Below are 72089 nucleotides of genomic sequence, written 5' to 3' on the forward strand. Positions count from 1 at the left end.
CGGACAACAGGCCATCTTCACCCTAGACCACAATATGTCACCTTTGTTTTTTTAATCTTGAATGAAATTAGAATTTATTGGCTAACCTTGACATAAATAATTCGTTTTTATCTTTAACTCTACTCTGTAAGTATAGCAAAAACCTTGAGCAACATTTTTTTGCAGCAGTTTGCTTCTCACTCGTTTTTCGATAATGTCCGGCCCTTCTGGCTGGTCCATTTAGAAAGGTTGTGTCTACGTGGAGTAAAACTACGACTGGAAGTGAATTTTCGTAGCAGGTTATGAGAGGATTTTAGCTAACTCTAACCAATGACCCTGTATCATGGGTAGGACAATTACTTTATACTGTTCTAAATAAGTTGGTAACCAGTTTATAATAGCAATAAGGCACTTCGGGGGTTTGTGGTATATGGCCAATATACCACTGCTAAGGGCTGTGTCTTAAGAACAGCCCTAGTCGTGGTATTATTTGCCATAAACCACACATCTTGCATTTTTGCTTAATCATAGTAGTCAAATCAAGTTAAATCGACATGCATTGATGGAAAATGATCTGGCGAGTTTAGTAAAAGGAAATTATATTTTATATTTTCTTGCGATATATTCTGAAACTCTGAATAATCATTATTTTGATGGAAAACTGAATTTTGCATCTTAGTCCACGTAGTTACAAATTACATCGATATTCCTTCTTTATTCGTTCCATAATGTTATTGAAAAAGGAGTTCATTGGATAAATTTGGCAACACCTCTTGCTGCGCCCCAAGAAATGTGTCAGCTTTTGAAGCATCATTGTCTAGAAATATTAGCTAGACCTGGCAACCCTGGTCAAGGTAAACAAACTAATGCCCGAGCTGTCAAAAAAAAAGACAAGACGTTGCCTGCCTCTTGCAAGTGAAACAGTTGCCATGACCGCTTGTATAATTTTACTTGTCGTACTTTCAGAAACATACAGCTAGCTACATTGACTAAGGTAAATTGAGCTAGGGTAATTTAGCCTAAAGTATTGGAATGCTTGGCTAGCAGCTATTAACGTTAGTTACTGTAGAAAGCTAACGAAAGGAAAGGCAACCCGACATCCCATCATACCAATGTAATAGAACATATGATCAGTTCATTGTAAAGTCAATGTGTCATTACAAAATCGTTAGATGAAGCTAGATGAAACATTTTCACTTTTACGTAGTATAACGTTAACTAGCTAGCTAGGTCCTCTCCACTGCTGCTAGCCTGAGCTACTCAGCTAACTTAGCACCGGTAGCTAGCTAGCCAGGCAATAATACAAATTCTTCCTGCAGGTTGCAGGGAAGAAATTCGTTTATCACAGAGAATAAATTAACTAGCTGTCTATTCACATATGTGCTGCTAGCTAAATCATGTGAAATAAATGTAACGTTACTTATAAAAAAAATGTTTGACACTGAATATAAAAGCCATATGAAGAGCCATGTCTCACACTCAGTCGGAGACTGTTGGCCACGCCGGAGCCAACTGGGCTTTGGAGCTCTTCTGACATGGCTGATTCTCTTCCATTGACTGTTAAATGTATGGCTGCTGTGTGTCTTCACGAGCCTCCTGAGGGGCTGGCTGGGATCTCAGGCTGTCCTGGACCCCAACAGCGCTGTTCACCAGGAGAGGTTCATCACATTGGAAAGGATCCGTCCTTCACCTGAGAGTGAGCGGCAGCTAGACCACTATATACAGACCACCGTGCACAAGATCATCCAATACTTCCTCCTGGTACTGCATAGTGTCCTCAGAGTGGGACTTTCAGGTTGAGGTGCAAAGTGCCATGTACTCCATGGCAATGGCTCTGAAGTGTCGGTCAAGAAGAGTGGACCGTAAGGTCCTGACTCAGGGGGTTTTGGACCTGTGTGGCGGCCACCTTCAGAGCTACCTGAGAGCCAAATATGTCATGGCCTAGCTGAAGAGGCAACCGGATGGAGAGAACAGCCTCTGGAAAGCATACTCCCGGGTCTGCACACCTCACCCTGCTGTGAAGAGCTCGGCCATGGAGGTGAACTACACCAGGGCTGTTGTTGACCGGCTGCTGCATGTCCTTGTCCCTCTGCCTCACCTGGAAACCCGAACGGGAAGGTTTGTGGTCGGAGAGCTCATCACGTGCAATGTCCTTCTCCCCTTCTTTACGAAACTATCGGATCCTGACTGGCTGAACCTGTTAATCTTTGCAAGCCCCCTCTGCAGACCTCCTCCCCCATGGTGACCCTGCCGCGAAAGCCCGATCATCATCCAGAACCTCCGCATCCCCGGGACCATCATGGTCAAGGAGCACCGTCGCACCGGCTCGCTTCCGTACACTCTCTACACGGTCACGGTGAGTTATTATTGCAAAGTGACTCTGTTTGTTGTTTGATGTATGGAGAACATTACATGTTTTTGGTTTGAAAAGGCTAGGTTACATATGTATCTTCATATAAGCTACTGAAACACAACTTGTTCTGATCATTGATGATATGTGTTGGTCTTAAGGCCAGAACACTGAGTAGAGGAAAGAAAAAGTGAAATTGAACTTTAGAGATTATTTTAGTCTATATTAATCTACTTTAGTTTGTGTTAATACATACGTCTTTCAGGATGAAACAGCAATGGACTCTGATAACCCAGGGTCTATCCAGCCAGTTGCCTATCACACGGTCAACCGGCGATATAGTGAGTTTCTCAACCTACAGACCCGCTTGGAGGAGAAATCAGACTTGCGAAAATTCCTCAAAGTAAGTATTGTTATCTGAACAATGACAGGCGTTTTAGTTCCATGTGTCATGTGGAACTAGACTGGGTGTCTTTTGTACAGCTTCTAACTGATCTTATTAACATGGTTTAGATGTGAAAGCACCAAAGAAAATATTTCCAGACTTGTCGTTTGGAAACATGGATGGTGACAAAGTTGATAATCACAGTGGTTGTAGAGGGTGCAACAGGCCAGTACCTCAGGAGTAAATGTCATTTGGCTTTTCATAGCCGAGCATTCAGAGGTTGAGACACCAGATGCGTGAGAGAGAGTGAGTCAAAAACAGCAGGTCTGGGACAAGGTAGCACGTCCGGTGAAACCGGTCAGGGTTCCATATCTGCAGGCAGAACAGTTGAAACTGGTGCAGCAGCACGACCAGGTGGAACAGGGGTATCCAGGAGTCATCAGGCCAGGTAGTCCTGAGTAATAATCCTTGGGCTCAGGTCCTCCGGGAGAGGAGAGAGAAAATTAGAGGGAGCATACTTATAATTCACACAGGACACCGGATAAGACAGGAGAATTACACCAGATATAACAGACTGACCCTAGCCAACCGGCACATAGACTATTGCAGCATAGATACTGGAGGCTGAGACGGGTGGGTCGGGGGACACTGTGGCCCTGTCCGACGATACCCACGGACAGGGCCAACCAGGCAGATATAACCCCACCCACTTTGCCAAAGCACAGACCCCACACCACTAGAGGGATATCAACAGACCACAAAGTTACTACCCAGAAACACAGCTGAGTATAACCCACGAAGATCTCTTCCAACGCACAGGAAGATCACGTCTGTGACTCAACCCACTCAAGTGACACACCTCTCCTAGGGACGACATGGAAGTGCACTAGTAAACCAGTGACTCAGTCCCCGTAATAGGGTCAGAGGCAGAGAATCGCAGTAGAGAAAGGGGAGCCGGCCAGGCAGAGACAACATACCAGACTGTTATATGAAGGGAGGGCCAGACATTCAAATGACCATTTCCTATTTTACTGGCCACATTCTGTTTGGTGGCTGGGTGTAATAATAATATAATTTCGAAATCAAAGAATGAGCGCTGGAAAAGCGATTTCTGGAACTTGACAGTAAAGCTGTCATTTTAGTGATGCCATTTCATCAAGAATATGCATTATGAAGTTGAGACAGCACTTGCTCAAGGATTCAGGAGTTGAGTTGGCAGACTAAAGGCGTCCGAATACATAAGTTCAGTTTGCTCTGTAGTTAATTTGGATGTTTTTGGAGTGGAGGTCTTAGTCGTGCTATTTGACATCTAACTAAGATGTTTGAATGCAGTATTTCTCAAGTGAAAAGATGTGCATGAAAAGTAGTCGTCTGTCGTTGAATGACAACACTTCATTGAAGAATCCCTACTGTTGACCAATCACCAACAAAGGGGCGTAGACTTCGGCTCCCGAACTTCGACAAGCTTCAAGGAAACATTTTGTGTGCTCAAACAGTGAAAAAAAACTCCTGCCGAACACCAAACGAACCAAAACATCGCAAAATGTTGTCATAATATATGCACAAACTGTTTTGACTGGGAAGCATGCATTAAAGCTTTAGAGATGGAATTGATGATTTGCAACATAAACTGACGAAGCAGATGCTGGTTTACCAAGGCGTTAATCCAAAAGTAATCAGATTAGATTACTAATTTTGACAATTATTTTACTAATTACTTTAATTGTGATGTAATCTGTAATTACATGTTTCAAGTAATTTGTCCAAACCTGAATATATATAGACCTGTGTTTCCATGACATCGACTGACCAGGTGAAAGCTATGATCTTTTATTAATGTCACCCATTAAATCCACTTCAATCAGTGTAGATGAAGGGGAGGAGATGGGTTTAAGAAGGATTTGTAAGCCTTGAGACAACTGAGACATGGATTGTGTATGCGATCCATCCAGAGGGTAAAGGGCCTTTTAAATGATGTATGGTAGTAAGTGCCAGGGTGCACCGGTTTGAGTGTGTCAAGAACTGCAACGCTGCTGGGTTTTGTGGGAATCATTGGAGTCAACATGGGCCAGCATCCCTGTGGAGCAATTTCCACACCTTGTAGAGTCCATGCACCGATGATATGAGGCTGTTCTGAGGGCAAAATGGAAGGTGTTCCTTGTGTTTTGTACACTCAGAATATGTATAACTGAGCAACAGGACAAGTACATTAGATTAGAGTGTCTAGTTTGAGAAACACAAGTCCTCAACTGGCAGCTTCATTAAATAGTACCCGCAACGTCAACAGTGAAGAGGCGACTTCGGGATGCTGGCCTTCTAGGCAGAGTAACTCTGTCCAGTGTCTGTGTTCTTTTGCCCATCTTAATCTTTTATTGGCCACTCTGAGATATGGCTTTTGCTCTCTCAACTCTGCCTAGAAGGCCAGTATCCCGGAGTCGCCTATTCACTGTTTCTTTCAAAAACAAGGACATTTCTAAGTGACCCCAAACTTTTGAGCAGAAGTGTGTGTATATATATACAGTTGAAGTCAGAAGTTTACATACACCTTAGCCAAATACATTTAAACTAAGTTTTTCACAATTCCTGACATTTAATCCTAGTAAAACGTCCCTGTCTTAGGTTAGTGAGGATCACCACTTTATTTTAAGAATGTGAAATGTCAGAATAATAGTAGAGAGAATGATTTATTTCAGCTTTTATTGCTTTCATCACATTCCCAGTGGGTCAGAAGTTTACATACACTCATTTAGTATTTTAGTAGCATTGCCTTTAAGTTGTTTAACTTGGGTCAAATGTTTCGGGTAGCTTTCCTCAAGCTTCCCACAATAAGTTGGGTGAATTTTGTCCCATTCCTCCTGACAGAGCTGGTGTAACTGAGTCAGGTTTATAGGCCTCCTTGCTCACACGTGCTTTTTTCAGTTCTGCCCACAAATTTTCCATAGGATTGAGGTCAGGGTTTTGTGAGAGCCACTCCAATACCTTGACTTTGTTGTCCTTAAGCCATTTTGCCACAACTTTAGAAGTATGCTTGGGGTCAATGTCCATTTGGAAGACCAATTTGCGACCAAGCTTTACCTTCCTGACTGATGTCTTGAGATGTTGCTTCAAAATAGCCACATCATTTTCTATCCTCATGATGCCATCTATTTTGTGAAGTGCACCAGTTCCTCCTGCAGCAAAGCACCCCCACAACATGATGCTGCCACCCCTGTGCTTCAAGGTTGGGTCATTATGGCCAAACAGTTATATTATTGTTGCATCAGACCAGAGGACATTTCTACAAAAAGTACATTCTTTGTCCCCATGTGCAGTTGCAAACCGTAGTCTGGCTTTTTATTGGCGGTTTTGGAACAGTGGCTTCTTCCTTGCTCAGCGGCCTTTCAGGTTATGTTGATATAGGACTAATTTTACTGTGGATATAGATACTTTAGTACCTGTTTCCTCCAGCATCTTCACAAGGTCCTTTGCTGTTGTTCTGGGATTGACTTGCACTTTTCGCACCAAAGTACATTAATCTCCAGGAGACAGAACGCATCTCTTTCCTGAGCGATATGACAGCTGCGTGGTCCCATGGTATTTATACTTGCTGGTTCCCAAGGATGAACCAGACTTGTGGAGGTCTACAATTTTTTTTCCGAGGTCTTGGCTGATTTCTTTAGATTTTCCCATGATGTCAAGTAAAGAGACACTGAGTTTGAAGGTAGGCCTTGAAATACATCCACAGGTATGCCTCCAATTGACTCAAATGATGTTAATTAGCCTATCAGAAGCTTCTAAAGCCATGACATAGTTTTCTGGAATTTTCCAAGCTGTTTAAAGGCACAGTCAACTTGGTGTATGTACTTCTGACCCATTGGAATTGTTATACAGTGAATTATAGGTGAAATAATCTGTGAAATAATTGTTGTAAAATTTACTTGTGTCATGTCCTACCGACTTGCTAAAACTATAGTTTGTTAACAAGAAATTTGTGGAGTGGTTGAAAAACGAGTTTTAATGACTCCAACCTAAGTGCATGTAAACTTCCGACTTCAACTGTATACACACGCACAGTACCAGTAAAACGTTTGGACACAGCCTACTCATTCCAGGGTTTTTCTTTATTTTACTATTTTCTACATTGTAAAATAATAGTGAAGACATAAACTATGAAATAACACATATGGAATCATGTACTAAGCAAAAAAGTGTTAAACATAGTAGCCACCTTTTTCCTTGATGACAGCTTTGCACACTCTTGGCATTCTCTCAACCAGCTGGAATGCATTTCAATTAACAGGTGTGCCTTGTTAAAAGTTAATTTGTGTAATTTCTTTCCTTAATGCGTTTGAGCCAATCAGTTGTGTTTTGACAAGGTATCTGGTATACAGAAGATTTCCCTATTTGGTAAAAGACCAAGTCCATATTATGACAAGAACAGCTCAAATAAGCAAAGAGAAACGATAGTCCATCATTACTTTAAGACATGATGGTCAGTCAATGCAGAAAATGTCAAGAACTTTGAACGTTTCTTCAAGTGCATTCACAAAAACCATCAAGCGCTATGATGAAACTGGTTCTCACAAGGACTGCCACAGGAAAGGAAGTCACAGAGTTACCTCTGCTGCAGAGGATACGTTCATTAGAGTTAATTGCACCTTACATTGCAGCCCAAATAAATGCTTCACAGAGTTCAAGTAACAGACACATCTCAACATCAACTGTTCAGAAGAGACTGCGTGAATCAGGCCGTCATGGTCGAATTGCTGCAAAGAAACCACTACTGAAGGACAGCAATAATAAGAAGAGACTTGCTTGGGCCAAGAAACACAAGCAATGGACATTAAACCGGTGGAAATCTGTCCTTTTGGTCTGACAAGTCCAAATGTGAGATTTTTGGTTCCACCCGCCGTAACTTTGTGAGACGCAGAGTAGGTGAACGGATGATCTCCATGCTCAGCAAATGGGGGATCTGCTTCAAGACTGTTGGAAAAGCATTCCAGGTGAAGCTGGTTGAGACAATGCTAAGAGTGTGCAAAGGTGTCATCAAAGCAAAGGGTGGCTACTTTGAGGAAACTAAAATATATTTTGATTTGTTTAACAGTTTTTTGCTTACTACATGATTCCATATGTGTTATTTCATAGTTTTGATGTCTTTACTATTATTCTACAAAGTAGAAAATAGTTGAAAATAAAGAAAAACCCTTGAATGAGTAGGTGTGTCCAAACTTTTGACTGGTATTGTATATATATACACAATATTTAATGATGAAATGCACTTGACATTTATGTGAAATAGGTTGTGAAATGCATTGTTATAGAAATAAAGTTTGATTCCATTCAAACGGTTGTGTTACCTGCTTTTGTGTCTGTTTTCATGTCCTGGCTAAGGTTCTCCAGTAAATCACCCCAGTCCTTAATGTCTCTGACATGAGGTCTAAAGTGCTATACTGCTTTGATGAGGGGAGCACAGTAAGTACTGTGCTTTGCTGTGGTCTCTTGACTACAGTGATGTCTGTCGCATTAAATTCTGTTATCAGTATTTTTACTCCTGAAACCCATGAATGTTTATGTCATGCTTCTCTTTTTGCAGGGGTTTAACAGCTTGTCGGTAGCTGGCCTAGAGGCCTTCATCAAGGAGCGGGAACTTGCGGTGATGCAGAGGCTGAGAGGGAAGGCAGTCCAGCCCTCAGAGGAGAAGTGGGAGGCCCACAGAATAATCTACCAGGTACATCCATTCAAGATTCTGGTAAGGACTGCAAGAAATGTGGATTGTTTTAGTAGTGGTGGATGGGTAAACTTACATGACCACTCACAATATTGTTCATTTCCCCATCAGTTCAAAACAAGAACTAAGTTCTTACATCAATCTTGGCTCGTGATAGTGGATGTTTGCGTCATGACTGCTTCCTGTTCTTCCCGACAGTGTCTGTCTGTGAGTCATTTATTGTGAAATGCTGTTTTTTTACTGTACTTTTTCATAAAAACAGGATTTGCTACTTTTCTTACTTAGTTTAAGTTCAGTGACTGGTCCTGTCTATGAATGTGCAGTGTTTTGGAAGGTGAACAGCACAGAAGGTTAAGGTCCTCTAACTGGTAAGATATTTTATGTCTCCAATCCAGTGAATGGCCTTAGAAAAAATGGGTGATCCCATTGACTTCATATGGAAACTATCTCCCAAGACTTGACATTGGAATGATTTATTTATTTGAATCCAAATTGCTGGGGCTTCCATGTTTAAAGTCTGCTCATTGTCTTGTCTGAAGGAGACGTGTTTCAGATGTGGGCCAGACTTTGATGGTGAGCCGTCTGGCTCCCACTCGCTGACCAGACAGGTCTGAAACATCCTGTTCCAGATCTCTCCTGAACATTTCAAGAGTGAAAGGTAAACAACCTGAATGCTGTGACCAGCATACTCCTGAAGTACTATAATGTCACCACTAGAGGGAAGTCTTGGCAAACATTTGTTGGGGGTATTTAAAAGAGAAAATCTTTCATTGTCTATGCTGAGAAATCTTTCCAGGAGCAAGAGGTTACAGGTTGTGTCAATGTTTGACATTGTGCGAATCATAGGTTTTTCTTTTTTGACAGATTCCCTCTGACAAATTTTTGTCAATAATGTTGAAGACATACAATAGATATCTAACACTTACATGAGGCTTTATTGTTTTGAGATTTTCAAATTTCATAGCCAGAATGCTATTTAGTATTTTAAATGATTTTACTTTGGACCACTGCTAATGCATGGTAAATAGTGATATATAAACAAGGCTTCGAGCCTATGGTTTTAAATGTGCTTGTTTTAAGCATGTGTGCTACTTAGTAAAGTGCGTGTCATTTACTTGTGTGTGTGTCATTAACTTGTGTGTGTTTTGTGGCACTGTCCACAGTGGTGGAGACGGCCCTAGCTGACTTGGCCCTTGACATCATGTGTCTGCTGATGAAGGACCAGTAGAGCTGGCTGTGCACCGACAACATCCCGGAAGACTATCCGGCTGCTGTTTGGAACCCTCATTGACAGGTACTGTACTAATGTCTATGGCATGGACCGTAGAAATATAATTATTACTCTACTCCATTCTATTTCTATGGCATGGACAGCCATAGAACACATCTGTCACCACTCACCAGTCAACACTGACCTCCCATATCTTGTACACTGTATATCAGAACATATGGAAATTAGGAACCTAATCATTTTGAAATGTGATCTTTTCAGGACATTGACTGTGTAGGTGGATTTAATTTAGATTTACTGTGCACCCAAACTCTTATTATAATTAAGCAATTAGGAAAAGGCTTATGTGGATACAGTATTGTTCCAGTATTATTTTGTCCAACAACTAAGGTATCTTACATATCTCAATGAGTTTATAAAAGGGGCCAATGTGGTTGTTGAGGTGGTTTCTGCTGAATAACTGGAAACTGTTCGTCTATTGTGCAAGAGCACAATCTCTGTCCTTGTAAAGAATTTGCACCTGAGCGATGTTGTGTACTTGGCTGTAAGGAACGTCTGGTCAGTAGTTGATGCCAGAACATGTGAGCGGAGTTGAGCAGTCGGAAATCCCACTCATCGCTCACGGTGAAAACCGCTTCTCGCTTCACAGGAAGAAAAACTGCCAAACTGCTCCATTCATTAAAATCACAATTGAAACAACAACATTTCTGTGCCTACCTGAACCTATCATCTGGTTGTGAAGTATTGAAACCAAACCATCAGATCAGAATGAACAACAATAATAGGTGACAGTAAAAAGCACTCATCATTTTAAATAGGCTAAATGTTGCTTTAAACAACAACACTCTAAGTAGGTCAGGAGCCAGACAAAGAAGGAACCAAAGAAGGAACCAAAATGATTATTACGACTGTATTATTATTATTATTATTATTATTTCAATTATTTCAAGGCTATAGCCTACAAAGAAATACATGGTGGAGCATTGGTGAGTGCAACACACTAGGCTGGCATGAACATTAAGCGCTCAGCATTTAAACAACATTTTGGTGTATTTATCTATAAATTGAGCATATAGTCTGTGAATTGAAAAATGCCTTATTAGGCCTTTTGAAATCACTTTTAGAAACACTAGTTTGGCCAGAGTCTTTGGCTGATGCGATGGTGCCTGGTGAGCAGGCCAGCAGCGGAGAATAGTCTCTCCGCACTTGCAGAGCCACGGTGGACGCTAACACCCTTCGGGCCTCTCTTGACAGGCTGGGCAGAGATGCAGAGTTGTCATTTTTGTATTTTGTTTATACTCTAGGTAGGCCTAAAGATTTTTAGGCAAAATAACCCCATCAAAACCGAAAGCTCCCTTGGAAGAGGTAATATGTCAGCAGGCCTATTGGGCCAAAATCAATGATAGCCTATTGAATAGATAATTGAACGAAAAGGATCAAACTTTTAAGAGATAATATTTTTTTGTTTAAATACACTACCGTTCAAAAGTTTGGGCTCACTTAGAAATGTCCTTGTTTATTAAGGAAAAGCAACAAAAAAATGTCCATTAAAATAACATCAAATTGATCAGAAATACAGTGTAGACAGTTTTTATTTAATTTTTTGGTATTTATTTTTCTCCCCAATTTCGTGGTATCTAATTGGTAGTAGTCTTGTCTCATCGCTGCAACTCCCGTACGGAATCGGGAGAGGCGAAGGTCGAGAGCCATGTGTCCCCTGAAACACAACCCAACCAAGCCCTACTGCTTCTTTACACAATGCCCATCCAACCCGGAAGCCAGCCGCACCAATGTGTCGCCGACACCTGGCGACCGTGTCAGCGTAAACTGCGCCCGGCCCGCCACCGGAGTCGCTAGTGAGCGATGAGACAAGGATATCCCTGCTGGCCAAACCCTCCCTAAATCGGACGACGCTGGGCCATTTGTGTGCCGCCCCATGGGCCTCCCGGTTGCGGCCGGCTGCGACAGATCCTGGACTCGAGCCCAGAATCTCTAGTGGCACAGCCTTAGACCTCGGGACTCGCCACTCGGGACGCCAGTGAAGACATTGTTAATGTTGTAAATGACTATTGTAGCTGGAAACGGCAGAGTTTTTATGGAATATCTACATAGGCGTACAGAGGCCCATTATGAGCAACCATCACTCCTGTCTTCCAATGGCATGTTGTGTTAGCTAATCCAAGTTTATCATTTTAAAAGGATAATTGATTATTAGAAAACCCTTTTGCAACAGCTAAAGACTGTTGTTCTGTTTAAAGAAGCAATAAAACTGTCCTTTAGACTAGTTGAGTATCTGGAGCGTCTGCATTTGTGGGTTTGATTACAGGCTCAAAATGGCCAGAAACAAAGATCTTTCTTCTGAAACTCATCGGTCTATTCTTGTTCTGAGAAATTAAGGCTATTCCATGCGAGAAATTGCCAAGGAACTGAAGATCTCGTACAACGCTGTGTACTACTCCCTTCACAGAACTGTGTAAACTGGCTCTAACCAGAATAGAAAGAGGAATGGGAGGCCTCAGTGCACAACTGAGCAAGAGGACAAGTACATTAGAATGTCTAGTTTGAGAAACAGATGCCTCAAGTCATCAACTGGTACTTTCATTCACTAGTACCCGCAAAACACCCGTCTCAACATCAACAGTGAAGAGGCGACCCCGGGATGTTGGCCTTCTAGGCAGAGTTGCAAAGAAAAAGCCAGATCTAAGACTGGCCAATAAAAATAAAAGATTAAGATGGGCAAAATAACACAGACACTGGACAGAGGAATATTGGAATAGCCTGGTTCCTCTCTAGGTTTCTTCCTAGGTTTTGGCCTTTCTATGTAGTTTTTCCTAGCCACCGTGCTTCTACACCTGCATTGCTTGCTGTTTGGGGTTTTAGGCTGCGTTTCTGTACATCACTTTGAAATATCAGCTGATGTAAGAAGGGCTATATAAATACATTTGATTTGATTGGAAAAAAGTGTTATGGACAGACTAATCTAAGTTTGAGGTGTTCGGATCACAAAGAAGAACATTTGTGAGATAGAAAAAATTAAAAGATGCTGGAGGAGTGACGCCATCTGTCAAGTATGGTGGAGGCAATGTGATGGTCTAGGGGTGCTTTGGTGGTGGTGAAGTGGGAGATTTGTACAGGGTAAAAGGGATCTTGAAGAAGGAAGGCTATCACTCCATTTTGCGACGCCTTGCCATACCCTGTGGACGGTGCTGAATTTGAACCAATTTCCTCTTACAACAGGACAATGACCCAAAGCACAGCTCCAAACTATGCAAGAACTATTTAGGGAAGAAGCAGTCAGCTGGTATTATGTCTTTAATGGAGTGGCCAGCACAGTCACCGGATCTCAACCCTATTGAGCTGTTGTGGGGGCAGCTTGACCGTAGGGTACGTAAGAAGTGCCCATCAAGCCAATCCAACTTGTGGGAGGTGCTTCAGGAAGCATGGGGTGAAGTCTCTTCAGATCAAATTGACAACTAGAATACCACTGTAATTGCTGCAAATGGAGGATTCTTTGACGAAAGCAAAGTTTGAAGGACACAATAATTATTTCAATTAAAAATCATTATTTATAACCTTGTCAACGTCTTGACAATATTTCCTATTCGTTTTGCAACTAATTTCATGTATGTTTTCATTGAAAACAAGGACATTTCTAAGTGACCCCAAACTTTTGAACGGTAGTGTACTTTGCTACAATGACACACTTAGCTAGCCACCCACCTCATTCCTTTCTGTTAGCATGTGCACATAGTAAGTACATCATCATGCTCTCGGGATACGTGTCTTTTCAGTTGTGGACACTACATCACCGCACGCCCTCTCTTGGTCCTCCTGATCTTTGTAAGTCACATTGATTTAGCACCTGTGTGTTTTGTCAGTTTCTTTATGAAAATATTTAGCGAACTCCATGACAGTAGCTAAAGCAAGGGGCTATAGCAGCACACAAGTAGACTACAAATAAATGCTGGGCCGGGAATGCCCTGAGCTGGTGAGGGGAGCTCTACTGAGTACGCTCCACGCCTCGCTCCACTCCACCTCCGCTTATATTCTCTGGTTGGTGCACATATGGAACAGGTATGTTGGCTCTTCGGAGGGTAATCGTTATTTTGGCGTTCAAGTAGCCTGTTACTGTGCATGCCTCTGTGTGTCACAGTCATTTATTTGGCAGGATAGTCTCAAGCAGGGGGAGATTTTTCTCCAATGACCTTTTGCCTCTCCCTACTGTCCGAGTCTGACATGCTCTCACTCAGGGCCCGCTCTCTCTCTCTCTCACTCACTCACTCACTCACTCACACAGAGAGTTATAAACGTGTCTGTCATGGTCCCTTCAAATGGCTTCACAATACCATCTGTCAGGAGCTCGTGTTGTAAAAGAATGTTATTCCTTTTGCTCTGAGCCAGATGTTTTCTTCACATTTCGCAGAATCCTATTATTTATTTCACATTGCAAGTTTACAGTGATTTGGAAGAAAATATATAAAGTGCATTCGGAAAGTATTCAGACCCCTTGACTTTTTCCCCATTTTGTTATGTTAAAGCCTTATTCTAGAATGTATTAAATCGTTTTCCCCCCCTCATCAATCCACACACAATACCGCATTATGACAAAGCAAAAACAGGTTTTTAGAAATGTTTACAAAGTTATTAAAAATAAAAAATATTATATTTACATAAGTATTCAGACCCTTTACTCAGTACTTTGTTGAAGCACCTTTTGCAGCGATTACAGCCTCAAGTCTTCTTGGATATGACGCTATAAGCTTTGCACACCTGTATTTGGGGAATTTCTCTCATTCTTCTATGCAGATCCTCTCAAGCTCTGTCAGGTTGGATGTGGCGTGTCGCTGCACAGCTATTTTCAGGTCTCTCCAGAGATGTTCGATGTAGTTCAAGTCCGGGCTCTGGCTAGGCCAGGACATTCAGAGACTTGTCCCGAATCCACTTCTGCGTTGTCTTGGCATTGTGCTTAGGGTTGTTGTCCTGTTGAAAGGTGAACCTTTGCCCCAGTAAAGTCATGAGCGATCTGGAGCAGGATTTCATCAAGGATCTCTCTGTGCTTTGCTCCGTTCATCTTTCCCTTGATCCTGACTAGTCTCCCAGTCCCTGCCACTGAAAAACATCCCCACAGCATGATGCTGCCACCACCATGCTTCACCGTAGGTATGGTGCCAGGTTTCCTCCAGACGTGATGCTTGGCATTCAGGCTAAAGAGTTCAATCATGGTCTGAGAGTCCTTTAGATGCCTTTTGGAAAACTCCAATCTGGCTGTCGTGCTTTTTACTGAGGAGCGGCTTCCGTCTGGCCACTCTACCGTAAAGGCCTGATTGATGGAGGGCTGCAGCGATGGTTGTCCCTCTGGAAGGTTCTCCCATCTCTACAGAGGAACTCTGGAGCTCTGTCAGAGTGGCCATCGGGTTCTTGTTCACCTCCCTGACCAAGGCCCTTCTCACCCGATTCCTCAGTTTGGGAGGGCGACCAGCTCTAGGAAAAGCCTTGGTAGTTCCAAACTTCTTCCATTGAAGAATGATGGAGGCCACTGTGTTCTTGGGGATCTTCAATGCTGCAGACATTTTTTGGTACCCTTCCCCAGATCTGTGCCTCAACATAATCCTGTCTCGGAGCTCTATGGATGATTCCTTCAACCCGTTTTCACTTTGTCATTATGGGGTATTGTGTGTAGATTGATGAACATTTTTTATTTAATCAATTTTAGAAAATCAGGCTATAACGTAACAAAATGTGAAAAAAGTCAAGCGGTCTGAATACTTTCCGAATGCACTGTAATTGTATTCATCTGATCTAAAATGCAAAACTGATCCTATATCAGTATTAACACTCCCACTCTGGGATTAAGCCTAAAGGATGGTGTATAAAAGCTTGACCTAGTTCCATTCAAATAAATATTGGTGATGCTGTGATAATGCTTAGGCTAATTTGTTTTCCTAATGAGATTTTCTCCTCAATGACTCTTGCCGCTCAGACGACTTTTACAAGGGTTTCCGTTCGACGGAAGCATCGGAAAATATCGTATCACAGGGGCCCCATGGGCTTTGATGTGTGAGCTGAGCATCAGCCAGACTGGGACGTGATTGGCCACGAGCTAAATACAGCATTCAAAGACCAATCCTGTTTAAGTAGAAGCTTCCTCCTTTCATTCCAGTTCTATGAGTAAAAACTGTGATTCTCTTTAAGATTAAAATAAGGATTTAGATTAATATAATGATAGTTGATAAAGGTATATTTTTTCGGTTATTGAAATTTTGAATTTAGACTCATTAAGCATATTTTCTTGAATGGAAAGTAAAGGTTCTTCTGGTGTCATAAAAGTACCTCTGACTCTTCAATTTGATATGTTTCGGTGGCTTCCCTTCTCTGAGAATGCCTTCAGCAACAACTTCACAGAAGTTTGGTCATAGACAAGTATAGCTGACCCTGTACCAGTAAACCCAACATGCGTACAATGTTCTCGGGTTTGTGTGATCTAAGTCACCTAACCCTCCCTAAAGACAGAGGGCCCTGTATTAGTGGCCCCTGTGTTGTTGGTCCCCACTATTTAAAGCATCAGTCTGTCAGCAGAGACCGTCAGCAGAGACCGCACTGTGGCAACCAGTCCTCTCTTCATCTTTTCACACGTTGCTCAGCTATGCTAACTCTACCCTGACAGGCCCTAAGGACCCCAATGCCTCTGGAGATGTCAGTAGAGGCAAACACATTTGGTTTAAATTCTCTCACACTTTAAATTCTCTAACACAAGGGAAAGGATTGGCCTCAAGGTTAGCTATTCTAAACAGTTACTAGGCCTATAGCTTTGGCTACTGTTGACTACTGTCTGTATCTGTTCAGGTTTTCAAGACCCTACCGTATATGATTAAAGATTCACTGTACTTCTCAGTGCAGTGCATCGATGACTTCATTTCAGTAGGAGTATTTGAGTTGTTTGCTTACATTTACAATATGAAAACGCCAAGAACGCCACCTATTTAATATGACATAAGCGTTTAGTAAAATGCAAAGGAGATGCAGGCTATGGAAACCCGGTCCATGCCAGTAAACGGCACCGCTTGCATGTCTGCTCTGCTTTAATCAAGAACCACGAGTGATGGAGCCGGCCTCCAACACACAACGTCTGGGTCTGTGTGAAGAATTTGGCTGGAGACTTGCTCTCGTAAATGGGGTACAAGGCATTGGTTAGGGAGATGCATACTTTTATAGACTGGAAACTGGGACAATCATAGATGAAAATATTCACCCTTAGACAGAAGTCTGGAAAATCCACTCGAGGCCAGATTTGTGTCTTTTGTCTGTACATGAGGCATGCACAATCTTCAGAGGAACGGCATCGAAGGAATGACTGAAAACCTTATCTCATTGAATAATATTCCTCATATACTGTCCAGTACAGTTGGTAAGAGTGTGGTGCTAGCAACGCCAAGGTCATAGGTTAAATTCTTGCAGGGATCACAAAACACACACATGACATTAAGTGCCTACATTTTGTAAGTATTTTTGGATAAAATCATCCTCTTAGTGAGATGTTTTATATATATATATATATATATATATACTGTATAACCTCACACAGGGAACAGCAGCAACATTTTCTTTAGGCTTTGTGAATGACAGCAATTTCATATGCGCAGATATGTCCTTCACACAAACACTCCTCTCAGAAAAGTGAGTAATGACGTAAGCTTTAAATATAACACATTTCCCCATAAGGTGGTCTCACAGGGTGATGATATGCTTGTTTTTGTTATGTGCAGTATCCTTCAGTCATCAGAGTACTCAAGGGACCATCTTAAGCATAGCTGAGCAACGTGAGATCTGTTTTGCATGACATTGCTCTCAAATTTGTCCAGTTGCATTCCCAAGGTGAGAAGAGGTGTTGACAAATAGGTGTCGGTGTCCTCTCCACTTCCTTCTTTGCATCATATCGCTTGTACTGTTTTCCCATTCTATTTCATTTCCACCCTTTAGCCCCTGTCTTGTCAGTTCAATAAAATTATAGTTTCCTCTTTTTGGTCATTCTGGATCCCACTTCTGACACCTGTAGTTTTAGTTTAGTTTGTGAGACACGGGACTGTTGTCCCAGCATTGAATGCCAGTCTTATTGGCCATGACATAACAGTGATTAAAGAAGTGATGATTAAACCTCCTAGTAGTCAAGTTGGATGAAGTAGCTTAACTTCGGTGCAACCTTTTGCCTGAGCTGAGCATAGTTGATAACATATTCCAGTGTGGAACATTTGCTCTCCCAAGTCCAGAAAATACGTCATTCAGTATTTGGGTAATGCATCGACAGCATCACCAGCAAGCCAAGTATGACCCTTGACAGAATAGACAAAGTACAGGTGTTCCCTGCTGGAGTAGCACCTGAAAAACCATACAAGTCCGTCAACACACTACCTTTTTTCTCAGGGCTTTGAATGGAGCACTTGTTCGTGGTGGAGGTGTGGCGGCTAATCGCTCTGCTGTACGTTTCACATCTTTAACCCTGTTGAGCTTCGCTCCCCTCCCCTCCCTCCCCCTCTGCCTCGCTGCACCTGTCGTGCAATGACACAATTCTTTATTTTTATTCCTTGATTGGAATATGAATACTTTTCATAAACAATGTGAGCCGGGGGCCTCGGAGCCCGATGACAGGTTGATGAAGGAAGTGTAGACTGTGCGTTTTAAACTTGTCAACGGGAGCGTCCCCCCTCTCCCCTGTTCCCTTTAGCCGTTGTTAATATCTGCCCTGGGACCAGCCGTGGCACTGCAGCCGTGGAGCTTTGCTTTCAGCCACGGTGATAGCATGTGGTTTGGCTTTAATTAAAGGAGTTTCAGTCTCTGCTTAATTTAGCAATGACCGCACATGTTCAGGGATGCAATGAGCCTTTGAACTCTCTGGTCAGACTTCCAGATTTAACGATGTCGTTGGCCTAATATGTAATGATAACTTTAAAATAGCAGTGTTGGTGTATTTTCAATACGCTAAACACACACTCACACATTATAATGATCACACTGCATTCTCTTATTTGTTCAATTGGAAAATACACATTTAAGTGCCCTTATTTTCACAATGACACAATGCAGCGCTAGAGACAAATATGATCATTTCGGTAGGCTAATTGCATTTATATATTTCTGGATCTGGCTCTACTTGTTTATGCATCTTCGACTCAGCCTGGCCTTCTTATTCCACTCCTTCCTCCTGCCTTTAAAGACAGTGTCTGCACTCTGCTGAGGACGAGTCTGAGCACAGCTTGTACAGCCCGGCTCTCCAGCTCTGCTGCCATGTGTGGAGCAGATCCATGCGGTGAGATGTTTAACCATGTCAAATGGGTCATTTGCGCTGTAGTGTACAGCAGGGCTCCCCGCCATGTTGAATCCACAGCCAACATCCATTTTCGGAGAGGAACGATGGAATGAAGAATGGTGGACAGGCCCGAAACGTTACAGATGTGTAATACTGTTACCCAATAGTTTGTTTGAATTATTTTTATTGAGAACTTAAAAAAACACCAGCTGTTTCATGGCAATGTTTTTCTGTTGATGTCCTGGCTTGGATTCCGCCTTGTCCCAGAAGACACTTTTTCTTCCTCTCAACTAAAATGTTTCATTAGCCGTCGTCTTTTTGGGGAGGTGTCAAAGCTGATTTTTTTTCATCAGGAGTTAACAAAGTATGAGGCCTTGTTGTTCTTTAATGGTGAAAGCTTTTCATTGACAGCCAGGACGAGTTCAGCTGTTCAGCCTAAATGATTGGCCCCAAAATAGACTTCCCTCCGAGATGGTGGTTTCTAACAGTGGTGCTGGTTATTTTCATTGCACAGAGGGTCTTTCTGTTCTTCGTACTCTGTGAGTTATGAGTTGTTCACCCAGCTGTGAAGGAGCGGTGGAGGAAGACCCCATTGCAGGCGCACAGCTTTTGTTTGAGTCCACTGCACTGGTGGTCAGGCCATTTGTTTCCAGCATATTTGGCATAGCAGGGATGGAAAAGAGCCCTGTTATGTAACCCTATCACTCGTTGTTCTGTTGAGGAGGTGTGACATCCTGTTGTAACACGGCACCCTCTTCAACGGTGTGATCAGAATGAGACCAAAATAATGAGCAATATCAGTGTTGAACTAGTACCCAATGGGAAGGCCATTGATGGAGGGAAGGTTCCTCGTGACTATGTTGCAATCAAGTCACCCACCACTGCTTAACATCTTGGCTGGAGGAAAGTGTACGGACACCCTCTATGGGTTCTAGTGATCTGCCAGGCAAGGATCAGGTCTTGGTGAGGTTTTTTTCTGCCAAAGCAAACATTATGAAATGCATTGTTCTATCAAAACTGTATTCCCCCTAGTGCAGTCAGCTAGCTGTGTCTGGAGGATACTTGAAATTTAAAACACGCTTATATCAAACATATTGACTTCTGTTGGTTTTTGGTTCAAAAGTGCGAAAGTTAGCTGTTGGGGACAATGGCTAGGTAAGCAAATCCAAAGTGTGGATTGCGGTCTCATCTCGTCCTTCTTTCAGCGTCAGGAAACAAATATGCCATTGTCATTTTCTAATTTGAGTGATGTATCCCTTTAAGCCGGACCATTTAGTGGCATTCACCCCTGTGCTCCTGACATTGGACATCAAGGACATAATGGAGTCAACTCTGGTCAACACGGTCAGCCCAAAAGGGTCCAGGGGAGATATTGTTTGATTTCTGAAAAGTGCACAACCAGCAACACGATCTGTGGCTGGGTAAAATTAGCCCTGATAAGCGATAAACGCACTTGTCATAAACAGTCAGTGACATGAAGTCAGCGGTAGGCTAATGTTCACACTTCAGCTATCCTTTTTCTTCCAACTGAGCTGCATGGGGACGACGTGCTCTGTTACAACAAACCAGAGGCATAGTTCTGTGACCTTCGGGTTCAGAAAAGTTGTTTGGTAATTTTAGTACAAATGGAGGTCCTATCAATGCTCCTTTGACCAAAAATAGTAGTGTTCAGCTAAAAGCAATGCAGCCCAATGTCAACAACACGTGAATAGTTTCAGGCCCAACTTGACAGTCTTTTATGCATACTAGCCTGACTAGTCACCAGTATTCATCATTACTGATTCCCGGCCAAGTATTCAATCTATATTCCCTTTAACTGTTGAAAAAATTAGTTAAATTCCTAAGTTTAAGGTATTTTGATTGGGGCGCCTCTGGGCACTGATTGTAATTGCCTTCACTGGTATTTCATCTGAGTTACGATGTACAACAATGTGTTAGTTAAAGCTCAGTAAAAGAGAGCCATGTGTATTGAAATGGTGGATTACCTCAGTAGGTTAAGCCAGGGTTTCCCATAATCTCCCCTGGGCCCCCCTGGGTACACGTTTTCGTTTTGCTCTAGCATTACACAGCTGATTCAATTAATCAAAGCCTGATGATGGTGAGTTGGTAATTTGAATCAGCTGTGTCGTGCTAGGGCAAAAAACAGCTTATTAGAAAATGTTGGTAATTTATTAAAGCTAAAAAAACAGAAATACCTTATTTACTTATGTATTCAGACCCTTTGCTATGATACTCGAAATTGAGCTCAGGTGCATCTTGCTTCCGTTCATCATCCTTGAGATGTTTCTATAACTTGATTGGAGTCCACCTGTGGTAAATATAATTGATTGGACATGATTTGGAAAGACACACACCTGTCTATGTAATGTCCCACAGTTGACAGTGTCAGTGCAAGAGCCAAGGTATGAGGTTGAAGGAATTGTCCGTAGAGCTCTGAGACAGGATTGTATCGAGGCACAGATCTGGGAAAGGGTACCAAAACATTCCTGCAGCATTGAAGGTCCCCAAGAACACAGTGGCCTCCATTATTCTTAAATGGAAGAAGTTTGGAACTACTAAGACTCTTCCTAGAGCTGGAGTTTGCCAAAAGGAACCTAAAAGACTACCAGACCATGAGAAACAAGATTCTCTGGTCTGATGAAACCAATATTGAACTATTTGTCCTGAATGCCAAGTGTCACATCTGGAGGAAACCTGGCACCGTCCCTACGGTGAAGCATGGTGGTGGCAGCATCACCTTCCAACAGGACAATGACCCTAAGCACACAGCCAAGACAATGCAGGAGTGGCTTCGGGATAAGTCTCTGAATGTCCTTGAGTGGCCAAGCCAGAGTCCGAATGCACTGTATTTATAGTTGCCATTGAGGACAGCGCCCCACATACAATCACATGAAAATCATATTTCAAACAGGCAGGTGCGACACAAAAGTCAGAAATAACCATATAAAAAATGCCTTACCTTTGATGTTCTTCTTGTTTTGGCACTCCAAACGGTCCCAGTTACATCACAAATGGTCCTTTTGTTCGACAATGTCATTCTTTATATACATAACTTAGTTTAGCTGGTGCGCTTCAGTCAATAATCCACCCATTTTCCCTCCATCAAAACGCATACAAAATGAATCCCAAACGTTACCAATAAACTTTTCCAAACAATTCAAACAGCGTTTATAATCAAACCTTAGGTATCCTAATACGCAAATAAACGCTCAAATTTAAGAAAGAGAATCATAGTCTTTACTGGAGAAAAATACCAAAGAATGCTTTCTTCCACGTGCTTGGAAACACTACAGCCAAAATGGGAGCCACCCAGAAAAACTACAATTTCTGGGTCATTTAAAAAAAAAAAAACAGCCTGAAACTGTTTCTAAAGACTGTTGACATCTAGTGGAAGCCCTAGGAACTGCAATCTGGGAGGACTTGGACTTGTAATTAAAGTAATAGTCATTGAAAAAAAATGGTAAGCTGAAAAAAATGTTTCTTGGGATGGTTTGTCCTCTGGGTTTCGACTGCCAAATCAGTTCTGTTATACTCACAGACATTATTTTAACAGTTTTAGAAACTTTCGAGTGTTTTCTGTCCAAATCTACCAATCTATATAAATATCCTAGCTTCTGGGCCTGAGTAACAGGCAGTTTACTTTGGGCACGCTTTTCATCCGGATGTCAAAATAATGCCCCCTACCCCAGAGAGGTTAACATCTTGGATTTGATTATAGTTGTCTGCTGAGCTTTGAGGTACTATTTATTACTAAAAAAGATTGCAGTTTTGAAACCTCAGTAAAAGTGCAGTAACTGCAGTCGACTGTGGTATTATAGACGCAGTTTAACTGCATTTATACTGCACTGTAACTGCAGTTATACTACACTCCGACTGCAATGCACTCTGACAGCAATCTTTTTTCGTAAGGGTGGGATTTTGGCGAGTACAGCTCCTCTCCATCACCCTTTCTCCCTCTCGGTCCGTGCTTATCATGGGCTGGCGGTTGCTCATGGCTCCTGGTATTCTTCTCGTCGTGTGCCGCTCCGACCGCAAGGAAATTCTGCCGGGTGATTTTCTTTTCAGGATGACATGTCACCTGCTGCCGTAAATTGCTCTTTCCTGGCAAGCCCCAACCCACAAGAGTAATTACTAACAGAGAGGAATACTGTCTGGCAGGTTCCCCCTCTCATTTCTCGTGTGAGAGACGTATTCCACCCAGACTGACTGGTCTGCTACTATGTCTTCTATAACCGTCTCATAGGCTGCATATATTCAATCACTCTCATTTACTAATATCTATGGCAGTGAAGAGTTTGCAAATGAAAACGATGAAACAAGCTATTGACAAAGTAACTCATCCGATCCATGTATGGTAATTGAGTGTTAGGATTTGGGTACTAGCTTGGCACCTATTGGAATGTTAGGTGTATAACTTTTTCCTTATACTTTCTTTGATTTTCACCCCATACTGTAGCAGTATCCAATCTTTATCAACTTTATGCCATTTCTTAGTAATTTAGTAGTATATTTTAGATGGACTGTAATGAGAAAATTATGGTAGCTATAATGCCATAGTTTTCCAGGCCACAATCGTTGGTATAGAATTACATGCCATTTGTCACCAGAAATTTGTTCAAGGGAGTCTGCCGTATGCGCAAGTGAATCAAGGAGGACAATTAGCAGGAAAAGGGCGATTTTGAGATGGACGCTGGATAAATACATGGCCTCTTACTGTCCTGGATGCGATGCACTAGACTGTGAAATCAGCCTTTCTGCAAACCTGCCCCAGCCACACACGTGATCTGGTTTGGTAACGTCAGATGTCAGTGTTTTGACCAGCCGGTCAAATGAGGCACCACGATACTCCCAATAAAAACAGCCAACAGCACGCGCGCACACACACAGCTATGTCTTACTATATTTGTGAGGACTTTTTGGGAACCAACAATTAATTCCCATCAAAATCCAAAATCTGCCTGGAGGCTGTCTGGAGGTCTCAGTCTGCCAGACACCTTTTGGATGCTAACCGGCTCAGCAGAGGTTTCAGTGGAACGTGTTAGCACAAGACCTGCATTCAAATAGTATTTGAAATCTTTCCAATACGTAAGCCATGTTTGATTGAGCTCGCCTGGCGGAATGGGACCAATGAAATAGTCCTGAGAGTGCAAACCCCACCCATCTGGCTCATTCCAGGCAGGCTTAAGAAAACAGTCAACGTATTTGCAATATTTCAAATACTATTTGAACCCAGGTATGAGAAGCGCTAGCTCTCTGATGTGGCGCTCTCCTCACATACCCAGGCATGCCAGAATGATTAGGACACCAGACACCATACAAGGTTTTCAGAATAAAGACCACAGTGGAGATGGATCTATTTGAAGAGAAATGCACCCCAGACGATCACACTCCTCCGTTCTTACCAGGAAGTTGGCTGTATTGAGTGGGGCTTGATTATCATGTGTTATTAACACTTCATAACAAAAACATTGGCTTATTTGGCCAACTACTAATTTTGTCCCATCCAAATGGCTTCCCACTCTTGGTGGTTCCATGTAAGCACAGCGCAAGTCTGGCTCATGGTTATTTTAATATCAACTCTGGAAGTGCATTCCATGAACAATCACAGTGGAGACTGCCATTAAGTTTCTTAAATAGATTATAAAGAACTCTGGCAACAAGATGACTATAGTATTTTAATAGCCAGAACCATCAATTTATAGTCTATGGTTCTGTAATGAAAGTCATTTACAAAGGCTTCTGAATCTTTATTAGCATGTTTTTCTACCATCTTTTTCTTGTTCATTTGGTCTTCTAACCTCTCTTGACCACTTGTGTGCAAAGAACAGAGGGAGATTGTTACGGGATTTTGGATAGCATTGTGTGAGTTTTGATTAAATGCTCTCACTGTCTCTACTACACAATTCAGATTGAACGCAATTTGAAAAGCTTGCCTAATAGACCTACATAGAAGCACAGCATAGTGTGTTCTGTTGAGGTCAATAGAGGTTATTTGAGGTGGTCACCAAGCTATCAGTCTCCCTCTGATGAGCACACTTTGCCGGCAGACCAATGTGCCACCACACGTGTTCACAGAACTTCACACACAATATTCATCCCCGGTTTTTAACAGTCTCATGAGTCTCCCTCCAAGGCATTGTCGGATCCAGAGGAGATTCATAGTATTGCCTCCCCAGCCCCTTTTGTGGGAGCTGCAGTGAACCCAGTAGTGTGTGTCTATAGTATGCCTGCAGTGCTAAAGACACTGTTCATAATGGCGCCACAGGCCCCAGCACTGCCACTGAATAGCCCCCACTCTGCTGTGTCATTATTTGTCAGCCCCCAACCTCTATCCCTTATGAGGTTCTGCTGGGCCTGTAATTAACATGAGTCATTCAGCGTCATTCAGTGGCAGACTTCCTGTAAGTCCTTTCCAATTTATCGACATTCAAGATGTTGGGTCATAAGAAAAAATATGTGCTCTTTCCTGAGAGCTCTCAAGTGAAGAGGACACAGCTTTTTTTATGGTGGGGGTGGGGGGCAACATCCTGGCTGTTTATAAGTTGGAAATGATGCCTTCTGGTGCCCCTGTCCCACACACCCATCTTCACACAGAACTATCAGCCTTAGCTTTGCCTCTCTCTATGTCCATCTGTCTCTTTCACTCGCTCTCACCCCCCCAGGCTCTGGACACACAGACAGTTAAGGACTTTCCTCACAGCAGACATCCACCAGGACTCGACAGACAGACCTCTCAAGAGCCCCTCGATGATGCGCCTTATTGCTCACAGGCCATCTGCCCAATGTTCTCCTCTTCGGAGATGTAAACTCTGGCTTGACTTTGATTAAGCCTGAGATTTCTCCTCTCGTACTTTACACAAACCTCTGATGTAGCCCTTGGCCTTGAGGGCCGAGACTAATTGAGACCCAGAGTAAAAATGTCTTGGCTTCACATCGATGTGCAGAGATGTTATCGGGGTTCAAATGCAGCCGCAGCGCCTCTTACTGAAGTAGAGGTGGTTTTGAGACCCAGAGTAAACAATGTCTTGGCTTCACATCGATGTGCAGAGATGTTATCAGAGTTCGAATGAAGCCGCAGTGCCTCTGACTCAAGTAGAGGTGGTTTTACCGGTGTTGAAGAAGGAAGGCGTCACGCAGATGAGATGACATCCGTCTGTCGGAAGACATTTCTGTTCCTTTTTATCCTATCTCAAGATCCTAAATTGTTTCTTTTTGTTTATGGTTAAAGTTCCAAATAGACGTTTTGTGTATGTGTCATTAGCGCTCTGATACTTGGAGAATGGCATTGTGTTTCAGGTGTTTGGCAGTTAGCGGTGGCCTAGCCATACAATTTTCAATTGTCTTTGGACAGAGGAGTAGCATTCATTTTGTTGTTGCACGATATGGTAGTCTCTTTGGTCAGAAATAATCCCCAGCTGTCCTCCTCTCCAGCCAGTGTTGTTGGTCTGTACCTGAAGGCCATGTTCATTCATGAGGCTAGCTCTCATCTGACAGAGTTTGCAGCACAGCCCATCTGGAGCCACTTTGGGGATGCAGCCGGCGGATAAAGACGGCGCTCTCGTGTAACCGACCGTATTGTAAATACGTGTTTATTTGTTTGTCTTTCAATCTTTATTACATCCGTGTGGTTGTGTTTAGTTTTTACAAAAAAACAAGTCCTCCCTTACAGGGAAACTTTGGGATTGAACTCGTGGATACTATTTTTACGTCTGTGTTCAGTATAAAGGAAGGTAGAGGTAGTTTTGTGAGCCAATGCTAACTACTGTTACCCATAGACTTCCAGTCATTGCGCTATCTACTAACATGCTAGCAGATACCCATATACTTTAAGTCATTGTGCTAATGCTAGTTAGGAACTTCCTTCAAACTGCATGCAGAGACTGCAGAGACATAAAAATGGTATCCACGAGTTCACCTTACTCTGGGGAAATAGATAGGCTTATTGTGAAAATCCCAAAATATCCCTTTAAGTCCCTTGGAATCTTTCCCTGAACCTTGGTTTAGGTGGTTGAGGAGAAAAATGCTCTTGTTGTGTATGACAGGCTTTAGTATTGTTGATGCAAATGATTACTGTGAGCTAAAGCGGACACGTTGCACTGAGGAGGAACACTTTGTCTCAGTCCAGTGTGCCTCTGGGTTTGTGGAACAGTCTGTTAACGTGTAATGAGTTGTTTAAAGGCTGGCTGCAGACCTCTATTCCCAGTTTGATTATTCTGCTAGCTAAATAGATTGATATAATTCAGCTTTTTGGCTGCCTAGGCATCTTGCTCTGTTTGGCACCAGCATTGTCGGAATTCAACTAGCAGTTGGCCTTTTTTTCTATATTTCCCTGTGCACTTACACTGTACATCTGCATACACTAACACCTGCCATGCTTAAAATCCATCATTCTGACTTTTGTTGGATGTTTTGGTTCTGGTAATTAACTCGACACAACTTTGAATCTTGAGTGAAGGGGAAATGTATCAGATATGGCTTTAGGTCATCGAGACAATTTAAGCGTTGTCGTAATTTAAACTGAAGTGTGATGCAGGATTTGGACAGGGTGTTTCATCCAACGTCTATTTTTAAAATAGTACGCTAATTCAGCTGTGCTGGAGTCTGACCTTAGAGAAAGTAGTCGTTTCATTTCCCCCATTTCTTTGAGCTCTGTAAAAACACTTTCATGTCCTCCTCCACATTATTGTTTGAAAAAGCGTTTATACCATTGGCTGCCGAGAGCCAAGTCCTTGTGTTATTTTCACCCAAGGTTTCAGAATAATAACTACAGTTTATGTGATTGGCACCGGAGGGTTTTACATGGATCACATGGAATGAGTGTTAAAGCCTGAACCCAGACAGGCCTCACATTTTAAACTGGGTTGACAGGCTCGCAGCCCACAGTCATGGCAGAATATCCCTAACAATTAAGCACAGGTTCTTCATTCTCAAGTGTTGTAGTGCATTCTTCATGATGGACTTCTAAATCCTTAAGTCCATTTTGATAATCGTCTACGTCACGTGTCAAACTCATTCCATGGTCTGCGGGTTTTCGCTCCTCCCTTGTACTTGATTGATGAATTAAGGTCACTAATTAGTAAGGAACTCACCTCACATGGTTGTTTGTGTCTTAATTGAATGGAAAATAACAGAAACAAGCAGACACTAGGCCCTCCATGGAACGAGTTTGACACCTCTGGTCTACATAAAAAACAAGAAGATGCCTTTCCATACGTTTCATCAACCATGTGTGTATCAAGGTATTAAATGTAGGTGAGAGAGTGGTCTACTGCGTCTTCAACTATCATGTCACTTAGAAGCAGCTAGGGAATTCCAACAAGGGCTCCAGTGAGAAGAAATGACAATCAACTAGCAGAGCCAATATGCTCCAAATGTGCTGATATTAAGGGGTTCTTCCCAGCATGTGCATCAGGGTCTGGCTCTGTCTGTCACAGACAATGAATTAACTGTCTTTCTCACTCCCCTTTCCATTGCCTACCCGAACAACACCACGTCTCGGGCTGTCACTTTTTCCGAGCGAATTTCACGTCAATTAGGCACTTTTCCAAATGGAATATAGTTATCCCGTTGATGTTTTTGCAGTGTCAGAAGAAATCAAAGCACCTATTAGAATTTGAAACGGGGTTGTTTAAACATGGCTGGCTGCGGGAGAGCGTAGTAACCCTTTTTTTCCATTCTTCCTGAGGCGGAGAAATGTATTCCCTGCAAATGCTGCGCGTCCCTGTCAAAGCCGCTGCCAGTCAAAATGGGCTGCACTTCATAAACTGAACACCGGGTCAACTCGCTTTTTAGTTCCATCACCTTACATTAGCTGTGGTCCAACGACAGCCCTTAAATGGTTTGTCTGGACAAGTGCAGCTTTTGTCTTCTTGTTATCCCAGAGACGCCAGCATTCCATCCACCGATGCTAATGTTGAGAGGCTGGTTAGCTATTGCACTTTCTGTTGCATAATTTTCATCAATGGTACTGTAATATGTACTGTACAATATCATGGATTTAGATAGTATGTGGTGGGAAATTACGGGTGCCATTCATCGATATATCAAGATGCCTGATCTTTTCCAGAGTCAACATTGCCCACTGTGAAACATACCATTCTTTAGTAGGCTTACTTCTTAGGTTGGTTTCCCTACATCGTTACTCACAGCAGAAGACCTTCACCGTGGGAACCAAGTTAGGGCGACGTTATTCCAATGTGAACATGACGTACTCTGATGCTGACTGTGAAAGACATCACAGCGTATCAAAGAGTGCAAGGCCCTGCTGGGAGTGTTTCCAGGGCCTCGGTGTTTCCTGATGAAATAGTGCAGTCGGGCTGCTATAAACCTCCCTAGTGACTGGGTAGGAGGAGCTGGAGTGACTGCTGCTTCCCCAAGACATAAACCACGGCCGCGTGGATGTCAGACCAGACCAGCCCTCCCAGGACATTATAGACGGGGGAGACTTGGGGGGTTCCCAATGCTTTAAGAAGGATCTGACGAAAAGTCCAAAGATTTTCCCCAAAGTAGTGAAAAAAGAAAGCACTTTTTAAATGTTTGTCTGGAAGAGAGTATGTTTGGTCTCGGCACCTTGTGCTTGTGTTTTCGACTCGTCTCCGTCGTTGTAAGCGACCATTATTTAGGCTAATGCACTTGTCTCCGGTTGGTATGCGGCATTGAACGGACACTCATCATTGTCCACATTCTGAGTTTTTAATGAGCAGAGTAAACTTCAGAGGCATGAAGAGTAGGAGATCCGTGGCAAAAAACAATTGCGGCCCACTTCCCAGAATTCATAGCTGCTCTGTGAGACATGGCAGTTTCTTCAGTCAAGCACAAGTATTGAGCTCAATATGCATCAAATTTTAGGACGGAATCCATTTGACTTGTGTTACATAAGTTGTATTTTCTCATTAGAACTCCTAGTCATTGTTATTTGTTAGTTGAACTCCGAAGTAGACTCTCATTGGAACCTATTTTTAATATGAACTTATCTTCTCTCTCCCTCCAAGGCATACAACATACTGTATGTGCAAAGATAATAATTGCTCACATCAATCTTGAGAGAGGTTCTTAGCAGGCAATCCTTCATAGGCTTTTTTATAGTAACATTTTCTCACAGTCCCACATCGTGGTTCCACACAGATGTCATCATGTATTGGTTTGGTAAGCCAGCCTCGCTGTTATGAAACATACTAACAATGACAGGGTATAAGATAGTCAAAACAAAAACAAGATCCATGTTTTCTCAGAACCGTCCATGTCCCTCAGCAGTGTAATGAAAAAACCTGTAATGAAATAACTAAATTAAGGGCCTTGAAATGTGCCATGAACCATATTTTTGTGGATTTTACAGTATTATGTAACATCTGCAGAGTGTTATTCATTGATTTTGATCAAGTCTCTCATCCAGTTGAATAGAGTCTGGATACAAACTATTTTTGTGTACACTGTTTGCGTAAGCCCTACTCAAGAGACCAACAGCAAATCTTCTCTCCCTGTGTGTGGATGACTGTAAACACACCGATCATTTTACAAGCATGGCACGTTCTTTGGACGACTTTTGTTTAGTTGATTAATACCATCTACTGCATTTCTGTAATGCTATTGGAATGTAGTACGGCCGTTACCTTGCGCTCAAAATACCTCTGCACATGTGGATGGGGGTGGTTGCGTTCTGTGCCTTTATGCTGTAAGTCAGTGTGGAGTGGACCCTATTGTTTGTGTGTGTGTCATACTGTCTCTTCAATGTATTTTTTGCGAACAGGTTTTAATCATGTTGGGTGTAAAATGTCCTCTCCATGTGACAGCATCGTCATACACACGTCTTCATTTAGAAGTGGACGGTTTACCTTGTCAGAAGTAAATTGTAGGGATGCATGATATATCGGTGAATATATCGGAATCGGCCGATATTAGCTAAAAATACCAACATTGGTATTGGCCCGATGTCTAGTTTAACGCCGATGTTAAAAACCGAAGTCAAAGCTGATGTGTATATAAAGTAGGTACATAACGTAATGACGCCACGTAAAATGCGCTACACATGCAACACAGCATTCCTAACCTAGCCCACACAATGTCTGCTGTGTGGATCAAGCAGTCATTTGAAAGAGTAACAACATTTCATAGAGAAATTTCATCCATTAAAGCCAAGATAATGGAATTCATTGCCCTTGACAATCAACTGTTCTCTGTCGTGGGTGATGTTGGCTTTCGCCAACTGGTCAAGCACCAGTACACACTACCAAGTGCGCTATTTTTCAGATGTTGCCCTATCGGAGTTACATAGTAATAGTGCCACTGCTATTAGCTTCACGACATTCATACTATGGAACACTTGTTGTTCGGCTAATTAAAATTGAACTTCAGTTCATGAAAATAAATAGCTAGCCAGTTACTTAACCCTGTTGCCCAAAGCTAACGTTATAAGCAGCCAGCTAGCTTCATCTGGCTAGTGAGGGTCGACCGGCCCGGGTTGTGTGAAGCTAGCCACAATAAGGATTAGTTTGCCTTCAAAATAAAAGTGTCATCGACAGTGATGCAAATGAATACAAATAGTAGAATTATGCCATACTTTTATCTTGAAGGCTAACCGCAAAGTCCATTATTGTGGCTAATCCTTATTGTTGCTAGCTTCACATAGATGGGTCCGACCACCATTAATCAAATAAGAACTGTCTTATAAATTAGGGTTATTTTAGATGATGACACCTAACTATATTGTTAGCTAGCAACTGAAACAGATTGTTTTGTGTTTTTTGACGTGTATCTTTTTTGACACGCAAAGACCCAAATGGCGTTCCATATAAATCCTGGTGGAAAATGAAATGACTGAACAAATGAACAACGAAACAGCACAGCAAGTAAGTGAAAGAAATAGGTTTTGATTATGTTTTACTGGTTATGGGGACATATGTAAATGCCAACAAAATAACTTGTGTGTGTGTACACAGTGGGGCAAAAAAGTATTTAGTCAGCCACCAATTGTGCAAGTTCTCCCACTTAAAAAGATGAGAGAGGCCTGTAATTTTCCTCATAGATACACTTCAACTATGACAGACAAAATGAGAAAAAAAATTCCAGAAAATCACATTGTAGGATTTTTAATTAATTTATTTGCAAATTATGGTGGAAAATAAGTACTTGGTCACCTACAAACAAGCAAGATTTCTGGCTCTCACAGACCTGTAACTTCGTCTTTAAGAGGCTCCTCTGTCCTCCACTCGTTACCTGTATTAATGGCACCTAATTGAACTTGTTATCAGTATAAAAGACACCTGTCCACAATCTCAAAAGGGTCACACTCCAAACTCCACAATGGCCAAGACCAAAGAGCTGTCAAAGGACACCAGAAACAAAATTGTAGACCTGCACCAGGCTGGGAAGACTGAATCTGCAATAGGTAAGCAGCTTGGTTTGAAGAAATCAACTGTGGGAGCAATTATTAGGAAATGGAAGACATACAAGACCACTGATAATCTCCCTCGATATGGGGCTCCACGCAAGATCTCACCCCGTGGGGTCAAAATGATCACAAGAACGGTGAGCAAAAATCCCAGAACCACACGGGGGGGACCTAGTGAATGACCTGCAGAGAGCTGGGACCAAAGTAACAAAGCCTACCATCAGTAACACACTACGCCGCCAGGGACTCAAATCCTGCAGTGCCAGACGTGTCCCCCTGCTTAAGCCAGTACATGTCCAGGCCCGTCTGAAGTTTGCTAGAAAGCATTTGGATGATCCAGAAGAAGATTGGGAGAATGTCATATGGTCAGATGAAACCAAAATATAACTTTTTGGTAAAAACTCAACTCGTCGTGTTTGGAGGACAAAGAATGCTGAGTTGCATCCAAAGAACACCATACCTACTGTGAAGCATGGGGGTGGAAACATCATGCTTTGGGGCTGTTTTTCTGCAAAGGGACCAGGACGACTGATCCGTGTAAAGGAAAGAATGAATGGGGCCATGTATCGTGAGATTTTGAGTGAAAACCTCCTTCCATCAGCAAGGGCATTGAAGATTAAATGTGGCTGGGTCTTTCAGCATGACAATGATCCCAAACACACCACCCGGGCAACGAAGCATTTCAAGGTCCTGGAGTGGCCTAGCCAGTCTCCAGATCTCAACCCCATAGAAAATCTTTGGAGGGAGTTGAAAGTCCGTGTTGCCCAGCAACAGCCCCAAAACATCACTGCTCTAGAGGAGATATGCATGGAGGAATGGGCCAAAATACCAGCAACAGTGTGTGAAAACCTTGTGAAGATTTACAGAAAACGTTTGATCTCTGTCATTGCCAACAAAGGGTATATAACAAAGTATTGTTATTGACCAAATACTTATTTTCCACCATAATTTGCAAATAAATTCATTAAAAATCCTACAATGTGATTTTCTGGATTTTTTTTCCGAATTTTGTCTGTCATAGTTGAAGTGTACCTATGATGAACATTACAGGCCTCTCATATTTTTAAGTGGGAGAACTTGCACAATTGGTGGCTGACTAAATACTTTTTTGCCCCACTGTACATATATATAACCTTTCTTTAACTGGGCAAGTCAGTTAAGAACAAATTCTTATTTACAATGACGGCCCGGACGACACTGGGCCAATTGTGCGCTGCCCTATGGGACTCCCAATCACGGCCGGATGTGATACAGCCTGGATTCGAACCAGGGACTGTAGTGGCGCCTCTTGCACTGAGATGCAGTGCCTTAGACCGCAGCGTCCGTGTGTGTGTGTTAAGTATTTAACTGTACTAGAATGCATAAATTATGCATAATCTCGGTTATCGGTATCGTTTTTGGGGGGGGAGGGGTCAAGTAAAATATCAGGTATTGTCCAAAATGTAGTATCGGTGTATCACTAGTAAGTTGATATTTCAACTAAAGGAACTGTGATGACATTTATGACGGACGTGAAGGTCCTGGGCTGGCGTGGTTACGCTTGTTCTGCGGTTGTGAGGCCTGTTGGATGTACTGCCAAATTCTTTAAAACAAGATTGGAGGCGGATTATGGTAGAGAAATTAACATTTAATTCTCTGGCAACAGCTCTGTTGGACATTCCTGCAGTCAGTATGCCAATTATATGGTCCCTCAAAACTTGAGACATCTGTGGCATTGTGTTGTGACAAAACTGCACATTTTAGAGTGGCCTTTTTATTGTGCCCAGCACAAAGTGCACCTGTGTAATGACCATGCTGTTTAATCATCTTCTTGATATGGAACACCTATCAGGTGGATGGATGATCTTGGCAAAGGAGAAATGCTCACTAACAGGGATGTAAACTATTTGTGCACAACATTTGAGAGAAATAAGCTTTTTATGCATATGGAACATTTCTGGGATTTTTTATTTCAGCTCATGAAAAATGGGACCAACACTTTACATGTTGTGTTTATATTTTTGTTCAATATATCTACAGTATGTTGTCCTGATCACTTCCCTGATGTGTGTGTGGTCTGTCACTTGCAGTTGGCTTAACGTGAGCGTGGCCAACCTGACCTGTACCCTGCGGGGGCTGCAGGAGGTGTGGCATGGGGGCAGCCTACCAGCCCAGCACCGCCCGGTGCACAGCCACCAACAGAAGGAGGACACCAAGCAGCAATCCATGCACTGCCTCAGGAAACTACTACCAGGCAAGTGATTACGAATAACGAAGAGGCAGGCTCATGTTCATTAGGCACCAAATAGAAGAAAATGGACTGAAACCAGGAGGGATTATGGACATGTCCAATAAGAAACGCTAATTTTAGTTTTTATGTTCAAATGTACTATTTTATGAACATTACAAATAAACAGGACCCAGGAGTTTATCCTGACCTTGTGACCTGACCATGAAAAATAAACTAGGTTGTAACTTTGGTCCATTACAGCAAATGATCAGGAAAAACCCCTGGCCCATACTCTCTCATTCCTATCTACCTCTGCAAACATACAATTAATTTTGTATTACGGCTAAGAAGCCATTTCAGGGACTGCTGGTCTTACTTTATCCAACTAGCTATGTTTTTAGTTAATATATTTTTGGTGACCTTGGCTGTTCTGATTTCTCTGTGGAGTCCTATATGGCCTCTCAGTTCTATATTTGTACTCTTCTGTGTTTACAGATCTGCTCTCAGAAGTGCTGTGCTCGGACAAATACAGACTAAGCCGGCAGACTGCACTGGAATCTCTGCAGAACCCTTACATAAACAGGTGACCACACACACAAAAAACAAAGTCATATACACTACGTCACTTGCCTGTCTGTCTGGCTATGATTTAAAGAGCCTGACATCATGGTCTTACAATAGATTATGAAGGAACATGGCATGAGGAGTTGATAAAGGGTTCTAAAGCTAAGTGATGAGCTGGTTGTGAATCAGTGGGCATCAGCCAAGCTTTATAGCGTGTTCCATATGATATACCTCTTTCCAGACACGTTTCCATTGGGTCAGGCTGATGATTTATACATTGCCAGCCCTTTGTTCTTAAGATGCATCAGTTTTGATTATAGAGGCATGCATCACCCTAATCTTCTTATTGAAATGTTCAAATAAGGTGTGTGTGCGTAAGGTACAGTATAATATATTTACGACTCAACTAAGTCCCTGTAGTGTTTGAAACATGCTGTTAAAATCACGAGAGTTGTCTCAGGAATTTTCTTCACTGGAACAAAGAACACGGCCAATTGTAAGGATTCCATTGCTGAAGTAATTTGGCTCGTTGAACCGCGTAGGAGCTTAGGTTTTGGTCCTCTTCGGCTGTATGCTTTCGCCTAAATCATGCCTTGATGTGATTGGGGGAATTTTTTTTTGTTGCAGAAATATCAGGTTGTGATTTGGCCCATTGTAAAACTCGCAAGCCCCAAATGATGAAGTTTTTAACATTTTAAACGAACTTAAAATGTCCACCTGTAACTGTCGATAGTTAAATGGTGGATACTTTTGGAGGAAATGTTGGAGAGTTGATTTCTGGGAGACCCCTGACCTTTAACCTGTGACTCTTACCCTGTACAGACACTTGGTCTACTCTATCTGGGACCTTTTCCTCAAGTTCCTCATCCCTGAAACATCTGAGGAAAACTTTCAGAAAACCCTGCTGCAAAGTCTCTCCAAAAACGCAGAGAAACTACCACCATGAAAGTACTGGTGTACACACACACACGTTTAACAACTGTCAGTGAATAGCCCTCGATGAAAGTCCAGCCTAATGTATCTGTAACGGCTTTCTTCCTGGGAAGGAGAGGACCAAAGCGCAGCGTTGTGAGTGTTCATCTTATTTAATAATAAATACAAACTGAACACTTCAAATACAAAATAACAAATGTGGCAAAACCGAAACAGTCCTATCTGGTGCAGAAAACACAAAGACAGGAAACAACCACCCACAAATCCCAACACAAAACAGGCTACCTAAATATGTCTCCCAATCAGAGACAACGACTAACACCTGCCTCTGATTGAGAACCATATCAGGCCAAACACAGAAACAGACAAGACTAAACTAGACATCCAACAAAGAATGCCCACTCAGATCACACCCTGACCAAACAAAACATAGAAACATACAAAGCAAACTATGGTCAGGGTGTGACAGTATCTGGATAAATTCCATTATTCATGTGTCCCCACCTTTAACTCTGACATTTTGGAACCTGAGGTCATCCAGGTCTGTCTCTGATTTAGTCCATAACATTTGTGGGTCTCTAACATCGGCCACACATCCGGAGCAGCTTTGATTACCCAACACCTGTTTTCTGTTTGATCAGAATACGTGTCTGATGTCCAAAAGCCCAAACACACGCACGTGTGGGAAAAGCTGCCTTCCCAAACTTCCCAAATCCATCCTTTTTCCTGCTTCCTAAAGCCTCCAGCTTTGGACCAAACTCATTTCAGATTTACTCCACACCAACATGATCCCTTGTGGTCTTTCTATATTCTATTGGAGAAGTCCAATTAGATTGTTTCCCCACATCAGGCTTACTGTGTCGTGCTTTGCCCTTTCGGGATGACTTGCCTATGTGTTCCCCGTGATATGCCGCTATTCCTTTTGATCCCTTGGCCCTACACCAAGCTGCACATGTGCTGTGTTGCATTAATCCTCTACTCCCTTACTCCTGATACCTGGCTCGTACTGATATGGTCCACTGACATGTTTCTGTTGAAATGGTCACTCACACGTTTTGAACTTATGATGAAGGCCACTGCATTTTAAAGTGCTTGATAGCCACTTTTGCCATGGATCTGACATGGTTGTTTTAAGTAATATACTCTACAAGTACAGTGCCTTGCGAAAGTATTCGGCCCCCTTGAACTTTGCGACCTTTTGCCACATTTCAGGCTTCAAACATAAAGATATAAAACTGTATTTTTTTGTGAAGACTCAACAACAAGTGGGACACAATCATGAAGTGGAACGACATTTATTGGATATTTCAAACTTTTTTAACAAATCAAAAACTGAAAAATTGGGCGTGCAAAATTATTCAGCCCCTTTACTTTCAGTGCAGCAAACTCTCTCCAGAAGTTCAGTGAGGATCTCTGAATGATCCAATGTTGACCTAAATGACTAATGATGATAAATACAATCCACCTGTGTGTAATCAAGTCTCCGTATAAATGCACCTGCACTGTGATAGTCTCAGAGGTCCGTTAAAAGCGCAGAGAGCATCATGAAGAACAAGGAACACACCAGGCAGGTCCGAGATACTGTTGTGAAGAAGTTTAAAGCCGGATTTGGATATAAAAAGATTTCCCAAGCTTTAAACATCCCAAGGAGCACTGTGCAAGCGATAATATTGAAATGGAAGGAGTATCAGACCACTGCAAATCTACCAAGATCTGGCCGTCCCTCTAAACTTTCAGCTCATACAAGGAGAAGACTGATCAGAGATGCAGCCAAGAGGCCCATGATCACTCTGGATGAACTGCAGAGATCTACAGCTGAGGTGGGAGACTCTGTCCATAGGACAACAATCAGTCGTATATTGCACAATCTGGCCTTTATGGAAGAGTGGCAAGAAGAAAGCCATTTCTTAAAGATATCCATAAAAAGTGTAGTTTAAAGTTTGCCACAAGCCACCTGGGAGACACACCAAACATGTGGAAGAAGGTGCTCTGGTCAGATGAAACCAAAATTGAACTTTTTGGCAACAATGCAAAACGTTATGTTTGGCGTAAAAGCAACACAGCTGAACACACCATCCCCACTGTCAAACATGGTGGTGGCAGCATCATGGTTTGGGCCTGCTTTTCTTCAGCAGGGACAGGGAAGATGGTTAAAATTGATGGGAAGATGGATGGAGCCAAATACAGGACCATTCTGGAAGAAAACCTGATGGAGTCTGCAAAAGACCTGAGACTGGGACGGAGATTTGTCTTCCAACAAGACAATGATCCAAAACATAAAGCAAAATCTACAATGGAATGGTTCAAAAATAAACATATCCAGGTGTTAGAATGGCCAAGTCAAAGTCCAGACCTGAATCCAATCGAGAATCTGTGGAAAGAACTGAAAACTGCTGTTCACAAATGCTCTCCATCCAACCTCACTGAGCTCGAGCTGTTTTGCAAGGAGGAATGGGAAAAAATGTCAGTCTCTCGATGTGCAAAACTGATAGAGACATACCCCAAGCGACTTACAGCTGTAATCACAGCAAAAGGTGGCGCTACAAAGTATTAACTTAAGGGGGCTGAATCATTTTGCACGCCCAATTTTTCAGTTTTTGATTTGTTAAAAAAGTTTGAAATATCCAATAAATGTCGTTCCACTTCATGATTGTGTCCCACTTGTTGTTGATTCTTCACAAAAAAATACAGTTTTATATCTTTATGTTTGAAGCCTGAAATGTGGCAAAAGGTCGCAAAGTTCAAGGGGGCCGAATACTTTCGCAAGGCACTGTACATGCAATTTTCAGTGATCTCTCTGCTACTTTTTAAAATTATGATACATTTTATGAGTACCACCAACACAGTGAATGGGAAAATCGATTCAAAGGGAACTCCTTCAACTGGTGATTTGCTGAATGTGCTGGAGGGCTGTAATTGGTTAATGGCCTATAATGTAAATGTTGATGTAGAGCGTTTATAATTTCTTTGAAAGTAGTAGAGAGCCCACTCTGGAAATGTGATGTTTTCTAAGAGTATATTGTTTCAAACAATATGTTTAAAAATAAGCTAAATCAAAAAGGGCACTTTTGAGATATTAATGTGAAAACATTTATTTCAGATTATAGCCATAATGAATATTTCAGAGGAGTATAATGACACCATGATGTCTGTACCATGTACCGTTTACGGATCATAGGGTCTTACAGGAGGCATGTATAGGTAGGTCTAAAAAGGGCCTAAAATGGCCACTTTTCTCAAAAAGCATGTTACACATCCTTCCTCCCAATTAAGTTTTTATGTGAGACTTGCCAGAACAATCTGAGATGCCCCAAATATTTTTGGGCCATGCTGATGTGTAATCGCCTATCTATGCCTAACCTATGTCTTTGAAACTGGCACAAAGACTTCTCAGCATTGCATGAAACAAGATGTTCACCGTGTTTAACAATCCCCACTCTTACTGATGCTTACTAATGCCTTTAAATGTGTACGGTATGTCTGATGCCAGGTAAAGCTCATGCAGGCAGCATAGTAGCATACATCTCATGTCAGAGGTCCAATACGTCCAACACAATCTTCTGCACTCAACTTTGTCTTAAAATAATATGTCGTTCTTTATTTCTGTATTCTTGTTAACGTGATTGACTTATTTGATTGTGTCTATAACTTATTTGTTTGATTGTAATAATGCTTTCGGTGAAAATGTATATTGATCAAAAATAATGAGAGGGATACCAGTAGTACAGAAGAGAAGGATATGAATACCTGTAGGAAATGCTTTTAAATTGCCTTAAACATGGCTGGAAGAGGTCTCGTCTGTCTTTACTATGTAGTCTGTGGACATGCCTTTTGTAGATCGTGTCATAAAGTAGTAGCAAACCCCAGTGACAAGGCATGTTCTAATGTTGTGTACTGTGATGTTTATTCCCTCCTGAACACATTCCTAGCTGTTACCTCTGTTCCTGTTGAATCCTTTGTGATGAACATTAGGGTTAGCTTGCATTCTGCAAGACCATTGTCCTGTCCTCAAATGTATCACGTCACATGAAATGTTCAACACGTAACTCATTTAAAAGAATTCTGAGAGCTTTTCTCACATGGAACACACTGCAAATCTGAAAGTTTGTTACGTGGCTTTTGTTACAAGTTGTTCGAGTACTGAATTTTTGTTGTTCTTGTGTCAAATGATATTATGTCCTCTGTATGGTGCCATTTATAGACAATAATATGTTTACCCTCACAATAAAAATAAGTTATCAGTGATGAACTAACTTACAGAAGAGGTATTGTTTGTCATTTGTTTGGTTTCTCGTCAGAAGGGTTCTGCTTGTAATGGCTACTAGTCTCGCCGTTTCTCAGTAACTTTCCTTTTGTCAACACCAAAGCTCTTTCTCAACTGTATTTTCTCGATTCCTCTTGTCCTCTCTCCTTGCCTCCTCAAAACACATTGGAGGAGAAGGTCAGAGGGGAGGGAGCTAGGAATTGAGAAAATACTATTTACCACGTGCCTGATTTGACATTACAATCCCAATTCAGTTTACACCAGTCAGACTTTGGGTGCAATTTGACATATTAATGCTTTGAATGTGACTCGTTGTAACTCTGTCAGTGTGGTATAACTGGACTCACAGGGTTTTGCATTTGCTGGTGTTGATAATTTCCAAAACCAATCAAATTTGTCATTCAATTATTATCAAACTAGGCTTTTAAAAATGTATACGTTTGATGACGAGCCTTTTATAATGTCTTATTACAAGACAAGACATGTTATGTCTCTCTACGTAGCAGATTTGCCTCAATGACACAAAATGGTTGTTAATAGTCTGAATCGTTATGAGAAGACTTTTATAAGGTGGTCACGCATGTTTATGACAACTCTACAATGCATTTAAACCACATCCCAATGCATTCTGTCTTAGTGTCGGCTAAAGTGTTATCAACATTTAACATGAATGCAAACGTATTTTCTCCAGACCATAACAGCGAGGTCATTGAGGCTGAGGGCCTGTAGTTTCTTTTGATTTGAGCATTTCATTGGCTAAATCATTTACAACTCATAGCCATATAGCCAGCATGGCCCCATTGAGAAGAGCCAGAATGTGTTCATGACTGGAACATAGGTAATCCATCTTCTTTAGGCAATGGCCCAGAGCTGCAACATCAAACACAGTCATCGCCTCTCTACCTGAGAGCTCTATTGGCCTTTGTCTCTCTGTGTTGATCAAACGAGAGGCTATACCATAAATTAACACAGGTGTGAAGAGAGAAAACACTGTCTGCAAGGCGTCCATGCCCTGATCCCGATGACGCCGTCTTTTAACCAAAGCCGTATGGTGAGTCAAGGAGGAGCACCTGTTGACTGGAGAACACTGGTATTCTGTGCAGGGTCTGCTTTGCCCATAGCGCTACTATTTTATATTCACGTGTTATCAAGGAACATTGAATCAGAACACACCAATCTGGTCTGTGTTCATTAGGGCATGCATCTGAAACAGTTTTTTAAAGTTTCGCAACGGAAATAAAAATGAGTGGCTTACAGTTAATTTATTTAGCAGACACTCTTCAGTCCAGGTAGTCCCTCCCAGTTTCAGCCTACTCTTATGTTTGGTGCCAGATGAACATGACCCAGGTCTTCTTAGTATTGGTCCCTTGTTGAAGTTACAAAACCAATTGCATGCAACCACCAACCAATGAGAGCCAAATATTTTGCTGTCTCCAAAGGGGTGGGACATTCTAATGTTCATGGCCTACTCTGGAGTCTAAAAGCCCAATGTAATATTATACTAGACACAACATTGGGTGAACGTTGCACGCACTGTAGGGATGATAGTGGCCAAAGCAATATATTTATTGATTCATCTAATGAAACAATCCCTCTAGGGTGTGGGTCTCGCAGCCTCAGCATGTTCTCATGTTCTCCAGTGATCTCTTATGAAACGATAGCTGTAACAAACATGCACACAGCCACACAAATGCACGCACACACACTGCTTTGTGGCCCGCTGTGAGAAGGAGAGTTTAACTTTGCATATACAGTGGGGCATAAAAGTATTTAGTCAGCCACCAATTGTGCAAGTTCTTCCACTTATAAATATGAGAGAGGCCTGTAATTTTCATCATAGATACACTTCAACTATGACAGACAAAATGAGAAAAAAAATCCAGAAAATCACATTGTAGGATTTTTTATGAATTTATTTGCAAATTATGGTGGAAAATAAGTATTTGGTCACCTACAAACAAGCAAGATTTCTGTCTCTCACAGACCTCTAACTTCTTCTTTAAGAGGCTCCTCTGTCCTCCACTCGTTACCTGTATTAACGGCACCTGTTTGAACTTGTTATCAGTATAAAAGACACCTGTCCACAACCTCAAACAGTCACACTCCACTATGGCCAAGACTAAAGAGCTGTCAAAGGACACCAGAAACACAATTGTAGACCTGCACCAGGCTGGGAAGACTGAATCTGCAATAGGTAAGCAGCTTGGTTTGAAGAAATCAACTGTGGGAGCAATTATTAGGAAATGGAAGACATACAAGAACACTGATAATCTCCCTCGATATGGGGCTCCATGCAAGATCTCACCCCGTGGGGTCAAAATTATCACAAGAACGGTGAGCAAAAATCCCAGAACCACACGGGGGGACCTAGTGAATGACTTGCAGAGAGCTGGGACCAAAGTAACAAAGCCTACCATCAGTAACACACTACGTCGCCAGGGACTCAAATCCTGCAGTGCCAGACATGTCCCCCTGCTTTGCTTAAGCCAGTACATGTCCAGGCCCGTCTGAAGTTTGCTAGAGAGCATTTGGATGATCCAGAAGAAGATTGGAAGAATGTCATATGGTCAGATGAAACCAAAATAGAACGCTGAGTTGCATCCAAAGAACACCATACCTACTGTGAAGCATGGGGGTAGAAACATCATGCTTTGGGGCTGTTTTTCTGCAAATGGCCCAGGACGACTGATCCGTGTAAAGAAAAGAATGAATGGGGCCATGTATCGTGAGATTTTGAGTGAAAACCTCCTTCCATCAGAAAGGGTATTGAAGATGAAACGTGGCTGGGTCATTCAGGATGACAATGATCCCAAACACACCGCCCGGGTAACGAAGGAGTGGCTTCGTAAGAAGCATTTCAAGGACCTGGAGTGGCCTAGCCAGTCTCCAGATCTCAACCCCATAGAAAATCTTTGGAGGGAGTTGAAAGTCCGTGTTGCTCAGCAACAGCCCCAAAACATCACTGCTCTAGAGGAGAACTGCATGGAGGAATGGGCCAAAATACCAGCAACAGTGTGTGAAAACCTTGTGAAGACTTATAGAAAACGTTTGACCTCTGTCATTGCCAACAAAGGGTATATAACAAGTATTGAGATAAACTTCTGTTATTGACCAAATACTTATTTTCCACCATAATTTGCAAATAAATTCATAAAAAAATCCTACAATGTGATTTTCTGGATTTTTTCCCCTCATTTTGTCTGTCATAGTTGAAGTGTACCTATGATGAAAATTACAGTCCTCTCTCATCTTTTTAAGTGGGAGAAATTGCACAACTGGTGGCTGACTAAATACTTTTTTGCCCCACTGTACATGTGAAACCAAAAATCCCAATAATTCAACGTTTTATCTAATAGATCAGTGTGAAAAAAATTATAATAATCTGCCGAAGCGCCTTGCCACGTTCCCCACTGTGCCCTGAAGACTGATGGTTCTCTTCCAATGGCAACAAGTAAAATGGATGAAACCTGTAGACCTCCCATAATTGAAATCAGAACAGACCCTTGGAAGAGATTGTTCTGTTCTTGCTTGCATAATACCAAACTGTTTTATAGCGAATGGCATTATATGACCATGAAGTATAATCCAATGGCGATAAACGATTAACTCTTAAAATCTATAGTCAACGATAAATGATTAACTCTTAAAATCTATAGTCAACGATAAATGATTAACTCTTAAAATCTATAGTCAAACCTGATAACAAAAAGGGTCATTGTCACATGGTCTTTTAGGTACCTCCTTTGGAGTGCCCAATATGACAAATCAGACAATTATTTCATTCATTAATGATCTTTTCTCAAAGTACACATACTAAACATGATCGTCAAATCCAAGCCCCCCCTTTTTTATTGATAACCTGTGAACCGGTGAATTGTTTTACATGGCAGGGGTAGACCAAGCAGCCGCGTCTAGGGACATGCTGTAATGCTGCCAGTCAGAGAGGCCCCTTAGAGACCCTGCAGCTCTCTGACCATCGTTCTACGTGAGAGAGAGCCCCTAATAACCATGGTGATGACTATCCCCAACTCCCCACACCTCCAGCTTCACCCAAGACCATCATCATCATCACTGCCTCTCTTATCCAACATGGAGATGATCTAAATGATTGTTTATCATGAAAATCTCCCATCCAACCAAGGGCAAATGTTTAGATAGATTTTCTCTGTCAATGTTTCCATGAAGTGCCTGGGATCCACATCAACTGATCTATATCGTGTTTCCACAGTTTTTTCTCTCTCCCTCTACTCTCGGGAACGTTTCAGTGACAGCTTTGATTAGAATGAATGCTTATGTAACAGCTGGGTGAAGTGGAGATTATAAAAGGGGAATCATTTTGTCTGACTAGGCTACACACAATAGTTCTGGTCTGGAACTGTGGTTAAGAGGGTGGTTTTCTGAACCATTAAGGCTTGGCTTGCCCCCTTAAACATACACAGAGGCTATCTAGTGGTATATCACACTCTATACATACAAGGGGAAGTGGTATGCATAGAAATAGGATTACCAGAAGGGACAACGACCCTTAGACCACAACAATTTGACTGGAACACTCATGGGTACACTCAGTATGACAGACCTGGTATTCTGATGTATAATTATATTTCTATAAGGGTACGTACATCACAAAACTCAAAGCTCCCATGCAAAGATCTGACGCAAATGGGTGGGCAAGCTCCTACACAATAGTCATGGACAGACAAAGCTGCTTAGTGTAGCCTAGCTACCCTTGACAATGGCTGTCCCTCATACAAACATAACAATCGGTGTATGTGTGTGTGTCAGCCCATCTAACAAACATTGTGAACTATGTTAAGGTTTACATGTAGTTATAAAGATGTCATATTAACATTCAGCTCTGTAAATGTTTGCTACAGTATGATGAATGAGTGAGCTTCAGATCCCGGGATGCTCTCTGTCTTATGCAAGGTGGCAGTCATTTGAATGGGATTGTTCCTTCAGAGGCCCCGTTCTATTGAATGGGCCAGCTATTCCTGGAGAGATATGCTGGCTGTGTCCCAAATGGCACATAGTTCACTACTTTTGACCGGCGCTGAGTATCTTCTTTTATCAATCTGTGGGGGGTTCTGTGATGTGGCTGTGAGCCAGGGAACAGTTTGACTATCTACAGTATGTATAGTACATGCCTCTGCAGGCTACACTTCACATCTGCACTTTTCCACATCTCCCACTCTTTAGAAGGAATTTGTAAAATTGTGCCTCGTATAATCAGAAACCGAGTGCAATAGAGGAGATTGATTTTGCGTTGTCTCATGTGCACTGGTTATAGAGAATCATAAGTGTGTCTCAAATGACACCATATTCCCTATTTAGTGCGCTACTTTTTTAACCAGGGCCCGTTAGGACACAGCCTCAGTGTTGGGGTGAAAGGAGATACTTATGGATACACCATAACCTCACATTTACAGACTGGCAGGACTGGGTCGCTGTGGCAACTGAGAGGGTAAAAGCTTTTAGCTGTCAGAGACTTATATGACAGTGAAATGTAGGCCCCAGGAAGCAGGCTTTCAGGCCAACCTATCTTCACACACATATCCAGAGCAAAGCCTGTGGTTGCTGGGGTGAAGCCCCCCCCCCCCCCCCCCCCACCACCACCACCACAATACAGAAGCTTATTCTTCACAGGAGAGTGGAACAAGTGAATCGATGAAGCTCCCTTACTGTGGAGGGACATTGAGAAGGAAAGTAAGGATATTGAAAATTGTCAGGTTTGCGCTATGCAGAAAGCTGGAACATTTGGGAGAGAAAATATATGTCTGTTTCCCAGCATGGAATAACTTCCTTGAGAGAGGGAACAAACAAAGGAGAGAGGAGAGATAAAAAAATAAACAATTTAGAGAGGAGAGGATATAGAATAGTATGTCTCCATTTTGACTTTGAAATATACAGTCTATATTTTTAAGATTAATTCACTCAGTTCCAAAGGTGACTTTTATGTTATTTCACCCTTTAGCAATTTCCCCAAGAGAGCAAACAGTAAGTTGAAAAAGAAAGAATAATTCGGACTACACAACTTTTTCAGTGGCGCAACACAATTTGATCATCCGTACAGTTAGTTGCTCAGGTTCTGGGTGTGACTAGGCCATAGCATTGATGCAAGGCATGCATGCATGGATAGGGCTCTCCAGATGGATGGTGCCCACAGGTATTTGTTGTTGGCACACAGCATCGAGTTTTAATAGAGTAAATAAAAGAAAGACTTGTTTAAGATCAGCAGGAACCCCACCAGTCTTCATGTCCTCATTTACATCGAAAACATATGTTTCCAGTGAAAGTTACGCAATCTCTAGACTTTGAATCTCCAACAGTATTTGACACGCTTTGGGTTTTTGGCAGTGTTGAAAGGCACATTGTGCCTGTTTTCTTTTGTTTTCTTTTATGTAGAAACACGTGCCTGGCAGAAATTCCTGCTGGGACTGAAAAAGAAGGAAGTTCAAGTTGAGTCTTTTAAGCCTGCTTAGGTTACTAGTAATACCACAAATGTGGACTTATTTGTAACCTATATGTTTTCTGTATAATGTGTCTCACATTGCGGCTATTATTTTAACCTCTCTCCTGTTCGTTGTTATAGTGACTTTATACATAGAATCCATGAGCATATGCTATATTATAAACTGGGTGGTTCGAGCCTTGAATGCAGATTGGCTGACAGCCGTGGTATATCAGACCGTATACCAAGGGTATGACAAAACACACATTTTTTACTGCTCTAATTACATTGATAACCAGTTTATAATAGCAATAATGCACCTCTGGGGTTTGTGATATATGGCCAATATACCACGGCTAAGGGTTGTTCTTAAGCACAACACTACGCTGAGTGCCTGGGCACAGCCCTTAGCCGTGGTATATTGGCCATATACCACACCCCCCCGGGCCTTTTTGCTTAAATATAAACATGTATAAATAGTTTACCATATACATTACCTTTAATCCTACACCTTATTCTCAGAAAATGATTTCCTTTTTACATGACATGGTTAACGCATGACTCCACTGCATTCCAGAGTCACATCTGCTGTATACTGTACCACACCTCTCCTACTAAATGTCATTCAGTCATCCATGAGACTGTGTCTTTATTGAGCCACACACTCTGACTGGTATGATTCCTGGCTGTGTGTGTGTTCAGTACAGTATGTGACAGCACTAGAGGGTGAGGAGGGTCACTTTGCTGTACAACATTGCCCTCTGGTGCTTATCATGTTCCTGTCATATGGTCAAGGTACAGTATGTCGCTGGCTTCTCAAGGACAAACTCCCGGCTCTATATCCGTAGCAGCTACACAAATAGTATCCAGTCTATCTTTTCCAATGTCAGTGTAGATATTCAGGTTAAACTGTGCAAATCATTTCCATTGCAACTAGAAAATACAGAAGGGTCATTCTCTGTACTGTGCTGGATTGATAGTTATCTGGGTAATTAATGAAACACTAGTTCTCCCCTGGTATCACACGAGTTTAAGCAACAACTTAAACTTTTTACCCAAAAATAAATGACTTATGCCCATCTTTATGTTCATATCATTTTTCTTGGTTGTAAGTGAGCACATTTGCCCCTAGGTGGAGCTTTAGCCAAATAGTTGAGTTTTAGTGCAAATCCACAGGATGTATGTATCAACCACAGGGAGGCATTATCATAAAACATTGGGATCCACCTGTTACCGTAACTTCTTCTCTCTTCTATTAGTCACCTCCTTTCAGAACGTTTTTATATACTCTAAATCGATTCCCCTCCTTGGGCCTACAAATACTTTTGTAGTAGTACATGACTGTTGTACAACTGAAATGTTTCTTCCACATTAACCCAGCCCCTCTGAATCAGAGAGGTGCGGGGGGCTGCCATAATCGACATCCACAGCACCCGGGGGTTAACTTCCTTGCTCAGAACAACAGATGTTTACATTGTCAGCTCAGCGATTTGATCCAGCAACCTTTCGGTTACTGGCCCAACGCTCTAACCACTAGGCTACCTGTAGTAGTACAACTCATTTAGTAGTTCCTAGTTTCTGCATGTGCAGTCAGATAAGCATCACTGTACTCTGTATGCTGTACTTTGTTTGATGACGAGAAAGGGCTGACCACACGATGCGAGGAGTCGTTTCGTTCAGAGGATTCAGATGTAAATATCAGTTTGACAGTGTCGCAATGCGGCTGGAAGTCATAGACTGAGACTCACTCACAGCTGTGACCAAAATCGTGTCTCTTTTTTTCCCTATAATTGACGGCACCTGTCTTTTCGAATGGACTATGTTTGTTTTGATTGCGCCAAACAAAATGAGAGCTCTGATGACTGTGGTATTGAAAATGCCCTCAGCAATTTCAATATTCCTTCATAACAGATCATTAGATGGTAATTTAGTTTCTGTCCTTAGGTTTGTCTGAACATTGTTATGTTATAATCAACAGTGGCGGTCTGGTATGGAATCTATCACTATTGCTGCCAAATCTAACAGGTGCATAGAATGCAACGAATGTCGGACAAAAGCCCCAAACAAATCACAGATCTTGGTGCTAATGATCATACAGCTCATTAGTCATACCATGCTGAAACAAAAACCTACTGCTCTCCTGAATAACCTAAGTATCTGACTCATTTCATCCATCTTTGTATTTGTGGTTGCACTTTACACGTGGGATTCTTTTTAGCCCTGCAGCTGTACTCACGTTTGTTTTCTTTCACATTAAATCAACAGTTTCCTCTGGTAAAGTTGCTTCCCACTGGGCACAGACGTCAATTCAACGTCTATTCCACCTGGGTTCAAAGTCATTTAATTGAAATGACGAGGGAAACAACGTTGATTCAACCTGTGTGTGCCCTGTGGGTTGTTTGCTCAAGGACATTTGAAATCTAACATGGCTGCCAATCAAAATTATAATACATACAGTATACAATAGTCAAGACATTCCAGAAACCCACAATCAATGTTAACGTTATGCGCAGCACAGTACAACACAGTGGAAGAATACAGTGTCAGAATTCTGTGACTGTGCTCGTGCAGGTATCTGTGGGTCTGTTTTTGGCTGTCATCGGAGGTGTTGTGTCGGCCTGTGTTGGAAGAATGTGTCCTCTAACTTACAAGTTTAGTGTTCACTATTGCTAGCTAGAGATGCAATACAACAGAACTTTCCATGTGTTACAATTTTATAGGTCAGATTGAATACAGCTGGATGTGACATAATATAGCCTGATGTTTGCACATTTGTGTGACAACTTCCATTGAGGGTATTATCCTGTTGTACCTGTCTATACTATTGTGCCCGTGAGTTGTTGATTTATGATACCATGTTAATATACTGTAGCTCCTCATGATGTTTCAGCTGTTGCTCTTTGGTCAGTTAAAGAGAAAAGCATCAGACATGATTGGAATCTTGGGCGGAAAAGGATAAAATCTCTGTTCATCATACTCCTCAAATGGTCATCTCAATTCAAGTTAATTTGTCTTAGAGAAGACTCGTTAATTTAATCTCTGTTCCATCTCTTTATTGCTCGTAAGGGACCTTAAGGATAAAAAAACTCAGACATTAATGATTCAGAATTGACAATCATTTCACAAAATTGAGTTACCTCTGCTCCATCGTGCAGCTCCTCCCCAAGTCAAGGTATCAGAGCAGGGGTAATAGGAGAAGGTGTCACGTCCTGACCTTAGTTCCTTTTTTTATGTCTCTATTTTAGGTTGGTCAGGGCGTGAGTTGGGGTGGGCATTCTATGTTTTGTTCTATGTTGTATTTCTATGTGTTTGGTCTGGTATGGTTCCCAATCAGAGGCAGCTGTCAATTGTTGTCTCTGATTGAGAACCATACTTAGGCAGCCTGTTTTCACCCTGGAGTAGTGGGTAGGTGTTTTCTGTCTCTGTCAGGACTGTTTCGGTTGTTCCGTTTTGTTCTAGTGGTCAGTGTAATTAAAAGATCATGAACACGTACCACTCTGCACCTTGGTTCTCTCCTTCTCCTTCCAACAGCCGTTACAGAAGGCAAAGAAGGGGTTAACTCATGTATGAGTGGTGCCATTACCGTGACCCCAAATGACTGTGACCCCAGAGCCAACCGAAGGAAATAAAACGGGACTTATTTGGATATAATTTGTTCCTATTAAAATGGCTCTTTTATAGGAAGACCTGATGGCTATCAGATAGACTTCTTAGATGGCAGCTGATTGTACTGTGCTTCTGATTGGTCGATGATCAAAGCCTGAACCTTGTTTGACCCTGTCAGGCTGCAGCTTGATCTGCAGCAAAGATTTACATACGGCCATTTAAAAGAAGATTGAGCAGAGCATTACTTGTTATCCGTCAATGGATGACAAGAGCAAATACTGCACAGTGCTGTCATGAGTTTATTGCCAAGTGAACTCCCATTGGCATATCCTCAAGCTAACGCTAAATCCTTTGTTTCTGTGCTTGGTCCAGAGTTGTTATAGAACAATAGCAAAGATGTGCTTTCTTTATAAGTCAGTGGCATTTTGTACAATTTATACTTTGTTGTGAGTTGCATGACAAGGGGGAAAAAAACGTTTATTTAGAAGTTAATCAATTTAACTTAGTAGAAGGTAGAAATCTTCCCCCTCAGATGGAGTGAATCAAATTGCATGCTTCCACTTTTTGGCAGTGATGAATTGATTTAATAAAATAGGAAAGATTTGGTTTTGGCAGTTCAAAAGCTGTAGCGAGACACTTTATTACATCTGCCTTTCCTCTGGTGACGGATGGTCTAATCAAACCTGACCTGCTGCAGTGAAATCCACTCTACTTCCCATATCATCATACAAAGTAACCCTTAACCATTCACCCAAACCATCATTCATTATTTACCCCAAATGCAACGATACCTAACCTGGTCCCAGATCTGTTTGTGTTGTCTTGCCAACTCTTATGGCCATTGATCACACCAGGAGTTGGAAAGACAGCAGAAACAAATCTGGGACCAGGCAACATGATACCCACTTCCAAAGGGTACATCACTGTATGGCTATAGTCTCACTACTGACAAGACCATCTGCAAGAGTGGTGTTGCTGCTTCTCAGGAGTCTGCTATGTGTTTGTTGAATTCCCGATTATTGGCACTCTCTTGTCTTTCAGCTGCAACGGCTGCCTTTTTCAATCATCCTTCTCTAACAGACAGGTCAGGAAAGGCTCAGCTGGCCTTGGAGTTTCAATCACAGAAAATAATTGGAAATATTGGGTCCTTATTTAAGATGTTAAAGTTAGATTGAGTGAGACCAATGATTTAAATATACACTAGATGACTGATAGGGGGTGCTGTGCTGAAGCCACCGTGCCTCCATCTTGGCACTCCCACCATTGTAAAAATATTTTGGAAGCTATAGAAATGTATTTATTAATGTCTACATTTGTTTTCGTTTTTGCCACATTTATTCTACTACAGACACCATATTGCACACTTTTAAATTATATTATGTGATCTAAATTTAAAAAGTACAATTTAAATCAAATTCAAAAGTACAATGTTACTATCCCCACTACAACAAAATATTACTTAAATACATGTAATTTTGTACTGTAGAATTCCATTCATTCTTATTGAGGACTGCTCCTACTGGGGAGTGCCAATGTGGCTTCAAAGCCTCTCAATGGCCAATATATAGGATCAACCATCCAGGGTTTATATACATCATGGGTCGAGACAGTTGAGTAACAGACCCTTAGAAAACAATTACTAGACGGAACAAAGCCCCTCAGACTGTGGTAATTTTCCAAGAGGAGGTATTCTATTTTTATCAACAGACCACCCATTCTAGGCAGTACTCCATTCTCTTTCCCCCACAGTTTGGAACTCAGGTTGAATGAAGGCAGTGGTCTAACATAATATCTGTTATACATCTCTGGATCCATAATGTGGAGGGATTCATATTTCAGTTTAAATCAACCTAATTATCCACATAATAGTTTCCAAGTATGTGATTATGCAAAAGAAACAATTTAGTTTTTCTCTTCCCCCTGGATTGTTTCCCATCCATTAACTGAAAACAAAGCCTGAACAGAAACCTAATTTGCTTCTTTCCCTCTTTTATTCTCTGGAGAAATACTTTGGTGGCAGTTACCCAAAGTAGTACCGCAGACAACATGAGCAAAGCCGTTACGAACTCTGTATACCTTGCCAGTGTTATTACACTCAATGTACTTGTAATCAGATGAGACTTGGAGTTGTACTGTAATCATGATCGTAGATAATCGTTAAAATCTCAGAAGTGCAAGACGTCAGGAATAAACACAATGTTGACAGCTTGGAAGTTGGACCATACATCAATAATGCTAGCTTGTCTTGTCCAGTATGTTTCAGCAGTCAAAAGCCAGTTATATTCTCTATGGGGGAATATAAGAGGAGGGGCAGATGTTTCAGTGATTACTGAAGATTTTCTCATCTTCTTTGGCACACCTACAGGGGGAAGTTTGGTCAACAAGCCATAGTAGCCCTCTGATGTCATAGAGCATAGTTGTCTCCCTCCTCTGATGGATGTCTCATGTCTGTGTTTCTTGTCCTGCTGTCTGTCCAGATGGGAGTCTTTCCATCTACTGTGAGTATTGATGTGTGTCCTCTTCCTCGCTTCTCCCTCATCTCTCTCGGAATACCAGAAGAGAGAATTCCAGGTCACGTTCTCAGAGCATGCGCAGACCAGCTGGCAAGTGTCTTCATTGACATTTTCAATCTCTCCTTGTTGCAGTCTATAATCCCAACATGTTTCAAGGTGACCACCATTGTCCCTGTTCCTGATAACTCCAAGGGAAACTTCCTAAATGAGTATCGCCCTATAGCACTCACATCTGTAATTATGAAGTGCTTTGAGAGGCTGGTCATGACATACATCAACACCATCATCCCCGACACCCTGCACCCACTCCAATTTGCATACAGATCCACAGATGATGCAATCTCAATTGCACTTCACACTGCCCACTCCCACCTGGACAAGAGGGGAAATTACTATGTGAGAATGCTGTTGATTGACTGCAGCTCAGCGTTCAACACCATTGTCCCTGACAAGCTCCGGACCATGGGACTGAACACCTCCCTCTGGTACTGGATTCCAGGTGGTGAGGGTAGGCAACAACACCTCCGTCACGCTGACCCTCAAGACGGGGGCCCCTCATGGGTGAATGCTTAGTCCCCTCCTGTAATCCCTGTTCACCCATGACTGCATGACCACGCATGACTCCTACACCGTCATCAAGTTTGCTGATGAGACGATGGTGGTAGGCCTGATCACCGGCGAAGATGAGACAGCCTACAGGGAGGAGGTCAGAGACTGTGTGGTGCCAGGACAACAACCTCTCCTTCAACGTCAGCAAGACAAAGGAGATGATCGTGGACTATAGGAGAAAGAGGGGAAAGCACACCCACACCGACATCGACTGGGTTGTAGAGGAGCGGGTCAAGAGCATGAAGTTCCTTGCTGTCCACCTGCACAGTCGTGGAGAGGGCATGACACTGACTTTTCCCCCTCAGGAGGCTGAAAATATTTGTCATGGGCCCTCTGATCCTCAAAAGGTTCTACAGCTGCACCATCGAGAACATCTTGACTGGCTGCATCACCGCTTGGTATGGCAAATGCATTGCCCTTGACTGCAAAGCCTTACAGAGGGTGGTGTGGACAGCCCAGTACATCACTGGGGCAGAGCTCCCTGCCATCCAGGACCTCTATATCAGGCAGTGTGAATGGAAGGCCCGAAATTGTTAAAGACTCCAGCCATCCAAGTCAATCTGCTACAGTCCGGCAAATGGTACCGGAGCATCGGCTCTTGGACCAACTGGCTCCATGACAGCTTCTAAACCCAAACCTAAAACTGCTAAATAACAATAAGATGGCTAAATAGGTCATTAAATGGTCTCCCAGACTATTTGCATTGACCCTATCTTGCACTGACTCTATGCTAACTCACACGACTATATACAGTGTACACACTATATACGCACTCACACTACACACTTTCACATACACTACATATGCACACACACACACGCGCATACTGACACAACACACACGTACGCACACACACACACACACACACACACACACACAATCTGCTGCTGCTACTCTGTTCTTTATTCTTGCTCTTATTATTATCTATCCTGGTGCCTAGTCACTTTACCCTGCCTTCATATACATATCTAGCTCAAATACCTCATACCCCTGCACATAGATCTGGTACTGCTACTCCCTGTATATAGCTCCACATAGATCTGGTACTGGTACTCCCTGTATATAGCTCCACATTGATCTGGTACTGGTATTCCCTGTATATAGCTCCACATAGATCTGGTACTGGTACTCCCTGTATATAGCTCCACATTGATCTGGTACTGGTACTCTCTGTATATAGCTCCACATTGATCTGGTACTGGTACTCTCTGTATATAGCTCAACATAGATCTGGTACTCCCTGTATATAGCTCAACATAGATCTGGTACTCCCTGTATATAGCTCCACATTGATCTGGTACTGGTACTCTCTGTATATAGCTCAACATAGATCTGGTACTCCCTGTATATAGCTCAACATAGATCTGGTACTCCCTGTATATAGCTCCACATTGATCTGGTACTGGTACTCCCTGTATATAGCTCCACATAGATCTGGTACTGGTACTACCTGTATATAGCTCCACATTGATCTGATACTGGTACTCCCTGTATATAGCTCCACATAGATCTGGTACTGGTACTCCCTGTATATAGCTCCACATTGATCTGATACTGGTACTCCCTGTATATAGCTCCACATAGATCTGGTACTGGTACTGCCTGTATATAGCTCAACATAGATCTGGTACTAGTACTCCCTGTATATAGCTCCACATAGATCTGGTACTGGTACTCCCTGTATATAGCTCCACATAGATCTGGTACTGGTACTCCCTGTATATAGCTCCACATAGATCTGGTACTGGTACTCCCTGTATATAGCTCCATTCTTGTATATTTTATTCCTCTTGTGCTACAATTTTATTATTACAGTTTTTAACAAAGGCTTACACAAGATTTCTGAAACTATGGCTCCTTTTCTCTTGACTCTACACTCAAAACCCAAAACACACACACAACATGCAAAACGTCACACATCTCGAATGATTAGCTCTTATACACGCCAACTACACACGGATGTGACAAATGTAAAACACTACTATCTTGTGTCTTTTGCATGGTCAGTGTGCAGTGGAGTCCATGGCAGTTTGTCATAACACTCACAAATATGCACAAATATATACAGTATGTATGCATGTTCAGTATATTTTTACATTATAAACAAAAATGCAAGGGGGGAAAAAATAAAATGTATTTCTTTCTCAAAACATTGCATTTTCATCCACATTTCGGGATGAACAGTAACAGACAAAACAAATACAGTAGAAGATAAACAAATAGGCTTGTTACTGTAAAGAAAAAAACGATTAGAGTGCATCCTGTCTCCTGTTTGGGTCTGGCCATAGCAGCTCATCAACATCACAAGCGATGTTTTCTCTGGCTAAACAGCGGGGGAAGTAGCGTCTGGAGTGGCGTATCCAGCCCTGTCAAGCCCCCTCGTCTGTCACCACAGGCCTCCTCCTCGTCCCCCCTCTTACTCTCACTCCTCTTCCTCTGACTCTCTCTCCAAAATTGGCCTCCATTGTTGTCCAAACCAAAAAAGCCAACCTGAAGCCTATTTATAGTGCTTAAGCTCTGATTTCTAAGTCAAGAAGTTAGCTATATGTGTTTTCACACGTGAACACTGGGTGTAGGTAATCGGTAAATGAGTGTGGCATTTTGAATGACAGTGTTTTCCAAACGAAACACAAGACCTGTTAGTTTTGAATGACGTGTCTAATGTAGAGAACTGTTTAGTGTTTTGCAAAAAGTGTGTTTTACAATTGCAAACTGAGTGTAAAGCAGATAATGTGCTTGCAGTTTCAGGTACATGAGTTAATGTTTTCACTGAGTGTGCCTCAAGTACCACTTTTAGTGTGTAAGCGATTAGTTTTTATTTTACAATCTTTTTTTTTACTCTGCATTGTTGGGAAGGGCTCTTAAGCAAGCATTTCACGATAAAGTCTACACCTGTTGTATCTGGCGCATGTGATAAATACAATTTGATCTCTCCCTCTCTCCCTCCTACTAATCCTGAGTGGCTTAAACAGATGCAGCTCCATCACAGCCCTGCATATCACATTGTTGGCCAGTGAGGCAATCAGGCACAGAGAGACAGTTTTCGGTGGGAACGTGAACCGATCCGTTCACAGACGCATTAGACACATCAACAATGGCAGTCATGTGAACGCTTCGGCACATTTTGAGACGTGAGTGAAAAGGAGCAAAAAAGAAAACAATAACCAAATGTATCAACATCATCTATGGTTTGATTTGAGGTGCTTGTTTGAGTTGGAGGAGAGCTGAAAAGCTGTTGATGTACAGTTTATTGTACAGTTAATCATGTACAGTTTATTGTACAGTAGATGAAGTATGTGTGCTTGAGAGATTGTTATGGTGACAGCTCTAGTCTCGTAAACAGTGCAGCTGATCCATTCACTGTGTAAACAGCTTATAACGACACAAGGCGAGACCCAGCTGCAGATGGTTCGAGTCTCTGATATTTATTGAACAACGAGGGGCAGGCAAGAGGCAGGTTGAGGACAGACAAAAGTTCATAACCAGGTCAGAGTCCAAACAGTACAGGGCGGTAGGCAGGTTCGAGGTCAGGGGCAGGCAAAAGGTCAGAACCGGGAGGACTAGAAAAGAGAGACTAGGAAAAACAAGAGCTTTGAAAAACGCTGGTTGACTTGGCAAGATGAACTGGCAACAGACAAACAGACAACACAGGTATAAATACACTGAGGGTAATAGGGAAGATGGGTGATACGTGGAGGGGGGTGGAGACAATCACAAGGACAGGTGAAACAGATCAGGGTGTGACTGTATGCCCCCTCTAGGGGCGGCAACTAGCGGTGTACACGGGAGGCATTTCACCGTGTACACCGGATGGCCATCGATGACATGGGGAGGGCCTGGAAACAGAAGACAAAGGGCTGTGAGACAAGGGCTTAATCCTGGACACATGAAAAGAAGGGTGTATGCGGAGGGTACGGGGTAACAGAATATGAACAGCAGTGGGACTAAGGACTCTAGAGATGGGGAAGGGACCAATGAAATCGGGGGGAAAGTTTGCGGAACTCCATCTGGAGGGGCAGGTCCTGTGTTGATAGCCATACCCTCTGCCCAAGACGATTAGTGGGGAGCCGGAGTTCGGCGGCGGTCCACTTGTCGATGATACCTGGAGTTGGTCTTGAGAAGAGCCGCCAGAGCCACTACTGTCAGGATGACGCTGTTGCCATCAGACGGAGGAAAGCCCAGTGACAAAATCCAGGGATATATGGGACCAAGGGCAATGAGGAACGGGCAGTGGCTGAAGAATGCCTGACGGAGCTTGCCGCAGAGTTTTATTCTGGGTACATACCGTGCATGCGGTGACGAAGGCAGAGCCGTCAGGAACCATAGTGGGCCACCAGAGGCGTTGTCGCAGGAAGGCCAGGGTTTGACGGGAGCCAGGATGACATGTAAGCCTGGAGGAATGAGCCCAATCCAGGACCTGGACCTGGGCCGAATCAGGGACAAACATCCGGTTAGCCTCCCCCAGCGTCCGGTTGGAACCCTTGTGCCTTTCAGACCAAGGTCTCAACACCCCAAACAACTGAAGCCGCAAGGCATGAGGTAGGGAGGATGGTCTCAGAGTCAGAGGGTGTGGCATTGGAAATGCATAGGCGAGAGAGAGCGTCTGGCTTCACATTCTTAGACTCTGGGCGGTAGGAGATGGTGAAGTTGAACCTGGTGAATAACAGCCCGACGGGCCTGCCTAGTGTTAAGGTGCTTGGCAGTGTGGAGCTATTCCAAATTCTTATGGTCTGTCCAAACCAAAAATATATGTTCTGCTCCTTTCAGCCAGTGCCTCCACTCCTCCAGCACCATCTTGACTGCCAGAAGTTCCCGGATACCTACGTAGTAGTTTCTCTCAGAGGAGTTGAGACGATGGGACAGGAAGGCACAGGAATGGAGCTTTTGGTCATGGGAAGATTGCTGGGACAGGATGGCCCCCACTCCAAAGTCAGAAGCATTGACCTCAACCACAAACTGACGTCCCGTCCGGATGGACGAGGATTGGGGCAGTAGTGAACCAATGCTTCAGATCCACAAAGCCCTGTAAACAGCTGGGGACCATGTGAACGGTACCTTGGGAGAAGTGAGTGCAGAGAGGGGAGCCGCCTGGGTGCTGTAGCCCTGGATGAAGCGGCGGTAGAAATGAGCAAACCCCAGGAAATGTTGCACTTGCGCTCTGGATGTGGGTTGGGGCCAATCCACCGCCACTCTCATTTTCAAGATCCATCTGGACATTTCCTTCAGTGATAACGTATCCCAGAAAGGAGATAGTAGAGTGGTGAAACCCGCACTTCTTCACCTTCACAAACAACTGGTTCTCCAGGAGGCGCTGAAGGACGTGTTCTTGGACAGCCCGGGAGAAGACAAGGATGTTCATCCGAACAAGATGGTAGGCATTCCGAAGGTCCAACTTAGAAAAGATGGTAGCCCCCTGGAGAGGTTCGAAAGCAGAGGAGAGGAATGGCAGGGGGTAATGATTCTTAATCGTGATGTCATTGAGGCCCCGGTAGTCGATGCATGGACGCAGGGCCTTGTCCTTCTTTTCCACAAAGAAAAACCTGCTCCAGCAGGGGATGCAGAAGGGTGAATGCTCCCAGCAGCCAGAGAGTCCTCAATGTACTCCTCCATGGCCTTGGCCAGATAGGGAATATAGCCGAGCTCGAGGCGGTGTGATGTCCGGGAAGAGATCAATGGCACAATCGTAGGGACGATGCGGAGGAAAAGAGGTAGCAAGAGCATTATTGAATACCTCGAGGAGATCATGGTACTCTGCAGGAACAGTAGAGAAATTCAATGCTTTACTTATACCCAGAGGAGGATGTCTCGGGGGTGGCCGTGCTGCTTTAAGGCAGTGGGAGTGACAGATGGGCTCCAACCCAGGGTTGAACCCGGGGTCCAGTCAATAACGGGATTGTGTTTTAGGAGCCAAAAAAATCCCAACATTACAGGGACGGGAGGGGATTCAATGAGGAGAAGCTGTGTAGACTCACTGTGATTGCCAAATAACCTCAGATTAATGGGAACTGTGCGTGACTCTTCCAATGGAGCGGCCGATCAGTGCCCTAGCGTCCTTAGGAATGGAGAGGAGTTGAGTGGGGATACCTAGTTCCGATACAAGGGTAGTATCCATAAAACTTGCATCTGCCCCAGGGTCAATGAACACCCGGAGACTGGTCTCTCCACAGCAGGATCACAAAAAAAAGGAGCACAGGTAATGGTAATTAGAGAATTCCCAGTTGGAGCTCAGCCTACGTGAACGTTCCCTAGGCAATAATCTAGTTCTGCCCAGTTGCATAGGCTCCAGTGTGTCCAACTCACCCATCGCCGATGATTCTCGAGGGAACTTGGGTGGCTTCGGATCTTGTCAGAAATGCAGCCTTCGGGGACTTCCGGATTCCTTCGGAGTTGAGCAAGCAGCAGCGGACCTCTCACTCCTGCATTCCCGTAGACGCCCATCAATCCTAATGGTAAGGGTGATGAGGGAATCGAGGTCCAAAGGTAACTCCCGAGCTGCTAGCTTGTCTTTTATCTCCTCTGATAGTCTGTGAAGGAAAGTATCAAACAGGACTTCCGGATTCCAGACACTCTTAGTGGCCAATGTGTGAAAATCTACCACACTACGGGAGTTCTGATGTAATTTCAGTAGTTTTCGGGCCGCCTCTCTACCGAGCACCTTCCTCACCTCCACCATGAAATCTTTCAGATAATAGCAAACGGCGGATTGTTGCTCCCAAACGGCCGTAGCCCAGGAGAGCGCCCTTCCGGAAATTAGCGTAATAAGATACGCTAACCTTGACAGATCCGTAGGGGACAAAAATACGGGAGCACTGGGAAAGAAACTCCCGGCATTTCCCAGAATCCTCAGCATATCACTCCGGAGGAGGTAAGCGGGGTTCTCGGGGGGCCGGGGTAGGCTGAACAAACCCACCACTGGTAGGGGCGTTACTGAGCAACTGGGAGGTATCAGATGTGGCATTCTGCCTGAGAGACAATTCACAGAACTGCTCCATTAACGCCTTGAACCCCTGGTCGTGGCATTCTGCCAGAGATTGGAACCCTTCCATAAGGTTCTGAAGTAGCTCCTCGTGTTTTTTAATGGTGACAGAGCTGGTCTGAGTCTGCTGGGTCAGTCATGGCCAGTTCGTACTATAACAACATAAGGTGAGACCCAGATGCAGACACAGGAGCCAGATGGTTAGAGTCTCTGATATTTATTGAACAATGAGGGGCAGGCAAGAGGCAGGTCAAGGACAGGCAAGAGTTCATAACTGGTCAGAGTCCAAACGGTACAGGGCGGCAGGCAGGCTTTAGGTCAGGGGCAGGCAGAATGGTCAGGCAGGTGGACTCAGTGTCAGGGCAGGCAAAGGTCAGAAGCAGGAGGACTAGAAAATAGAGACTAGGAAAAACAGGAGCTTTGAAAAACGCTGGTTGACTTGGCAAGACAAGACGAATTGGCAACAGACAAACAGATAACACATCTATAAATACACTGAGGGTAATAGGGAAGATGGGTGACACCTGGAGGGGGGTGGAGACATTCACAAGGACAGGTGAAACAGATCAGGGAGTGACACAGCTAATCCTGCTGTTGTTCATGATGGGGTCAGTAATGCAGGGAATGACGTAAACGTTTAGAGAAAGAGTTCAATTCTTGTTACACTTGATGAATGACAGGGTAACAGACTGGTTAGACAGTTATTTGTAAGGTTACAGATGCTGTTTTTCTTGTCAGTCCCGTAGAATAAGACCTTAAAATAACCATTAATAATCGTCCTTATTCATCAGAAAATATGGCAAAAGCTTTTTTTATAGTCATTCAATATTTGGGTTCGAAGCAAAAGCCTAGATATTAGCTTGGGGAGCTAATAAACACTCTTCAAAAATAAAAAAGCTTGAATCCTGTATTTCCAGCATGTGTCCAGCATTTTTGCTTGCATCTGTCAAGTGTTTGGACTCCATTGTGTGCTGATTTACTCCAATATTCATGACATGTAACTCTGTTGTGTCGTCCAGGCCATATTTGCAGTGTTTTTCCTTGGCAGTTGAATCGTGACTATACAGGACCAAGACGCTCTGGATCATTTGGCTGCCCAATCTGATGAGGTGATGCTCTAACTTCTCCACCAAGTCAGTTGACCTAATGCTACAAGGCTCTCGCAAGCTACTTCACCATAAACATCACATACTGTAGCTGCCATAGCTTTAGGAAGCATATGCTTCCTCCCAATCGCTTTCCAATCTAAGCAGAGGATATTGATTCAAAAGTCATATCATGGACTTTTCCTATATCAGGATGACATTGCTGTGTTATCAATGGTGGACGGAATAGGAAATGAAGAAGCTACTTACAACATCTATACCCATTTACAACTATACTATGGTCTCGGAATCAGCTGTTCTATTAGAGAGTGATTGGTTTTGGAACACCGTGCAGCAACAGGCGGTGCCTATGCCCATGTGCCAGCTCAGCTTTTAGACAGCCGTTCCCATTGGTATTATTATTTAAGATGGAGCTAGGGATTTGGGCACTGGCCAATCAAAATTCATTATCCTGTGTTTTTAATAGGGTAGTTATTTTTTCAACTGATTGCCCCTTTAAGGTGAGCAAATTGGCATGAGTATTAATATGACAGTATAAATAGTACCCATAGTACCCATTTATGGCAAATGGAATTACGATAATGGACTTTTTGTCTGTGTTGAACATTGCCATATCTACAATCTATAGCTCAGCTGCTACAGCTGCATATTAGCCTAAGTGTATTGTTTAAATAATAAAGCGTCACTCCGCCCCGTTTCGGTGGGTTAACAGAGCTATAGATGTAAGGACTGACCATCCAATATATGAAAATTATAGTGACAACCATGTTTTGAGGCTATATAGTGTTTGTTTACATTTCCTTTGTTCACAAACATTGGAGTTAAACAAGTTTATATTTTGGGTTTTGATAGGTACAACAGCTGATCTAAGCTCAGGAGGCAAGTTATTCTTCAAGAATCAATGGGTGCATGTCATTCATTTAAAAGTTAAACAATTGATGTTTCAATTGCAGATTGCTCCTTTAATCATCGTATTTGTCATGCCATTTTGTGTTTCTAAGAGTGTTATGTTTCACTATATTGGATCACTCCAATATATTGGTATCACTCTGCGGCGGAGGGATACATCCGAGGTGAGGATTTACAGATTAACTCGCTGGGGTCCGCCCTTATATATAGACCCCACTGCCGCGACACGTTCTTTCATTTTCTCGTGGGACGTCCGTATGGTTTGAGGTACAAACTTTCTGAAGTGCGCTTGGTAAGTCAATGGTATGTGGAATATCTTGCTTGGAAGTATACTCACTGGCAGTTTGCAGCCTGGAGCAGCCCCTCCTCGTGAGTGCTCCACTCGCTGCACACAGTTGATCTGTATCTTCCGCCCGTGGTTTGTCGTGCTTGTGTTTCGTTAGCGGTACACTACGACTCCGTGTGCATTCATTTATTGGTGGCTTTTGCTCCCACAAACCGTCATTTACCTTACACAACTTGTCGACTGGCTCGATCTGTGTGTGTGTTGTGAATTGCTTAACATGCTGCTCCCCACGCCTCTCTGCTAATTATCTTGCAGTGTTTTTTCTTGTTCTTTCCCCTGCAGAGTGTGAGTATCGTGGAAAACTACGTTGAGACATTAACTTTGGGGTTCGTTAACAGGCAGTACTATATATGGTGCAGTTTGTTCTGCTTGGATATTAAACCAGTAGGTAATATTGCAGTTGGCGTAAAACCAAAACCAAATAAATCAAATCCGTTACCTGGTTGCTGTTTTATTGCCTGCCTGTTTTTCCCACAGGGGTCTTCCACGTTTTTTTGCAGAGGTACTGGGTAATTTATCCCTCACCGGGTTCCTATTCCTCCAAGCGGGTCACGACATAGCTCTCCCAGGGCGTCGGACCCTTGCTCTGTGGCCGTGTTGGCTTGGCTGAGTTTATGGCTTCCCTTTGTGACAGGTGTGATGGTGGCATCCCCCTGGGGATCCGTATACCCCGTGTATGCACTGCCTGGGTTTGAGCCACACAGAGAGGGTGGTGGAGCGCCCTACTGGATGCATGTTTTGTGTGGTGTTCTCAGAACGCCTGCACCTGGCATGATTGGAGGCCATGTGCGAGTGGGTTGGCCAGGCTCAGGCTGGGGACGAGCTCCTTCCCTCAGGCCCAGTACCCCTCCCAGGAAGTGTGGCCGGAGCCACCGCAGGCAAAGCTGGGACCACCTTGAACGGAGGGCGCATGCCCCGCGTCAGGAGGTTGATAGCTTTGATGGCGACAACAGCTGTTCCCTGATGGCCAGTGATAGGCTGTTCCTGGGGGACGATGTTGGCATTGTTCACCACCGTGAGTGGGGTTACCAGGCTGACAGGTCATCAGAAGCCGCCAGGAGGGGCTTCATCGTCCCCCAGCGGCTCGAGAAGCTATGAGGAGCCTACTCACTTGGTAGACACTGCACTGAACATCAACTGGTGGACAGTGATGACTCTCCATCTGTCCCCATCTCTGCTGAGTTCCTCGAGGCCTTGCAGGAGATCTGGGCCTCTGCCAGGGCGGAACCCACGACTGAAGGCGGGAACCCCCCAGAGTCTTTAATGCGGACTTGAAAGCCACATATGGGTCCCTCTGCTCTCTTGGACACCTTACCAACACAGCCATGCTGCTGCAGGCCTACCTGCAGACTCTGTTTTCCTGGCTGCAGGAGGGCACATAGCAGCTCCCCCGGGAAGTGATGGAGGTGTCTCGCCTGCTTTCCCTGCTCCAAAGGGATGTGGCCCTGGTGCAAGTGGTCCCAGCGCCATCTCTGGCTGGCCCAATCCCGTCTGCCACCTGCTCTCCAGAGCACATTTGTCACTCACCCCATCACCCCAGAACTGACGTTTGGGTGGGGTTGATGACATTCTCGAGCAGACCGCTAAGGTTCATAGGGATTGAGAGAACCTGAGACAGTTCATGCCGCCTCCTCAGGCCCCGGGTGCAAGGCAGATGGAACGTCGCCACACACCTGCACCCGAACGACGGTGGGGTCCTTCTCCTGCCCACCGCCTTGTGCTAAGATACGACAGCGGGGAGGGGCACAGCATGCAGTGAAGCAACAGGCTGTTTTTCCCACACGGGTCTACCCTGGTTCTTGCAGAGGTACTGGGTAATTTATCCCTCACCAGGTTCCTATTCCTCCAAGGGGGTCACAACATAAGCTCTCCCAGGCCGTTGGACCCCTGCTCTGTGGCCTTGTTGGCTTGGTTGAGCGTATGACCTTCCTTTGTGACAGGTGTGATGGTGTCAACCGTCACTGACATAGGGACATGCCTGGGAGACCCAGGTGCTCGGGGCACCAGAGGATACACCCTTCCCCGGCCTCGGCGCTTCTCCAGGTCTCAAAGGGCAAAGTGGGAGGAGGGTGTGGAGCATAGTGTTGTCCACTATGCTCGAGGGGTACCGACACTAATTCCGGTGCCGGCTCACATCCTTCAGGGGCCTTCGTATCACCACAGTGGCCGACCCCCTGAAGAAAACGCTGCGGCCGAAGATCTCCTCACTCCTGGACAAGGGTGCCATCCGCAGGATCAAGACATCAGAATGACTAGGTAGGTTCTACTCCACTTATTTTGTGCTTCCAAAAAGAGATGGAGGGTTTCAACCGATTCTGGACCTCCGCAACCTCAATGGGTACTTGAAGGTACTGAGTTCCCACATGCTGTCCCCCAGTCTCGTGTTGCAGGCCGTGTCCTGGGACCAGTGATTTGAGGCGCTGGACCTGAGGGATGCGTACTTCCATGTTTCTGTTCACCCAGCTCATTGGCAGTCCCTCCGATTCACTTTCGAAGGGATGGCTTATGAATTCATGGTTTTTCCCTTCACCCTCTCCTTGGCACCCCACACTTTCACAAAGTGCATGGACGCTGTCCTGGCACCTCTCTCATCCCGAGGATTGTTGAACCTCAATTACCTGGACGATTGGCTGATTTGTGCCCCAAGCAGGACCCAGGTCATTACTGTAAATGACAAGAAGAGTCATCTGATGCCCACCCAGAGGGTGGCCTTCATTGACATGGAACTGGACTCAGTCCTCATGAGAGCACACCTTCCCACCAGAAGGGTTCAGGCGATCCATCTTGCCTCAACCACTTTCGGTAGGAGCGGGTAGTATCCGCCCTGACCTGCCATCGCCTGTTGGGCTTGCTTACGGCGGCCTCGTTGCTGATTCCCCTGGGCCTGCTCCATCAACGGCCTCTTCAGCGGTGGCATTGTTTAGCTGGCGTTGTTGCTCTTCTCTCAGGTGGGGTGGAGATGCTGAGGATGTGCCGCGGTGGCTGGTCAGCACAGACGCCTCCAGATTGGCTGGGGGGGTGTGACCAAGGGCAGTTCGGCCAGCGGTTGTTTGCTACCCCCTTGGAGCGGCAGGCACATCAATACACTAGAGCTCTGAGCTGTACTGCTGGCCCTGCGGTCCTTCCACATCTGAAAGGAAGACATGTCCTGGTGAGAATGGACAACACCACAGTGGTGACTTACATCAACCATCAGGGTGGACTGAGATCCCACCGCCTCAATCTTATAGCACGGGAGCTCCTTCTCTGGGCTCAGGGCTGTCTAGCGTCGCAGATTTGCTCTTGAGGGAGGGCCTGCCACCTGGGGCCTGGAGCCTACATCCCCAGGTGGAGCAGCACTTGTGGGACAAGTTCGGGAACAGCGCAGGTGGACCTGTTGCCTCCCTGGACAATGCACACTGCCCCCTGTGGTACTCAATGTCAGAGCCACCAGGGCCTCTGGGCTTGAATGCTTTGGCTCACGATTGGCTAGGGCTGGAGCTTTACGTATTCACCACTTCCCCCCTGATTGAGGCTATGCTGTACAGGACCAGGATGGCAGAACATCTTCTTCTTCTGGTGGCCCCATACTGGCCCAGACAACCCTGATTCAGCCTTCTCCTGTCCCTGTTGTCCCCGACCAGCTCTTTGTCTGCTATGGTGAGAGAGTCCTGGGGGCTGGGCTATCAAAGCAGAGGCTCTCTCACTGGATCTTGGACACGATTACGACAGCATACTGCCTGGCTGGCATGCCAGTGCTGGAATCTGTGGTGGCACATTCAACACGAGGTGGGTCTGCGTCCTGGGCTCTACTGAGAGAAGTGCCCCTCGCTGAGATCTGTGCTTCCAGCTGTGCTTCCTCTTGCACCTTTGCTAGGTACCTTTGCTAGGCACCTCACTCTGCAGTTGGTTCAACGGTCCTGGGCGTCGCCTCCCCTTCTGGGGACTGTGCCAGGACCCCCTTCTACATTGACGGCCCTCTAGCACCGACTAATCTGATACGTATATACCAATATATTTGAGTGATCCAATATAGTGAAACATAACAAAGGTTATGTATGTAACCACGGTTATGTGAGCTATATGGATCACTCCAATCCTCTACGGTGCTAAAGGCGCCATACTGTATAGGGGCGGACCCCAGCCGTGACACAGGTGTACACGGGAGTAAATCTGTAAATCCTCACCTGGGATGAATCCCTCCGCCACGGAGTGATACCAATGTATTGGAGTGATCCATATAGCTCACATAACCGTGGTTACATAGGTAACTTTTGTTTTCAATAGTTAGCAATGCTCTCTTACACAGGTTCTGGGACAGCCTTTTCTTACGGCATCTATCAACATTTTATTTGAGTGGCCATAGCCATCTCCAGAGATCTAGAGAGGATTTAAAACCAGAGAGATCTTTTAAACCAGAGAGGGTTTTAAAAACAGACCACAGAGATAAGCAGCCTAGACCGCCCTCTTAACCAAGACATTTATGGCCCATGTATTTATTTGTATTTGTATTTATCATGGATCCCCATTAGCAGCTACTCTTCCTGGGGTCCAGCATAATTAAGGCATTTTTTAAAACATTACGATACATTCTCAACATATTAAGTGTGTATACCTTTCTTTCATTGAGGATTTGTTGAGTACATCAGAATTCAACCAATTCTGCATACGTTTGTTTTATAATAAAATGCTATTTCATTTTCAACATCTCCCCATATACTGTATACTTCTCAATCTGACCGTTATGCTTCTCTCACGACAGAAACATGACACATGACATGAGATTTAACATTAGAATTGCACTCCATAGCTCTATTTAAATTGAAATATGTAGTGTGCTCAACATTTTTTATCATTTACATTACACTTGTCAGTGTCATGGTATGAAAATGTCCTTATGCAAAGCTTGTCTTATTCAGTTTTACTGAAAGCTCTTCAGCTTGTGATGAAAAGTATAGTTTCCTCTTTGGTTGAGCCAGAAGGTTAGTTAACTGATGGGGTCTAACCCAGCTGAGCTGAGCTCTCTATTCCACCTGGATCCAAGCCAAATGGACTAAAAGCAAATGTTCCCAGTGGGAAAAGACTGGACTTTTTCCCTCTCATAACACTCCTTAAGAGTGCAGGATTTTTTAAATCAGCTGCACCTGCTGTGGGCCCTCAGCTGCATGGTGGGAAAATGCTGGTATATTTGGTCAGTGTCCCTAGAGGACTTAAAGGTTAAGGACTTAGGGTAAGGTCAGTTATTATGATATTGATTTCCAATCAGAAGAGAGGTACTTTCCAGAGGAAAAACACAAAGCAGGAAATGTGAAGCATGGTTCATTTCAATGTATGAGGGAATATCACAGTGGGTACGTGTCCCAAGCTGCATATGAGATTGAAATATTTTCATTGTATGATTTTCAATAGTGCTAGTTAATATACTGTAGTTCAGTAGTAGTTCAAGAATAATCTCTCTTTCTCTCAAGCCACAAAAGCCACAAGTCCTTGAATATGAACACATTATCGGTGTCATTCATGGTCAAAAGGAGAGATTAAAATGGGACGACACACCGCCATCCCCTTAACTGGATTATGTGATTGTTTCTTGTAGTATTTCTCTCAGCAGATTAACATTCATCTTCTGTTTCAATGGATTGTCACTGTATTTAATATCAATGTAATCCCCAGAATTTGACGTTTGTTAGTGTAACTGATGTGAAATGGCTAGCTAGTTAGCGGTGGTGCGCGCTAATAGCATTTCAGTCAGTGAAGTCACTCGCTCGGAGACCTTGAAGTAGTTGTTCCCCTTGCTCTGCAAGGGCCGCAGCTTTGTGGCGCGATGGGTAACAATGCCTCGTGGGTGTCTGTTGTTGATGTGTGCAGAGGGTCCCTGGTTCAATACTGTTACATTAGTACTTTATGTGGCTTTATAGCCGCTTATCAACTCTTACATAGGAGAATAAGTGTAAGTCATCTCCCAGCTCATACAAATGTAGCTACATGACATAACCTGATTACTACGGCCAATATTCCATGTTATCTTGACACAACATATACAGTGCATTTGGAAAGTATTCAGACCCCATGACTTTTTATACATTTTGTTATGTTACAACCTTATTCTAAAAATGATTCAATTGTTATTCTTTGCTCATCATTATGCACACAATACCCCATAATGACAAAGAAAATACAGGGTTTTATAAATATCACATTTACATAAGTATTCAGACCCATTACTCAGTACTTTGTTGAAGCACCTTTGGCAGCGATTACAGCCTCGAGTCTTATTGGGCATGACGCTACAAGCTTGGCACACCTGTATTTGGGGAGTTTCTCCCATTCTTCTCTGCAGGTCCTCTCAAGCTCTGTCAGGTTGGATGGGGAGCTTCACGGCACAGCTATTTTCAGGTCTCTCCAGAGCTGTTTGATCAGGTTTGGGCTCTGGCTGGGCAACTCAAGGACATTCAGAGACTTGTCCTGAAGCCACTCCTGCATTGTCTTGGCTGTGTGTTTAGGGTCTTTGTCCTGTTGGAATGTGAACCTTCACCCCAATCTGAGGTCCTGAGAGCTCTGGAGCAGGTTTTCATCAAGGATCTCTCTGTACTATGCTCTGTTCATATTTCCCTCGATCCTACTAGTCTCCCAGTCCCTGCCGCTGAAAAACATCCCCACAGCATGATGCTGCCACCTCCATGCTTCACCGTAGGGATGGTGCCCGGTTTTCTCCAGATGTGGCACTTGGCATTTAGGCCAAGGAGTTCAATCTTGGTTTTATCATACCAGAGAATCTTGTTTCTCATGATCTGAGAGTCTTTAGGTACCTTTTGGTAAACTCCAAGTGGGCTTTCATGTGCCTTTTACTTAGGAATGATTTCTGTCTGGCCACTCTACCATAAAGGCCTGATTGGTGGAGTGCTGCAGAGATGGTTGTCCTTCTGAAAGGCTTGGTTGTTGCTTTGACATGCATTGTGAACTGTTGGACCATATAGAAACAGGTGTGTGCCTTTCCAAATCAAGTCCAATCAATTGATTTTACCACAGGTTGTAACGATTGTCTTTGGTGGAAGAAGGTGAGGACCAAGGTGCAGAGTGGTACGTGTTGATATTTCCTTTAATAAACGGAACACTAAATACAAAAGAACAAGAGGATAAATGAAAACTGAAACAGTCCCGTATGGTGCAAACACTGAAATGGAAAACAACTACCCACAACCCATAGTGGGAAAACAGGCTGCCTAAGTATGGTTCTCAATCAGAGACATCGATTGGCAGCTGCCTCTGATTGGGAACCATACCAGGCCAAACACCTAGAAATATAACACACAGAACAAAACATAGAATGCCCATCCCAACTCACGCCCTGACCAAACTAAAATAGAGACATAAAAACGGAACTAAGGTCAGGATGTGAAACAGGTAGTCTCCAATCAAGTTGTAGAAACATCTCAAGGATGATCAATGGAAACAGGATGCATCTGAGCTCAATTTCGAGTCTCATAGGAAAGGGTCTGAATACTTATGTAAATAAGGCATTTTTATTTTCGATTTGTTATCATTTTACAACAATTTCTAAAAACCTATTTTCACTGTCGTTATGGGGTATTGTGTAGAATGATGATTTTGATTTATTTAATACATTTTATAATAAGGCTGTAATGTAACAAAACGTGGAAAAGGTCAAGGGATCTGAATATTTTCCAAAGGCACTGTACCTTCAATGCTGACACCAGCCTGTTTGGCCATTCTCTGCTGACTGCCTTCCAACCCAACCTCCAACCAGATCACTGATTAGACTGTTAATATTGTCTGTCCCTGTTGGGCTCTGCATGTACAGTTTCATCTGAAGGATGAGATTATTCAGTATTTAGTCACCTTTCCCCTGACTGACCCGACTCTGTGGGAGCGTGCAGCAGGAAGTGTGCTAAGGTCTTGAGCTGCCAATTTCGTTCTAAGTCACTGATGCCTGGGAAGGATTACTCATTGTCTCCTTTAGCCCTTGACGTATTGGAAATGACATAAGATGTGATCACTACGTAGGAGAAGCAACGGATTTTGTATGGGGGTGACTCAACTGTGGTTTTGTTATAAATACTGGAATGCAAAGCTGCTGTGGAATATTGCCCTCCACAATTAGAAAATATAACCCTAGCCAGCCAAACTGGTTGCAATGACGTCACTAAGATGGCCTTTGTGACATCCAGGTCTTGTTGTATACTAGTTGTGAAAGGAAGTTTTGTTAATGTCTTTTTGTTTTCAAACAGAATATGATGTATTTTTGACATCAAGTTCCACTGGGAAAATCTGAGGCTAAATAATGGAATGATAATAATGACGTCGGTTTGTGTTGATTGGGCAAACAAGAGCCTTTGACCTCATAACCCTACATGTTTTCTGTTAATGAGACGCTCTCTTTTCTCCACTGTTTCAGGGTAATCAAATTTCCACTAAATCCTGTGTGCAGATATTTTTTCACCTGGGACACAGAAAGGGGACATTGTCTTTTTTTGTGGGAAATCGTGGGTGGGTGACGTCTGAGGTAGAGTAAAACCCAACCAGGCGTGAGCTGTTGCTTTTGGCAGGTCGGGAAAAATACTGCAATGAGGCGGCTGGGCTGGAGCATTGAGCATGTCCCCGCACCTGTGTCCACTCCTGATTGACAGCACGCAACTCCCGGTCATTCTGCTCAGTGACAGCAGTGACCTCACTTGCAATGACATCATGGGATTGTCTGTGTCAGACAGATGGTAGCGTGGTTGGTTTGCACAGCTGCAGAACCCCATAGGGACTCTTTACACCAGCACATCACGTCTCTCTTACACCAAAGTCCACAGCTCAACTCAGATTCCTTAATACTGCAGGGACCTCATCTCCAGTGGATCTGATGTCTATGTTGTTGACGCAAACACTGCAGAGTGCTTGGCACCGTTGTATTGTATGTTTGATCATTTCATGTATGAGTAATTTTCCTTGGCTAATTCTAAAGACATCAATGCTTCTTTGAGTGAGAGCACTCATAATTAAGAGTCATTTGTGTCTGGCACAATTTGAGATTGAGTGATATTTCCATTCAGATATGCATGACCGCATGATGAAGCTATGTACTGTGTACTCCTGGATTTGATATGGCTTTTTAATGGTGGGTGTTGATATACAGAGAAAGGCTTGTGTTTCCTTAGTCTTCCACACCTTCTCCCTCAGTGCTAATATTTTACGTGTGGACAAGGTGTGGTTGCCATGTGCAAAAATATACGTATTTAGATAGTTAAACAAATTAAATCTTTCTCTTAATCAGATTTTTC

At 43.3% G+C, this 72089-nt stretch overlaps 2 protein-coding genes across 5 annotated transcripts; both read left to right on the top strand.

Moving 5' to 3' along the window:
- Window positions 1-755: 755 nt before the first annotated feature.
- On the top strand, window positions 756-34533 carry LOC118936438 (sorting nexin-19-like). 4 transcript variants are annotated; one of them, XM_036965776.1, is made up of 8 exons: window positions 756-2335; window positions 2595-2732; window positions 8287-8442; window positions 8533-8628; window positions 8745-8789; window positions 8961-9079; window positions 9585-9715; window positions 34410-34533. In XM_036965776.1, exons 1-5 carry the CDS (start codon window positions 2279-2281, stop codon window positions 8757-8759), a joined length of 462 nt encoding a protein of 153 aa, XP_036821671.1. In that variant the 5' UTR covers window positions 756-2278; the 3' UTR covers window positions 8760-8789; window positions 8961-9079; window positions 9585-9715; window positions 34410-34533. The 4 variants fall into 4 exon arrangements, with proteins under 4 accessions (XP_036821671.1, XP_036821669.1, XP_036821668.1 ...); XM_036965774.1 differs by having other exon boundaries at window positions 8745-9079; XM_036965773.1 differs by having other exon boundaries at window positions 8533-9079.
- LOC110507084 (sorting nexin-19-like) lies at window positions 34313-36252 on the top strand. Its single transcript, XM_036965778.1, has 3 exons — window positions 34313-34573; window positions 35045-35132; window positions 35936-36252. The coding sequence occupies exons 1-3, from the start codon at window positions 34324-34326 to the stop codon at window positions 36057-36059; spliced, it is 462 nt and encodes a 153-aa protein (XP_036821673.1). The 5' UTR covers window positions 34313-34323; the 3' UTR covers window positions 36060-36252.
- The last annotated feature ends 35837 nt before the right edge of the window (window positions 36253-72089 follow it).

Source organism: Oncorhynchus mykiss, chromosome 27 (genome assembly GCF_013265735.2).
Source record: "Oncorhynchus mykiss isolate Arlee chromosome 27, USDA_OmykA_1.1, whole genome shotgun sequence".
Lineage (NCBI taxonomy): Eukaryota > Metazoa > Chordata > Actinopteri > Salmoniformes > Salmonidae > Oncorhynchus > Oncorhynchus mykiss.

Coding starts and splice junctions, on each gene's coding strand:
- LOC118936438 (XM_036965773.1), top strand. CDS start 2,279: ATGGTCAAGGAGCACCGTCGCACCGGCTCGCTTCCGTACACTCTCTAC. Junction 2,336..2,594: donor ACACTCTCTACACGGTCACG/GTGAGTTATTAT, acceptor TACGTCTTTCAG/GATGAAACAGCAATGGACTC. Junction 2,733..8,286: donor ACTTGCGAAAATTCCTCAAA/GTAAGTATTGTT, acceptor CTCTTTTTGCAG/GGGTTTAACAGCTTGTCGGT.
- LOC110507084 (XM_036965778.1), top strand. CDS start 34,324: ATGTTGTGTTTATATTTTTGTTCAATATATCTACAGTATGTTGTCCTG. Junction 34,574..35,044: donor CCTCAGGAAACTACTACCAG/GCAAGTGATTAC, acceptor CTGTGTTTACAG/ATCTGCTCTCAGAAGTGCTG. Junction 35,133..35,935: donor CAGAACCCTTACATAAACAG/GTGACCACACAC, acceptor TACCCTGTACAG/ACACTTGGTCTACTCTATCT.